The 62430-nt window shown below is 37.0% G+C and overlaps 1 protein-coding gene across 3 annotated transcripts; it reads right to left on the bottom strand.

Moving 5' to 3' along the window:
• Positions 1-6568: 6568 nt before the first annotated feature.
• Positions 6569-60724, bottom strand: LOC111052706 (golgin subfamily B member 1). 3 transcript variants are annotated; one of them, XM_039425212.1, is made up of 13 exons: positions 60272-60724; positions 58731-58915; positions 54421-54571; positions 53818-53901; positions 50961-51178; positions 44380-44479; positions 38826-38975; positions 36227-36335; positions 30451-30579; positions 20799-26539; positions 18114-18286; positions 10465-10568; positions 6569-8336 (listed from the first exon to the last, which is right to left on the bottom strand). In XM_039425212.1, the coding sequence occupies exons 1-13, from the start codon at positions 60377-60379 to the stop codon at positions 8266-8268; spliced, it is 7323 nt and encodes a 2440-aa protein (XP_039281146.1). In that variant the 5' UTR covers positions 60380-60724; the 3' UTR covers positions 6569-8265. The 3 variants fall into 3 exon arrangements, with proteins under 3 accessions (XP_039281146.1, XP_039281148.1, XP_022195149.2); XM_039425214.1 differs by having other exon boundaries at positions 36269-36335; XM_022339457.2 differs by lacking the exon at positions 30451-30579 and adding an exon at positions 28446-28574 and having other exon boundaries at positions 36269-36335.
• Between the last annotated feature and the right edge of the window lie 1706 nt (positions 60725-62430).

Here is a 62430-nt window from a genome sequence, read left to right as displayed (position 1 = left end):
GTGAAGTCATTTCAACGATAGAAAGAAGGAAATTGGAATTGTTGGGACATGTGATGAAGGGTGAGAAGTACAGGGTGAGCATAAAGTCTTGCCCTTATTTTAAAAATTTATTACAGAATAACCGTTTGACATATAGTAGTTTTTTTTAATATCACTTACGTTCGTAAACTTCAACGTGTGCCCCCTTGGTAGCATGGAGAATGTCGAAGCGGTATTCCAGTTCTCGCCAGGTGTTTTGTAACATGTGTTCTGTCACAGTACCCACAGCAGCTTGTATCCTAGCCTTCAATTCGTCGATGTCAGCAACTGGTATGGCGAAGGGCTGCGTCCATAAGAAGCCCGAAAATTACGCTGAACACTGATGGGCGATTTCGTTTCGTGAAACCAAAGCACACATTGTGCTTTTTCCTGCTTCGTCGCCATTTTGACCGCAACTAACGTGAACTAACAGACAGCGTCATTGTTTAGGACCACTAGCGCCAACTATTGGTCAAAAAACTACTAACACTAACCTATGTAACAGCGCCGGATTTAAATTATTATGTCAAACGGTTATTCTGTAGTAAATTTTTAAAATCAGGGCAAGACTTTATGCTCACCCTGTATTAACTGTTAAGGTTTTTCATGAATTGAATCGCTGCCTTTATTAAAAACCTAGGAGGGCGAAGTTAGGGCGCAGCCGACCCTCTCTTACACTTAACCCTCTATACAATTCTAAGTTACAACTAAAACAACATCATAAACCATGAACTAAAGTAAAAGAAAACAATAACTTAGAAAACAAATGAATCATGCAGGGGAAAGTAAAGTGTTGAACGTAAAAGATTGTCTTGGCTATGCAATTCGAGAGATTGGTATGGCTGCAACTCAAAATAACTTTTCCGGGCTGCTTGAAATTTGGCTTTGAACTCGACGAATGTACTTTATTCAACTTTGAGCGCTCAAAAAAGTTTAAAAACGTCAAACAAATGTCACTCATTTCAGCTATTCCCGCCCTTTTAACCGCGCTTGCTTGAATGCACTAGGCAGGAATGACATTGCTTCAGATGAGATGGAATTAACTTACTGCAAATGGGCGGTCAACATTTCCTCCAAGTCCTGGTCGACGTGCATTTCGATCAGCATTTCTGTATTGCTGTTGAAACAGGTGATCAACCTCACGTGGTGGTGGTGAAGCGATAGAAAGTCCTACAAAACAAATAAATTATTATCATCAACGTCTTTGGCACTATTCAAAATAGACATACATCTGAGCCCAACTCATATGATACTCGTCAAAAGTCCTCCATACTGTATTATCCTATAGTGAGGTCCACGTTATTTTTCATCAGAACACTGTTATTCATTTGCATAAACACATACATAGTCTGTATAATAAGTAACCGGACTGACCTCAGGAAATTGTTTATGGGCAAAATATGTACAATTTTTCATTAGATATCTTCAAAGTAGTCCCTATTGGAGTCGATAACACGCTGATACCGGATTTTCAAATTCCTGAACGCTCCCTGGAAGTCGGCAACCTCTATGCCGGTTAGAGCCCTCGTCTTAGCACATTGAACGTTTTCCAGAGTCCCGAACCGCGTCCCCTCAAGTTGTCTCTTGATCTTGGGGAACAAAAAGAAGTCCGGTGGTGCCATATCCGGGCTGTAAGGAGGATGTGGCAACGTTACCCTCGACTACTTGGCCAACTGCTCGGTGACGAGCAGGCAGATGTGCGACGGAGCATTGTCGTGATGGAGGATCCAAGAATCGGCAGTCCCCGGACGGACTCGATGAACCCGGACGGTTAGTCGACGGAGCACCTCTCTGTAGTACTGGTTGTTTACAGTTTGGTCGGGAGGCACAAACTCTTTGTGCCGGTGTTCCGTCGACTAACCGCCCGGGTTCATCGAGTCCGTCAGTCCGGTTACTTATTATACAGACCCTGTACATGGAGACAACAGGTTTTAAAACCTTATATGTCTTATTATTATGTCTTACATATTATGTCTCCTTCAGTGTTATAATTATATTATAATGACAGTATTTGATTAGCAATGCTATTGCTATCCTTGTCTATCATACAACAAATCGGATAACGCTATCTAATTCTCGCTTTACTCTATTGCCAGATCGTCTTTTCACAATGTAGAATTAATAATTAACACAATATTTCATCTTAATTATGAACATTCAATATGAAATTATTAGAAAATATGAATTCTTGCATAATGGAAAAAATTGATTATTTTAAACGAGAATGAAAAGTTGATATTACATCAATAAGCCTATATCAGCTACCGTCTATAGAAGGCATTGACAAGTCGGCAACGTTGTTATCCTATCTATCTCTACTGCCATTATAACTTGGACCTCACTATTAATAAACACAGAACAGCGTATCATGAGAGAGGACTTCACTACTTCGGTATGGTGACAGACTCTTCACATCTTCGAAAAATTTGAACATAGAATCTCTCACGGAAACTTTGGCTCAAAGATCGATATAGAAAGATGTCCCTACACAACAGATGATTGCTGCAATATAACAATACAATAGTAGGGATCGAAGAAACTCAAAATAGCATAGAGGAACATAATAGCATGAAAATTGCGCTCTGTATATTAAGGTCTTATACGCAACTGAGATTGAGTTAATCAGTATATTCAGTGCATGACCGGCAGTCGCCAGACAGACTGCATCAAAGTTTAAAATAATTAAAACACAAATAAATTGAGATGGCTGCAGATAGTTAGTTTCATGTGGCTCTGTAGATGGACTGTAATTCTAAATAATAAAACAAACTGTTCCACAAGTCCACTGGTTTCATCATCTCTCAGTGAGTACAGAGGGTAGTTGATGAGTTTCTCATGTACCAGCCTACAAAATTTCCTATACTCCAGCTCACGAACACAAATCGGCAGTCTGTTGAAAAGTTTTAGCGTCCTTAAAGCACTACTCTCTAGTAGTAGGGGAAGGCCGGCAACCACAGCGCTGTACTTGGTCTCGTAGTACTGTAGGTACTAGTAGCTAGCAGCAGGAGTGACGCTAATTAATTCGAGTGACCAAAAATCACTTAGAAATAACGTACCGTGGTTAGAGGACAGTAGTTCCGATAGTGATGAGGAACTCATTATGCTCTATTCTGTATCGAAGAGGTCAAAGTGGGTTCACCCAATACACAAGAGTCGGGAAATTTATGGGGAATTCCATCATCTTATGAGAGATTTGGAGCTGGACGAGGAGAAGTTCAAAAACTATTTTAGATTAATGTTGCGTCGCTGTAGACATGCGAATGACTCATTGTCACGTGCGAGTCTCGGTTTCCTGCGCATGCGCTACCGAAGGCGAACTTTTAAAACTCGCTTTCTATGTTATTAAATTGTGCAGGCCAGACCGAGCTCGCTACCTCGGCGGTAGTACCACCAGCAGACGTTTCAAAAGTTCGCCTGGCACGGCCAAGTGAAACTACCGCCGAGGTACTCCCTCTGCGGGAGCGAGCTCAGTGTGGCCTGGTCAATTTAATAACATGGAAAGCGAGTTTTTTCAACTTCAAACGAGTTTGGTGTGGCCTGCGCTTAAGGGGTAGCATTCATGTGCTTTCGACAGTCTGGAGTAGGGCAGGTCAATGTTGCCTCGTCTCTTGGTATTGTGGTGGTGCAGCAGGCCCCTCTCCCGGAAGGCATGAAATTCACTCCTTTGGAGCCGTAGGGAGCTATACATGTACTGACTATCAGTATTCTAAGACGTTTGAAAATTGGGCAGCAATGCTCCAGGTAATGCGATGACGTGATGACACGTAGAACTTTCTTCTATGGGAGGAGAATCCTTTCACAGCTACCCGAGTACCCGCATGTCCCCAAAGTACTATTAAATAGCTTATATGACTATGGAACAGCCCATGGTAGGTTGAAATTGAGTAGTTGGCAGGCACATTTCGCTTCAGTTTCCGCATCAAAAAAAGTTACCTTGGGCAGTCGATTGCACAGCATGCCACTATGTCGTTCCCACGATAGAGTGTAGTCCATCACAAAACCCAAAAGTTTGACCTCACCACAAGCCTGCGGACCACGCCTTAAGGTACACACCAGGTTCTGTGTTTTCCCCTCATTCAGACACAGTTTGTTTGATTGAAGTAGAATCTTACATATTGATAGAATTAGACTTTATCATTAAGTAATCTATTAAGGCCTAATACTCACTGCAAGTCTTTGTCCATCTTTGTCTAGCCAAGCATTCGAGGCCTGTGAAAAAATAAATTAAGATTAAAGGTGATACATTTTATTTGAGGAATGAACGCTACTGAGACGTAAGCAAGTTATGGTATGCAAGTTTAATTACCTACTTACTTCTGCTGAGGATGATCATCAAATATATTCTAGACTTAGACATGGATTTCAGAAAGCAAAAAATATTACTTGCGTACCTGTAGGTACTTTGATACTTTTGAAGCGCTATCAATCTTTGATACACTGTAACCGCAAGTTGCCGGTTCAAAACTCAACGAGGGCATAGATGAATGTTCATGTTATCAATCTCAAACTAATAATTAGTTTATAATTATTCAGAATAAGAGATGAATAACGTAAACTAGAATTATTCTTGTTGAGTCTAACCACCTGGAAGTAATTTTTAAACTCAATTGTTAGCCTATTCGAGCAATTACCTTCTATGATCTAAGAAGAAATATTACAGTTTTCTAAGCCAACCTTTTTCTTGATCTACAGTTCTGGTTGGGATTTAGGAATTTATTCACAAAGCAACTGAGAGCATTTTATACAGTTCTGTAAGTTGAAGTAGGTAGAGTATTTTGTTTTTACATAAAACCACAAAACAAATGAAAGCACTAGTAATGAATAAATTGTACTAATCTAAATAAAAAAAGAGACACAATTAAAAAATTAACCTATATTAATTATAAAAACACGGTATAATTGTACTGCTTCTTCTACATGATACTATTAGTATTATTACACTAGGTAGTTCAATGTGTCATTCGTTCTGGTCTTTTTATAAATTATATAATTTATAATTAAAAAAATTTTAATTACCTGCTGTAAATATCCAGTAAAGGTAGACATTTGGATAGTTTGTTTTCAATTTTCAAATAACATAAACAGTCCTTTACAAAACTCTTTTTTAGGTTATGTAAAAGCAAAACACACTTCATGAAAAATAATCAAGAAGGCAGTTTTCCACAGAAAGTAGTTGATCAATTCTACAGAATGAAAATTGTCAGAGAATTAATATACCCGAACGCATACTTATAATAGAGCGCTACAAGTGAGGAATCTGTCAACTAAACATTCTAGTAGGATTTTGTCAACTAAAAATTAAATTCTTTTATAAATTAGTTATAAAAATTGAATTACTAGTGACCCCTAGGTTTGAGAACTTGCTCAAAACTGTTTTATTTTAATCTTTGAAACCCGCAACTTTTAATTATAGAGATGATGGAAATTTCTCTTTTAAAAATTTATTTCCTACAATAATAACTTGACAGTAGGTTTTATTGGGAATCCTTTTTGAAAGCTATCACACGCTTCCAAATAGCATCAGCTGTTATGAATGTATGAAAGAACTGTTGTAATTGCATGCAATGAATTCTTCAGCTGACTAAATGATAAATCTCAACAATTTTTTTTCTTCTGCACTTTCAATGTTATTTTTATATCCTGAAAAAGAACGAAGTAAGTCAATTTTGTTGTCCAACAAACTTGACCAGTGTAAAAAGGTTCGATGAATACATGATCAAAATTTGAAGATTGATCAATTCTTTCCAAGTTATTGTAGAACATACAAACAGACAGACAACGACTTTGGCATTCAGTGGGTCAAAAGTGAGAACTCTCTAACGCTCTTTAAACTAGTTATTAAGAATTAAATTATTAATTTATCAATAACTAATACAAATTTAATTTTTTTTAAGCCATCACATTATGGCTATGCAGGGTTTAAAAATGAAAAACCTATCACGTATTTGAATGAAACCAAAAGTAATAATGAGTAATAAGTATTGTTAATTACACTTTTTGTGTAGTTGAGAAGTTGATATTGAGGTAATTATTCATATTGAATGAAAAAGACTAAGAAATTGTCAAAAAACCACTGATTTATTGATATTTAGAAAGACCGGTTTCGGTTATTACACCATTGTCAATCTCTGATAAACTAAAACTAAATAGAGCAGCAGAGTTTATAATAGTAGGTAAATACTAGTACTAGTATAAATTCTGCTGCTCTTGTATTTAGTTTTAGTTTATCAGAGATTGACAATGGTGTAATAACCGAAACCGGTCTTTCTAATTATCAATAAATCAGTGGTTTTTTGACAATTTCTTAGTCTTTTTCATTCAATATTGATTTCAACTAAAATGAATACTGAGATCATTTTAATGTTAGAAGAATAAATCTTTCCAATTTGAATTCATTTTAAATTAATGAGTCAACAAATAATAATTATTTTAGAAATCGTAATTATTTATCAAGAGATCTTTCTCCACATACTTCATAATTTTACACCATCTTATAGATAAAATTTGTAGCAATTAGGTTGATGAAAATTGAATAAAAATAAATTAGGTCTATATTCATACAATAATACATTTATTTTACGGGACACTGAACACTTCATTCAGTTTATAGACAAGAGTAAAAGTAATTACATTTATTAAAAAGCACATTTCAAAAAAATAATTTAAGAACAACATCATATCCAAATAATTTTATAATCTGTTACTTTTTTTATGAAATTATAATTTTATGTTCAACAGTCAATAAGTTATTAACAACCATGCTACAAATATTACAGATTATTAATATATTGCATTCTTTCTATAACATTTATTTACATGACATTTCAATTAAACTATTTGAAATAATAAAATCAGCATGCTTTGATTATAATAAATAATGCAAAACAATATTAAAATGACCTGTATTACAGTTATTCACATTATTAATTCACTAATCAATCAAATAAGTAAAATAATAATATCTAAAGGTGGTATAAATACTCGAATTGGATTTATATCTAAATTTTTTATTTGGCATTATTTTTCTAGATCTAAGAATATTTCATTTGTAATATGTGGGTATTTAATTTATTTGTATAGACATCAAGTACTACTTGAAAAAAATATTGATTAACAGATTATTTATGAATTCCAGGAATAGAAGAATCAAAAATTGTAGCGTCTAATTGAAAAATTGAATCTGTAATATCTCTGCACACTATTTTGATTCATGTAAAAGCATTTCCTAATTTTAAGCTTAAAACATATTGTTTTTACAAATTTGTCCTGATTTTTACCTCAATTTAAATGGAAAATATATAATAAAATTCGTAAGAGTAACCCAAAAAACAAATCACTCCACCCAACATAAACACAAATCAATCTCAAGAAAAACTAGTAAATCAATAAAATACGGCAAGATGCTCCCTGACCGAAAATTGCTTTACAGTACTATATTTTTGCTACAAACTGACTACGATACCTGTTATAAGATATACCAGAATGTTTCAAAAAGAATGACATAATTTTGAAAATATTATTTATTTTAAAAACTGGTGTATACAAACCATTTTTAATCAAATTACTCACAGAAGTATCAAGTTTATGATGATGTATTAAGTGTTCAATGTGCCTTCCTTTTAAGGCTCGGACGACATCTAGACGGTAGTGAAATTCATCCCAGACTGTTCGCAAGATGTCTGTCTTCTCGGACTGTAGCTACTGCATCAGTTATCCTGGTTTTTAGCTCGTTAATATCAAATGCAATGGGAGGAACATAAACACGATCTTTAACGTTGTTCCTACCTTCGCACTTACATCAGTTATCCTGGTTTTTAGCTCCTAAATATAAGTGCTAAGGCAGAAACAACGTTAAAGATCGTGTTTATGTTCCTCGCTTAGCATTTGATATTAACGAGCTAAAAATCAGGATAACTGAAGATGTAGCTACAGTCCGAGAAGACATCTTGCGAACAGTCTGGGATGAATTTGGCTACCGTCTAGATGTCGTCCGAGCCTTAAAAGGATGACACATAGAACACTAATAATACATCAACATAAACTTCATACTTCTGTGAGTAATTTGATGTAAAATTGGTTTGTGTACACCATTTTAAAAAATAAATATAACTGTTCAAAATTGGGTCATTCTTTTTGAAACACCCTGTAGTTCTATTTACACGAAAAATATTATTCTATAAAAATACAAATCTCAAGTCTCATTCAAACAGAGTTTAGAATGTCTAAAATCTGTGAAAGTCAAGTGCTTCATTTGGATGATCCAAACAGCCATCCGAAGAAGCTAGGATTGGGATCCTGCTCATGCTGCTGCTCATCAGCTGAAAAACAACAAACTCAGTATAAATAAAACTCTAGTTAAAATGTAAAACAGTGTTATATTGTGTTGAGAAATAATGAAACAATATCGGGGACCGAGTTTCGCTCTGGAGTACAAAAGCATAGAAAAATTATTACGAAAGAAGAAATTATAATAACATTCATACAGAAATGTTCTATCTAATCACAGTAAATTGAGATTAATTCCCAGAGGAATGCAAAAATTTCCCTCACAAAGGCCCAGTTGCACAAAAGCCGGTTTAATTTTAATCCTGATTAACTTCACGTGAACCAAATCAGAGAAGACCATTTCAAAAAGATGGATCTACTGGAATTAATCAGGATTGAAAATAACCGGCTTTTTTGCAAACGGCACTAAGTACCTGATTGAATGATTACAAAAGTTCAACAGCTGAGCCATAATTTTGACACAGTCCCACACTCATGAACTCGCTCACTCACTTCCATCACCAACAGACGACGAAATTATTATTATCAGCTGTTTTTCCAAGGATGAATAATAATTATCCTTTTAATGTCCTTCAGCGAGTTTTCCCAGGGATGAGACCTAGTGCAATCGAGTATTTATATTATAAACCTACTATGTTCTGAATTTCGTGAGAATCGTTAGAGCCGTTTTTGAGATCCGGTGAAATAAAAATATATAAACATCTGAACATACAACAGATGTTGCTCGTTTAATAGTATAGGACAAGTGAGTTAAATATTTATATGCTGCTGAAGAAATTAGAAGCCATGGGAATTAGAGGAGTTCCTCTAGCATGGTTTAGATCATACCTCTGTGACCGGCGTCAAAAAGTCAAAGTTGAAGAACATCTCAGTTCAGAGGAAACGATGAAGTTTGGGATTCCCCAAGGAACAGTTCTTGGGCCAATTCTGTATTTGGCATATGCAAATGAGCTATGTTCAATTAAGATAAGAGGAAGAGTAATAGCTTTTGCTGATGATACGTGTATACTATTTGAAGGAAACACCTGGGAGGAAGTTTTTAATCTGATCAAAGTCGATAAATGGTTAAGAGAAAATTTGCTTACAGTAAATGCAACAAAAACGAAATTTTTAGCCTTTTCTCTGACAGAACGGACGAGACCACCGGATTCTTCAATAATCCTGCTATATTGTCAACTGTTGCAACATTGTAATAATAATATTCGTATGGCTTTTATTGGTGGGGAGTTATTGTCGGAAGTTCCACCTCGTCTGAGTATAATACAGAGTGACACAGAATAGCGGGAACTTTTAAAAACGCCATAAAACATTAGTTGGAAGTGCAAAAATGATTTTATTCAAACTAATATAAAGTTCAAGACTCGCCATTTGAGAATTATTAATAACATCTATCACTTTTTGACAGTTACTTCTTCAAGATGGCTTCCTCCTGCACGAATACACTCTTGAAATCTGTGTTGACGATTCCTGCACCTTTTCAGCTGGGATGTGTTAAATTTCATTTCGAATTGTCTGTTATGATTCAACCACAGTTATTGGTCAAGTTGTGAAAACGTTTGATTTAAGATTAGAGCTCCACAAACAGAATATCGCAGGTGGACAGATCATGGGACCAGGAAACGCAACCTAATCATGAGATTACACGGTTACTAAACAATACTCACTCGTACAGTTGCCATTGAATGCCGTGCAGAGTGGATTTCGCTCACAATAATTTTGAATTAATTACAAAATTAAAACAGAATTAAATTTGATATCTGCAATATCCCAGATGAGATGTTGCAGCGATCAATGAGGAATCGTCAACACAAATTTCAAGAGTGTATTCGTTCAGGAGGAAGCCATCTTAAAGAAGTAATTGTCAAAAAGTGATAGATGTTATTAATAATTCTCAAATCGCAAGTCTTGAACTTTAGATTAGTTTGAATAAAATCATTTTTGCCCTTCCCACTAATGATTTATGGCGTTTTTAAAAAAGTACCCGATATTCTGTGTCACCCTGTATCATTTAAGCCGTCAACAACGTTTAGCTATGAGCAGGTTTCAACCGGGGATCTCTAGTCTGCTACGCAAGCACTCTATACACTAGACCACGGATCACTCAAATATGGATGAACATTGTTCATGTGGATAAATAGGATTGATTAATTTGAAACTCACGTGGTGCACCTGAGTAGAGATGCTTGTGTTCAATGTATCTTAACTCTCTATCACGCTGCAACGACAGATCTTTCCTGTAGTCTGTTTGCTGCAATTCGCCAAGCCTGAAACAAAACAAGAATATTAGTTGAGATTAGATTAATTTTTTCCAAGCAGATTAAAATGTACGCTTATATACAAACTTGATATAGTTTAATTATTTAATTGACGTGTCATACACTGTTAGAGCTATGCTCAAATTATACAGTTTCACATGACAAAAAATAATAAAATTAGCTATGCACCACCTACTTTTTACCATAGACAAAATATACCACAAGAAGATTTGTAAATTGAACGTGACTTGAAAAAAAATGAAAGAAGGGTACTACAGTGAGGTCCACGTTATAATGGCAGTGTTTGATTAGCAATGGTATTGCTTTCCTTGTCTATCATTCAACAAAGCGGATAGCGCTATCTCTTTCTCGCTTTGTAGAACTAATAATTAATTAACAAAATATTTCATCTTGATTATGAAAATTCATTATGAAGTGGGATTGAAACGGATGAAAAAACGGAAGAAAAATGTCTTTTATTATTTCTCATAACAATGAAAACGTATTTTGAAAAGGGGCGCTCAGAAGCCAATTTCTTATCAGTAGAATTGATAATGATTTACGTAGATCATTTTCACTTTCGAATACGGAGCTGCAGGCTAGAAACAGTACGATAGCTGTCTCTGTGCGCACGCATTCAGTTTCAAGGTTAAGCAACAGTTCGCAGTGAAAATTGTTTTTGACAGGTTGCTATAGTAACACTAAGACGCGCGCATCACATAACAGCTGATCGCACCGGTACTTCTTAACTGTGCTGTACAGGTTGATAGTTGACAGCAAAAACAATCAGTTCAAGATGAACGATTTATAGACTTCATACGAAATTTGACAAGTGAAAACTAGAACCGAAAACACTCTTCAAAACTAACCAAACATTGCGTGTTGTATTTTACTAAACAGTTTTTTTACTCAACTAACCGGCCTTCCCCGTTTGGATAGAAAATTCAGGTACCTCATTAATTCAAAATACACTTAAACAAAAACTTGCTTTATAAATATTTAGACAAACTATTAAAAACTCGATATTTGACGGAGCACTCTTACAGTAAACCATGCAGGGTAGCCAGCGCTACCAAATTCCCACTCTGTTTGAACACTTCAGGTGTTGAAAAATGTTATTTTTGAAATAGAGGTACTCACCGTCATTTAAAACGTCAATAAACAGAAAACTATCGAACAAAATCGATTCTAAGAAGTATAAGCAAATGCTCAACTTTATTAAATATGGTACATTAAGCTTATATGAATCTTATCGGAAATTTCTACTTCTTTCCAACCATATCCTTGAATCGGATTTGTTCGATTAGTTTCTGTTATTGACGTTTTAATGACGGTGGAGTAGCCCTATTCAAAAACAGAACATTATTTCAAACATGAAAGTGTTGAAACAGAGTGGAAGTTGGTAGCGCTGGCTACCCTGCATGGTTTACTGTAAGAGTGCTCCGTCAAATATCGAGTTTTTAAATAGTTTGTCTAAATATTTATAAAGCAAGTTTTTGTTTAAGTGTATTTTGAATTAATGAGGTACCTGAATTTTCTATCCAAACGGGGAAGGCCGGTTAGTTGAGTAAAAAAACTGTTTAGTAAAATACAACACGCAATGTTTGGTTAGTTTGAAGAGTGTTTTCGGTTCTAGTTTTCACTTGTCAAATTTCGTATGAAGTCTATAAATCGTTTATCTTGAACTGATTGTTTTTGCTGTCAACTATCAACCTGTACAGCACAGTTAAGAAGTACCGGTGCGATCAGCTGTTATGTGATGCGCGCGTCTTAGTGTTACTATAGCAACCTGTCAAAAACAATTTTCACTGCGAACTGTTGCTTAACCTTGAAACTGAATGCGTGCGCACAGAGACAGCTATCGTACTGTTTCTAGCCTGCAGCTCCGTATTCGAAAGTGAAAATGATCTACGTGAATCATTATCAATTCTACTGATAAGAAATTGGCTTCTGAGCGCCCCTTTTCAAAAATACGTTTTCATTGTTATGAGAAATAATAAAAGAAATTTTTCTTCCGTTTTTTCATCCGTTTCAATCCCACTCCATTATGAATCCTGAAATAAAAAAATGCAAAACGAAGAGAGGAGCTATAGCTATCGAGATTGATGGATATAATTTCAGAAAAGATCGGACCATGGCTAACGGAAGAGTCTCGTTTAGATGTCTTAAAATCGGATGCCCAATGACTTTGAAGACTAATGCCAAGATAAATGAAGTATTAGAAACAAATGGATCGCATAATCATCCTGTGTCAAACTTGAATATCACGCAGGACGATAGTGTAAATGACGGTTCTTTTAGTGAACGATTATCTTTTGCTACAGTCGTTTCTTCTCCGGCTAGTTCTACTCCAGTGATGCGTGATATGGGAGTCAGTACACCTCGTGCTAGTACTGTGTCACCAGGAGGTGAGACTGACAATTGTACCCCCAGTCATACTGTAGTATGTGAAAATTACAAGGACTTGGATAAATCGACCTCATTAAATCTCAACGAATCTGATCTTGCTTCTGAATCTTTGACTGACAAGCTCTTGCGTTTGGATGCTGAGAATGAAAAACTGAAAAATCGAATCAAAGAATTGCAGAATGAACGCGACGCTGCTCTCAACCGTTCAATTGAATTGGATATCAAGCTCTTACACCTTTCCAACACTACTAGAGAAACAGCTTCACAAACAATCCCTCTCGAAACTGTTCAAACTGTGACATCGAATTTTAATGTAGCATTACTAGATAATAGAGTAGATACAGAACTCCATAATGATGCTCTCATTGAGAAATATGTTGGTTCAGATAAAATACATGTGATCAACGAGAAATTGAAGGAGGAAATTAAGAATTTATCTGATAGAATTAGGTCAATGTCAATTTCAATTGAGGCCTTAGAGGCTGATAATCAGGCCCTAAACAATGAATTACTTCATGGAAAAAAAGAAGTAAATCGATTCAGAACGCTCTATGATGAATTGTACTCAAAATCAATAGCAGGTTGTCAAACTGGTTCAAAACCGCGAAATTTAAAAAGAAATGTTTTTGGAAAAATAAAATTATTCGCTGACAGCCATGGCAAAGGTTTAGTAAATAAAGTTTTTAAAAGCGTGAAAAGTACAAGCAGTATTTTAAAACCAGGAGCAACTTTTGATAAAATAGTTTCATCTTGCTCAGCTGAATGTAGAGAGTTGAAAGGTGGAGATCTGGTTGTTTTAATTGGTGGGGCTAACGACGTGGAAAAGACGGAAAACTCGAGGAAACTAATTGGTGAAATTGAGAAACAGCTTCTCGCATTGACTCATACTCGGGTACTTATGCTAAATCTTCCCCACAGACATGACCATGGACCCACATCTGAATTAAATTCGAAGATTGCAATGTTGAATAAGGAAATATCAGAATTATGTGAACGTTTCAAGAATGTAGAGCTGATGAACATTAATAATGTTGGCCGACGGTTCCACACGAGACATGGCCTTCATTTCAATTCTATTGGGAAAAGATACATCTCGGATCGTATTGTGCGCGCTTTCAATGGGCAGGAATATTCATGCATAGCGATACAGACACCACCACTTTCGGCTGCTAACGCGGGAAATTCAAGTGTTTCTCAATCACACAGCTTGGATGAATCGGTAAATTTATTTGAGAATGGACTTGAATCTTTTCCGGGAACTGCCACGAGCTCAATGAATAATGGTATATCTTCTGTTGAACATGTTGACAATTTAAACTTTTAGGTTGTGACAAAGATGAGAAATCTGCAGCGAACATGACTAGAGAATCTATCATTCGTAATTCGAACCCCGCAATGACCTGTGACTTTTCAATTTTCCACCAGAATATATTTCATCTGCCATCACGAATAGACTCACTGGAAATAGTTCTGAACGAGATAAATCCAAATGCTGTGATTTTGACTGAACATAAAATGAAAAACGTTGAGTTGGAGAGGTTGAATATAGCGAATTATGAGACAGTTGTATGGTTTGCTCGAATGGGTAGAGAAGGCGGTGGCGTTGTGATCCTTTCAAAAAGAGGTGTCAACATGGAGAAGGTATCAAACCCTTTCATTGATAATCTCATCGAAGAATTTCAGTTTGAATTGGCTGTCTGTTCTTTCAAGTTGAATATGGTTGATTTTGTGTTGGTGGGAATATACCGTAGTCCATGCTCAAATAAAAGCATATTCCTTAATAAATTGGATGAACTACTCAGCTTACTCTCAAGAAATTATACTCGTGTATTGATCGCTGGTGACTTGAATATAGATGTTTTAGAGGCTACGACAGCCTCAGTTGAACTGAAGAACATTTTGAAGAGCTACGGTCTCTCTGCCATGGTGAACTTTCCAACTAGATTTTGCTCAACTCGACAATCAGCGCTTGATAATTTTCTTACAAATCTTCCACACAGAAATATAATTATAACTGGAATAGACACCTGTTTATCAGACCACGATGCTCAACTTCTAGAATATAAAAATGTAGAAGAGAAAAGGAAGAATGATAGTGTTATTAGAATTAAAACCCGAAGATTCTCCAAAACAGATGTAGAAAGATTTAAGAGTCTTCTCTCTTTAGAAAATTGGTTCAATGTATTTAATGCAAAGGTTGAAGATAAATATAATGAATTTCATACTACCTTTGTATATTACTTTAACAAATCATTTCCTGTAGTGGACAAAATAAAAAGGATTGGAAGTGGAGTCAAGTGGATAACACCTGAACTGAGAGAGCTAAGAAAGGAAATAAGTAGTAAATGCTGTAGAGCCAGGATTGCAAATGATTTTGATTCACTTGATGACATCCGCAGAGAAAAACGTCAATACAGAGAAAAGTTAAGATCTGCAAAAGAAATGCATTTTAAATTGTTAATTGAAAATTCGAAAAATCCGACCAAATGTACATGGAATGTAGTGAATTCTTTAACTGGTAAAAATAATAAAACCGACCATGATTTAGAGATTGAGCATAATGGGAGACTCTACAAGAATCCAACAGATGTGTCAAAGCTGTTTAATGAATATTTCACAGATAATACTTTATTTCCTCAAGATACAAATACAGTCATCAATGTATTACAAGGAAGTAATGAATGCCGATTTCGCCCAAACCAAGTTGATGATGAAGAAATGCTCAATATAATAGGATCATTTTTAAATCTCAGATCGTGTGGTTTTGATGAAGTTCCAATGTCCGTAATAAAAGAAGCTAAATTTTATCTGATGAAGCCCTTGGTCCATGTAGTAAACTCTTCATTTGTATCCGGAATCTACCCTGAACTTTTGAAAATAACTAAAGTAACGCCAATACACAAGAAAGGAGATAGGAACAAGCTCAGCAATTACAGACCGATCTCAGAGCCGTCAGTCTTTTCCAAAATATTTGAGAGAGCAATGAGTAATAGACTTATGGAACACCTGTCTAAATACAACTTGATTGACGAGGAACAGCATGGTTTTCAGCGCGGTAAATCAGTAATGACAGCAGCGGTCAGTAGTATTGAATGGATTGTTGAGCAGGTTGATGCAGGTCGGCGCACAGCATCAATTCTGATGGACCTCACCAAAGCTTTTGAGTCGGTGTCTCATAATATACTTCTTCAGAAGCTGCATTCATGTGGGGTGACTGGTAGATATCTGCAGTGGATGCGTTCATATATTTCAAATAGAAGGCAGTTCGTGACAGTTAGAAGAAGAACTTATGATACCTTCAAATCAAGATTTCAACTTGAAATCTTCAAATCTGAACTTAGAAGGGTGACTCGAGGCGTTCCCCAGGGATCTATTTTAGGCCCTATCCTCTTCATTATCTACTTGAAAGACCTCCCTTCAGTTTTGAACCTACAAATACCTCGAAATTCACATGTGCAGCTGTGTATGTATGCTGATGACACTACGCTTAATGTAGCTGGTGACAACGAGGAAGAACTTGAAGAACGCACTAATTTAGGTCTGCTTCAGCTTGACAAATTCTTCAAGGATCATTGCTTGAGACTGAATCCAACTAAATGTGAGGCTATAAAGTTTTCAGCTGGAATTCGTGAGGATGAGGAGACTGAATTCACTGTTGATGGTCACGTACTTCAGGAAACCTCAAACTCAAAGTTCCTGGGTTTGACAATAGACCAACGATTGTCTTGGAAGTCACATGTGGATGGCATATTGAAGAAGCTGAACTCTGGCCTCTATTCACTCAGGGTATTGTCGAATTATTCAAGTCAGGCTACACTGAGAACCATCTACTTTGCAAACATTCATTCTCACCTAGCGTTTGGAGTAGGACTCTATGGAGGAACATCTCTTGAAAACTTGAAAAAATTATTCACAGTTCAGAAAAAAGCAGTCAGAATCATATTGAAGTTAGGTTTCAGAGAGTCTGTGAGAGAAAAATTCAAAAGCCTCAACATATTGACAATTTATGGACTGTACATAATGGAATGTATTCTGACATTGAAATTTAAAAATGAAGAATATGTTACCCACCGGTATCATACACGCTCAAGGAGAACATATGCACTTCATCAGCACAGGAGACACTTCTTTGAAAAACGGCCATCATACATGGGAGCAAAGTTCTTCAACAAGCTGCCGATTGATGTCAGAGAGAAGGAGGGTGCAGACTTCAAGAGAGAACTGAAGAGATATTTAATTTCTATGAGCCTGTACTCAATTCAGGAGTATCTAAATTGAATTGTTGTTAATGTTGAAATTCTTTGACCTCTTTTACTGTGACGTTATTTATATTGTATTGATGCAATGATGAATGGCAAATAAATTTATTCGATTTTGATTTTGAAAAATCTGGTGTGGCGCACTCACACAACTTTCCTTGCCGTTATGAAAATTGATCACCTGACGGCTGGCGCTAGTGTTCACGCGCATCTCAAGTCTACTATTCAAAGATCTGAACCAGCTGGTGAAAGGACAATAACTTTGGATACACTAGAGGTCTGCTATCTCTTCATAGTGAATGATTTAATAGAATCAACAGTTGCCAAGAGTTTGTTACTTAACATTTATTGTAGAGATTTTTATGCTCAATCTTATCCACTTGATTTTTTTTTTTTGTTTAAATTGTATCTGAAGCCTGATATTTGAGAATCTAAAATCAAACTTTGCAATTATTAGATAAGACGGAGCTCCTGAAATTTTTACAGATATGTGACTTATAGCAGTTGATAGAGCTTATCAGTGACTATTCTAGGTATGAATTTGATCAAAATCGTTGGAGCCGTTTTCGAGAAAATCGCGAAAAACTCTGTTTTTGACAACATTTTCGCCATTTTAGCCGCCATCTTTAATTTAATTTGATCGAAATTGTTCGTGTCGGATCCTTATATTGTAAGGACCTTAAGTTCCAAATTTCAAGTCATTCCGTTAATTGGGAGATGAGATATCGTGTACACACACACACACATACAGACCAATACCCAAAAACCACTTTTTTGGATTCAGGGGACCTTGAAACGTGTAGAAATTGGGATACCTTAATTTTTTTCGGAAAGCAATACTTTCCTTACCTATGGTAATAGGGAAGGAAAGTAAAAAGATACTGACTTTTCGGTGAGCACATAGGCCTGAGGTGGATTGACTTGATCACTGCTTTCAGCACTCGAGTCAGCTGATTCGGCAGGAGATTTTTCCATATGTTCGATTCTTCCGCGACTCGACTCGTTCATCTTGATCGAGGCTGACAGACGCAGCTGAAGCTCATCTCTTTCTGCCAAAAGCTGCAACCAAAATATCCGAATAGACGTCACCAATTATAAGTAATTGTAATTAACATTGATAACAAATAATATTGTAACTACACGTATTTTTAGTTGTTGTCTATAAAATATTGTAGTTCTAAGATATCCCATAGTATAGGTAAATCATGTTCAAAGTTTCAAACCGTTTTCTTGTTAAACTCAAGCTGATTACTGTCGAGTACTACTGTCTATTATTACTGTTTTGTTAGGGTTGAGCTATGTTTAAACCAAATTTATTAACAAAATGTTTATTTTTCCGTCCTTATAGATTTTATCAGATTGAATGGAACTTGACAAACACATAGCCTATGTTCATCATGAGTATAAGTTATGTTCAATCTCATAGAATCTACAAGAACGGAGATAAACATTTTGTTAATAACTTTGGTGTAAACGCAGCTTTAGAGTTTGACAACGGCACAGTATCAAATCAAATTTATTGCCTTATGAAATAATGTTTACAATTAAATACAGATTGTAATACAAATATAATATTTTAGAATAGGAAGTATAATTTTTTAGCATAATAATATGTGTATTAATTCGGCGAAACCAGCAAAACCATAGTTTGAGTGCCGGTGACGAGTACCAAAACAGAAAACGATAATATTACTTCCAATACAAAAACTTTGATTTAACATGGTAAGCTGAACTATAATATTATAAAAACTATACAATTCAATCAAGGTGAAAGTGGGGAAAACCTATATTTATACTGTATGTATGATGGCAATACTAGAGAAAAAATCAAATTGTGTTGTGAATTAGGTGAAAAACATTTGTTGATTTAATTCAATCTAGATTTTTTTTAGAACTTGATTTAGTGATGCTATCTAAAATTTAATTTTCGGGTAACAGGTTAATCAATTAATTCACTACATAGGGGAACTGTCTACGGCATACTATTAATTAGGTCTGTCATGGGAACACGGTAGTTTGATGGCGATCAGAAATTGTAAGCTGGAATGTATGGAGTGAATGTATTTTTGGATCTATTGATATAAAGTATTAAATTTTTTCTATAAAGTTGTTTCACTGTCAGAACCGGGAATTCTTCATAAAGTAAGTGACTGGGATATCGTCTCGGCCTTTGGAGAGCAGCTTTTAGTATGAGAGACTACCAGCGTCACATAGCTCCTCCAAAAATAACTACCAATTATAATACTGAGGATGATGCCCACATAAGCTCTTAGACTTGTGCGTAGGTAATAAGTGAGAGGGATGATGATTAATTTTTAGGTAATCGGGACCGACGGAATATCGTCTCCTCCGAAAGACCGTATCCATGTGATTGTACTGTGGTCAAAAACTTTTTGCCCTGGTCGAGATTCGAGCTCGGGTTCTCTTGATTATTAGACCGGGGCGTTATCACTTACTCACTCCAACGAGCCACCCGAAAAGTCCACCAGGTATCAACTTGAGTTAACATTGAAAATTGGAGAATATCCTTTCTATATGCTTTTCTTTATGATTTCTTGAGTAATCTGAACTACTGGACTGATTAAGTTGGAATTTTGCATATAGATTCTTAATTTACTGAAGATGTTTATAGGCCTATTGAAATTTTTCAGTAGGTCAAATTTTTAATTGGACCCTTCCGGAGCACGGGTCACCTGCTATAGTGAGGTCCACGTTATAATGGCAGTGTTTGACTAGCAATGGCATTGCTATCCTTGTCTATCATTCAACAAAGAGGATAACGCAGTAACGCTATCTCTTTATCGCTTTGCTTTGTTGCCAGATCGTCTTTTAACAGTTCCACCGATTATGAGAGAGTAGAACGAAAAACGGCCGGGCTCCGTTAAAAGTCACTGGGAGGGATGACGTAGCCGAAGAGATAAGAACCCTTCCCCCAAAGTTATGATGGTGAGGGGTAAGCGCCCTCAATTCCCAAAGATAGAATCAAAACTCTCCACGAAACAAAATGAAACATGGAGCCAGAGGGGAAATTTGGAGAACACCTTTCCGAGAGAGGATGCAATAATAATTAAAAATATAATTTGACAGAAAACATTTACATTTATAATAACACAGAATTGAAAGAGGAAATCTTTATTCTATTAAAGCTGCTTGCGTTGGAATAATAGCTGGCTGGCACCTTATCTTATCGATAGTCGCTCACTTTCTATCAATTCGAGCTATGCCAGCCCGCTTACGAAATGTGTTGTCACACAATGTAGTATACAAAATAGTTCATCTTAATTATGAAATCATTGAAAAATATAGTTTCTTGCTTGATAAAATATAATTGATTATTTTAAACGAGAATGAACAGTTAATATTACATCAATAAACCTGTATCAGTTACCGTCTATAGAAGACATTGACAAGACAGAGGATCGGCAACGTTGTTCTATCTCTCTCCACTGTCATTATAACGTGGACCTCACTATCGGCTATCTATCGGCTTGAGTTAACAGTGAAATTTGGAACATAAACGCCCTATACCATGGGCTTTGAATAATAGATTATAAGAATTATTTTAGCTTACCTGTAACAGCTCGTGTGTGAGCTCCTCACACCTCAAATCTCTGACGTGCAGTGTGTAGAGGGCCTCATCCAGCCGCTGCTTCAAAGTTTGAACCGAACCATAACTGGAAACGTGAACAGCTTCGTTGGCGTGGGATAGAGAGTCTTTTGTGGCAACCAGCGACTCTGTCAGTCGCACAATCTCCAAGTCCCGTTTGGCTATCATCTGGCGACAACGCTCCACCTCCGTCATCAGGTACTCTTTCCAGTTGACATCGTCTTCCATCGTTGCTTCCACCATTGCACGTATACTGGCAGTATCCCCTCCTCTAGGTGCTGGCTTCAACGCCTGCACACTTTCCTCCAAACTCTTCACTGTGTTTTCGCTCTTCTGCAACTGATCGTAGCATTCGGTGTAGGCTTGTTTGAACGAAGACAATTTCCCCTCCTTCTCACTCAAAACTGTCTCCATCTCTATCAACTTAACATCCTTTTCACTAGCGTATTTTTCCCATTCCGACAGCTTCCCATCCTTTTCACTAGCATACCTCTCCCATTCCGCAATTTTCACATCCTTCTCACTAGCATACCTCTCCCAATCCGACAATTTCACATCCTTCTCGTAGGCAATCGCTTCCAACTCAGACAGTCGCGCTTCCTTCTCAAACAAAGTCCTCTCCAGCTCCGACAATTTCACATCCTTTTCACTCGCCACCCGCTCCCACTCCGACAATTTCACATCTGCTTCACTATTCTTCTGTAGCATCTCCTTCAAACTGGCCGACTTTTCGTCAAGCTCCTTCCGCAGTTGATATTCGAGATCGTAGAACGAGTCATCCACGTTGGATCGTTTCTCCCGCAGCACCTCGTTGCCACTCAATGCCTCCTTCAGCTGCGATTGTACCAGCAGCAACTCTTCCCTACAAACTTCTGCCTCCTGTCTAGTTAGTTCCAACCCCTCTATGTATCTAGCTTTCTCGTCTAAGGCTCGCTGCAGACTGCTGTACTCACCTCGTAAACAGTCCAACTCGTGTCGCAGCTTATCAAATTCCAAATTTCGTTCCTCAAGTTGGCCTTCTACCTCTCTCAACTTGATGAGCGCTTTTTCAGCTTCCGTTTGCACAGTTTCCAGCTCGGTGGCGCTGTTCATCAACAGCTGTTGCTTGGCTGATAGCTCACAGGTTAGATGCGCGATTTCCTCCTCCTTTAGCAGCAACTCGTTTTGGAACTTCTTCCGAGCCACGTTCAACTGATCGCGGAACGCTTCCGCCTTCACGACCGTCGCAGACGTGTTCTTTGTGTTCAAATTCTTGAACTTCTCGTTCCACTCGTCCTCCAGGTTCTCGCGTTCCAGCCGAATGCTGTCCACCGACTGCAGTGTGATCTCCAGCTCGTCTTCTTTTTCGTCCAGCAACGTATTCAGATTGCAAACCTCCTCCTTCAACTCTTTCAGATCCTCTTCTTCCTGTTCATGCTGGTTGGTTTTGACAATCTCGTCAACTAGTTCAGTTTTTTCGGCTTGCTCTTCTCCCAACGCCGAAAATGGATCGTTAGCTTCTGCAGCATTGCCAGCACTTTTGAATCCTTCAAACAACACTGGAGCAAACTGCTGGGGTTCCTCTTCAGCCACCGATCCTGATCTCTTTTTCAACGCATCCTCCAAACGTTTCTTATACTCATCAGCTGCACTACTTAGCTCACAATTTTCCAGCCGCAACTTTTCCAACAGCTCGGAATTTTCCTGGTTGATAGCCATCAACCGATCAAACTCCCGCTTCATATTCGCGTAGTTTTCATCTATCTTCGCTAGGTTCTTCTCATTTTCGTTCAATTTATTCTTGTAGGCCTTCAGCTGTTCTTCAGCTGTCGCCACAATATCCTTCATCAACTTGTTCTCCTCCTCCAGCAGCACAATGCGACTATTTTCGTTCTTCAACTGTTCAAACTCGGCACCAAACGTCGAGTACTTGGCTGAAATATCTTCGATTTTCGACAACTCACCCCTCAGCTTCTCATTGTCGGCCGCCAGCTCTTCAATCTCCACTTTGAACGCATCAAATCTGCCGCTGATGGCCTCGTTTGCACTCAGTATGTTGGCGTTGTGACGTGTCAGCTCCTCTAGATCGGTTTGTGCTTGATTATATAACTGTTGAAGATTGTCGACCTGTTGCTTGAGATGTTGATCGTCGTCGGGTTGTAATCTAGTGGTAGCCTGATCCTTCATTTCGGCCAGAACCTTCATCAGCTGTTCGTTTTCGGCCGTCAAACTGTCCAACTTGTCTTGTACATCAGGTGGATTGGCGATGTGTGTTTCATCGGTGAGTTCCGCGATTCTCCACTCGAGTCCTTGGATGTGTTGCTTGAGTTCAGCGTTCTGCTTCTGCCACATAGCCACCTCCACGTCCTGCCTCTCCTTCATCTCCACCAGCCGTTCGTTGCCGCTGGTCAGAGTGTCCACACGCCGAGTCAGGTTCTCCCGTTCTGTTTTCCACGCCTTCGCCTCACCCTGAGCCTCCTGCAGACTCTTCTCCAGCACACCGATCCTCTCGCGCAGCTCCTCCTGCATGGCAAAGTCCAAATCCTCAAAGCCAACACTCCGCTGACGACAGTCTCGCTCCAAGTGCTCACTCTTCGACTTAAGCTCTTTGGCTTTCTTCAGGAGTTTGGCACACTTCAGATTCGATTCTCTGAGCTCATCGGCCAGCCGCCGATTGTCGGCCTCGTACTCTGCCAATCGGCGCTCCACATCCTGGTGAGAGGACCTTTTGAGGGGGGACTGCGTGGCCGCCATACCTTCATCGCCCCCCCAACCCCATCCATCCTCTTCATCCCTACTACTTGCCGCTCCCCCTACACCCAAGCCCGCGCCTTCAACCAACACTCCCAGTCTCTGATTCTCCTCCAGAGCCGAGCTCAGTTTGGCTTCCAGCTCCAGGATCAACTGTTCCCTGCTTTCTGGAGATTTAGGAGGAGGAGGAGGAGGAGGAGGCTGGAAGAATGATGCAGCACTGGCCACTGGTGGTTCTACCCTGGAGAAAGGATCGTCCGATGGTTCATTGGTGGTTGGGAATGTGAACAATGTCGGCATTGTTTCAAGTACCTCCTGTTGTTTTACCTGTTGTACTTGTTGTTCAACTACCTCCTGTTGTTTTTCAAATGCCTCGTGTTGTTGGCCCAACAACATCACCCTACTCTCTGCCTCACTGACAACCTCATCGACCCCCTTCCGCACCATCTGCTTCAATGCATCCAGCTCAGCCTGCAACTGCTGACTTCTACTCTGATCGGCACGCATAGCGTCCAGTTCCACACCGACACGACTCAGCTCCCTCGTCAAACCGGTCGCGTTGTGTTCGATTGCATCCACACTCTTCACCAGCTCAGCGTTGTACTCCTGCAGCTGCCTGATCTGTGTCCGATAGTTCACTTCCCGGTTCTCAAACTCCACCTTCAGATTCTCCATCAGCTCTTTCTGTTCGGCCATTATCTCCTGCGCACCAATACGATTCACATCTGTTTGTAGCAGCTTGCTATTGGCCTCCTCGCATCTCATCTCCAAATCGCTTATCTGTTGTTCCAAAGCTTTCTTGAGGGCAGATTCGGCCTCTAGCCTCCTGCGCAGATCCTGGCGTTCATTCTCCATTTTCTCGTTCAGAGTGCGCATCTCCTCCTCGACATTCTCCAACAGCTGCTTCTCGCGTTGCTCAAACTCCAGCACCAGTTTCTCTTTACCGGCTTTCATCTGTTTATTGGCTGTATTCAGCCTGTCCAACTCCTCAATGTTCTGATTGTAAGCTTCCTGAACTTCTCTAGCAGCCGCCAATTCTTTCTGTAGATGAACGATGCTGTTGCGACCGTTCTCAACGTCCTTCACAAGTTTTTCAATTTGTGCGTTCAGATCTTGTACAGTTCTCGTGAGACCATCGTTCTCATTTCGACTGTTGATCAGACTGGTCTGCAGGTAGTTCTCGTTTTCGGCCAGATACGCGAGCTGTCGCTCCAGTTCGCCGCCCTGCCGTTCAAACTCCTCGTTAGCGGTTTCCGCTTGCAACAGACGAATCCCCAGAGACTCAGCCTTCTCCTCCAGACTCCTGCGTCGCTCCTCAACACTACACTCTATCTCGCGCACGCGCTCCCTCGACTTGTTCAGTTCGCACTCCAAACTCTCAATGTAGACGTCCTTCTCTTGCAGCTTCAGCTCGGCCTGTTGGCTTCTTGTGCGCACACTTTCCATCCAATCACCGATTTCGGCGCGCAACTGATCGACAGTCTCATCTGCGCCACAACTGCCACCACCAACCGCCTGCGATCGAAGCTCAGCCATCAGGTTCCTCAACTCACTCAACTCAACTCCCAGCTTTTTGTTGGCCGAGTTCAAATCCTCAATCACATTCTGCTTCTCCTCCATGCACCTGACCACATCGTTCCTCTCATCTGCTACACGCTTCAACTGGCCCTCCATCTCTGCAACCTTCGCCTCCAACTCCTTACATAGTTTCACCTTCAACTTCAAATTGGCCGCCAGCTTCTTCATCTTCTGCTCCACACTCTTGTCCACACTGCCGGCACCACCACTACTTCCAGCCTCCACACTCTTGTCCACACTGCCGGCACCATCACTACTTCCAGTCTCCACACTCTTGTCCGCACTGCCGGCACCACCACTACTTCCAGCCTCCACACTCTTGTCCACACTACCACCACTACTTCCAGCCGCCTGCATCTTGCAAATAGTATCCCTAGCTTTTGCGAGCTCCTCCTCCAGCCTAGCTATCCGCTGCTGACTGTCGGCAGTCAAAGTTTCCAACTCATGCGACACCCTTATCACATCCTCGCTCTTCAACTTGTGAAACTTTTTGTACTCGGACAACTTGCGGCTGCGTACCTCCAACTCACTGCACGTCTCCTGCAGCTCCCGGTCTTTCTCGTCCATTTTCCGGTTCAGCTCGTCAAGTTTCGCACTGTTGCTGGTCAATTCTTCCACCAAACTTTGCAAACGATGCATTTCTTCAGTGGCTGCTTGCAGCTCGTGACGTAGTCGCTCTACCTCAACATCTCGATTAACAAGCTCCTCATTAGCTTGTTCCGGATTTATTCTAGCAACACAGCTTTCCAATTCTCCAATGAACCTTCGTAAGAATTCAACTACTCTCATACATCCTTCCCTATCCATTCCAGCAGCAGAGCTCTCCACGTCTTCCATGAACATACGTAACTGTTGCAGCTCACCAACTTGTTGCATCAATGGAGATGGTTCTCTCTGCGGAGGGTTTCTCTCAGATTCAACTAGTTCCTCGTCACCGATGCCTCGTTCTAACATCCGTTCGAAAGAGCTCTCCAGCTCGCTAACCGTCCGCCTCAGTTGTGCACAGTCACGCAGTCCACTCGCGTTGTTGGCCGCCGTATCGGCCACTCGACTCTCCAGTTGCTGGAAGGCGTCGGTCATCGCATTGTACTGTCTCTGCATGCCGAAATACTTGGCCTTCCACTCGTCGAGTGCCGAGGCACCGGCAGCTAGCTGCGCCTGCAGCTCGGCGACCGTCTCCTCAGACTTGAGCAGTTCGTTGCGCATGTTCTCCAGCCGGCCCTCGTCCGCGTCGTCTGCCCTTCGCTGCTCCCTGATGTCCAGGTCGAGTTTCTCCTCGAGTTGTGCGGCTCGCATCTCGGCCGCCACCTTCACTCGGCCCACTTCGGCCAGCTGCTCTTGCAGTCGCGCGATCAAGGCGTCTTTCTCGGCCAGCATTGCCGCTTGCTCTTGCGCTCCTACAACATAAATCAATCCATAACTCCTAATAATAATTATTCGTACTATCTTTCAACACAACTAATTATTTTTGTGTTTATACTGGGCAGTTTATACACATAAATATATTGGTTGTAAACCAAGAGAAACAAATACATTGTCTTATAAATCTAAAATCTAAATCGTGGCACAAAAACTAATCATTGAAATTATTCTAAACAAACCTAGATTGTACCCTACCGAGATGGTTTTTAGTAACTTAAGGTAATGACAATACGACAATTATTGACCGAGCGAGGTCTAAGATTCAAGTCGACGGTTTGGCATTTCTCTTAATGTTTAAATGTTTATATGTTGCGCATTTACGGCGAAACGCGGTAATAGATTTTCATGAAATTTGACAGGTATGTGTCTTTTTAAATTGCGAGTCGACGTATATACAAGGTTTTTGGAAATTTTGCATTTCAAGGATAATATAAAAGGAAAAAGGAGCCACCTTCATACGCCAATATTAGAGTAAAAATCAGACTATAGAATTATTCATCAAAAATCAGCAGTCGAGTTGATTACAAATCGCATGCCATGACGCATACAATTCAATATCTCAATGTAACTTGATGAAAAAAGCCTGTTTTTGTATTTTATTAGAAATTTATTTTCGATTGTGATTTAATTTCTTTTATGTATATTATTGTATTGTGTTGATTTGAACAAAATTATGTATTATTTTGTATGTATCATTCATGTTTTGTTTTTTTTTATTGATTGATTGTTATTATCATTAGATTTTTAAATTTTTGTAAATATATTTTGTTTTTTATGGACTTCTAATGACTTGCAAGATGTAGCTTTACTAGATTTCTTTACTTTTCTGCATAAAATCCTAAACTAAAGCAAAAATAGTGGCATCCCGACACATATTCATATATACAGAGTGAGTCATATGTATGAGAACCCTTCATTAAGTTGGAGACTGTTGTAGATATGCTGTAACTTCCAGGATGAATTATTGGTCGAATACTCTACCTTTTGACGTACAACTGAATTTCAACCCCTCATAAGGAGACTTAGGGCTTGTAACTCTAATATTTTAAATGTAAATACCTATTGTGTGATACATCATCTTAAAACCCTTTTTAAAACAAGAAAGATGGCTTCAATAAAAATGCTCTATGATACTTTTATAAAAAATGGCGGTTGATTGAAGTTTTAGTTTATGACGGTCGTAAGGCCCATTGACGGCTTAAATTATATTTTCGCCACACTGCACAGAAAGCAGCTGTTTTCCAGTCCCTACGTAGATCTGAAAGACATTGTTTGCAGACGACTCTCGTCTGACGTCAGAACAGGTTTCTTTCCGGCCTAGGCCGGAAAGAGTACCCTTTCCAGCCGCTAAAATTGAACTAAGAAAGGTGATCAAAAAACTTTTCATTATTTGTGTTAATTATTCAATAATTAAAGCATTTATAATATCATCTTATTGTCATTTGAAAGAATAAAAAAGTATAAACTCAAACTCCCACATAATTGAACATCATCTTTTAGGTTATTAAGACAAATCAGAATAAAAAATAAAAATACTTGGACAATTTCCTGATATTCAGATTACCTCAGATTTGCTAGAGCTATCACCTTCCACTTCTGCTTTCGGAAGTGCTTAGTAAACAACTAATTCTCATATATATATTGTTTATTTTTGTGTGTGGCGAAAAATAGCGTTCGCACCACGGGCAAAAATGTTTTTCCGGCTTTTCGATTTCGAGCCGGAAAAATCTCATTTTCTGCTCTAGGTGCGAAATATACTATTTCAGGCGAGGTGGGAGCTTCCCGCAAGGGATTCCCCACCAACAAAAGCCATACAAATTTACTTTTCTGTTGGAATTATGATGCAGACTAATGTAGCGTGTATTTTAAAAATAAACTCACCTTCAATCAGATCTAATTTTTCATTTTCCAGTTGTGAGATTAATTGCACATGACAATCCAGAGATACATTCTGGTATTCAGTTTTCTTCTCCAGTTCTTCAATTCTAGCTTTTAGCGTATTACAAAGTTCTGAAACAAGTGGAAATTGTTAAATACTGTTTTGAAATGAGATCTTATGATATGATACATTTATGTTTGTATGCTACACTTATTATTTCGCCTAAGATACGCCAGTAAGAAACGACGATTTTCTGCTTGCTCTAATCTTTATCAGAACTGATAGACAGAACAGTTTTACATTTGGTACAGGCACAGGTTTGACCAAGTTGTATAAATGTTTAGTGAGGTCCACGTTACAATGGCAAAGGAGAACATGTCCTAGTCATTGAGTCCTAGTTCATAAAATCATACACTAAAATATGATCAAAAATAAGAATCTTCCAGCAGTATTTATTTATTTACTTCATATCACTTGAAAATGGCATCAATATTGAAACATGTTGTGATTAAATAATTCAAAAGGGTACTGAGATTTTTTATTTTTCTTTCTATTTATAGGAGAACAACGTTGCCGATCCTCTGCCTTGTATTGACACATTTAGTTTATTTTTTACCTTCTATAGACGGTAGCTGATACAGGTTTATTGATGTAATATCAACAGGTCATCCCGTTCAAAATGATCAATTATATATTTATTAGGCAAGAAATTATATTCTTCAATTATTTCATAATGAATTTTCATAATTAGATGAAATATTTTGTCAATAATTATTAATTCTACAATGTTAAATAGTTCGCAATTGGGTTTTCAAAGTGGCCTTAATACTTCTGATGCAATATTTAGAGTGAATAGAGAAGTTATAATCATTTAGATAGAGGAAAAAAGTGCTTGGGAATCTTTCTGGACTTCCAAAAGGCTTTCGACACAGTGGACCATGAACTCTTGCTAATAAAATGGAAATTATCGGTTTTAGAGGCATAGTTTTGAAATTTTTAGGTCGTACTTAAACTTAAGGTCACAAGCCGTAAAAATGATGATACAATTAGCAACGATAGGAGAGTTGAAGCTGGGATTCCACAAGGAACAGTGCTTGGCCCAATTCTATTCCTAATTTATATTAATGATTTATTAAATATTGATCTAGACTGTGGCTCTCTCTACTCTTTTGCGGAAGACACTGTAGCGCTGTTTCATGGAAATTCATGGATGGAAACATTTGAGAAAGCAAATAGTGGTATAGCAAAGATAAAAAATTGGTGTGACCACAATAAATTATGTATGAATAAAGATAAAACTGTGGTTCTACCCTTTTACCTCACAATGGCTGGTAAGCCCTCTGAGGAGTACCAACTTAAATTATTATTCATAAACCTGACTGTAACCAGCTGTTTTCCAGTCCCTACGTAGATCTGAAAGACATTGTTTGCAGACGACTCTCGTCTGACGTCAGAACAGGTTTCTTTCCGGCCTAGGCCGGAAAGAGTACCCTTTCCAGCCGCTAAAATTGAACTAAGAAAGGTGATCAAAAAACTTTTCATTATTTGTGTTAATTATTCAATAATTAAAGCATTTATAATATCATCTTATTGTCATTTGAAAGAATAAAAAAGTATAAACTCAACCTCCCACATAATTGAACATCATCTTTTAGGTTATTAAGACAAATCAGAATAAAAAATAAAAATACTTGGACAATTTCCTGATATTCAGATTACCTCAGATTTGCTAGAGCTATCACCTTCCACTTCTGCTTTCGGAAGTGCTTAGTAAACAACTAATTCTCATATTATATATATATATATAGTTTATTTTTGTGTGTGGCGAAAAATAGCGTTCGCACCACGGGCAAAAATGTTTTTCCGGCTTTTCGATTTCGAGCCGGAAAAATCTCATTTTCTGCTCTAGGTGCGAAATATACTATTTCAACAAAGCCATACAAATTTACTTTTCTGTTGGAATTATGATGCAGACTAATGTAGCGTGTATTTTAAAAATAAACTCACCTTCAATCAGATCCAATTTTTCATTTTCAAGTTGTGAGATTAATTGCACATGACAATCCAGATATACATTCTGGTATTCAGTTTTCTTCTCCAGTTCTTCAATTCTAGCTTTTAGCGTATTACAAAGTTCTGAAACAAGTGGAAATTGTTAAATACTGTTTTGAAATGAGATCTTATGATATGATACATATGTTTGTATGCTACACTTATTATTTCGCCTAAGATACGCCAGTAAGAAACGACGATTTTCTGCTTGCTCTAATCTTTATCAGAACTGATAGACAGAACAGTTTTACATTTGGTGCACAGGTTTGACCAAGTTGTATAAATGTTTAGTGAGGTCCACGTTACAATGGCAAAGGAGAACATGTCCTAGTCATTGAGTCCTAGTTCATAAAATCATACACTAAAATATGATCAAAAATAAGAATCTTCCAGCAGTATTTATTTATTTACTTCATATCACTTGAAAATGGCATCAATATTGAAACATGTTGTGATTAAATAATTCAAAAAGGGTACTGAGATTTTTTATTTTTCTTTCTATTTATAGGAGAACAACGTTGCCGATCCTCTGCCTTGTCAATACCTTCTATAGACGGTAGCTGATACAGGTTTATTGATGTAATATCAACAGGTCATCCCGTTCAAAATGATCAATTATATATTTATTAGGCAAGAAATTATATTCTTCAATTATTTCATAATGAATTTTCATAATTAAGATGAAATATTTTGTCAATAATTATTAATTCTACAATGTTAAAAGACGATCTGGCAACAGAAAGAGATCTGGCGAGAAAGAGATAGCGCTATCCGCTTTGTTGAATGATAGACAAGGATAGCAATACCATTGCTATGATTGCCATTATAACGTGGACCTCACAGTACAATGTGTTGACGGTAGGCTGAGTTGAGACAATCATGTTGAAGGTCTCTGTACGATTAGCAAGGGAACCAATGTTTCTTATTTATATAATTTACACAATTTATTTTCAATCATATATTGCCAATTTTACATGCAGTTTGTAGTATAGAGAAAAGATAGCATAGGAAGATTTAACATGGAATAGGGCGTTTATGTTCCAAATCTCACAGTAAACTCAAGCCGATAGTCCTAGTAGTTCTTTTTTCGTAAAGCTATGTGACGCTGGTAATCTCTCATACTGTGCCGTTCTTACACTCTCACACCAACAACACAGTAATAATAGACAGTAGTCTACAGTAATCAGCTTGAGTTGGCAAAAAATCGGCTTGAAATGTGGGACATAAAAGACCTATATCATAGGATGGATATCTTCTTATGCTATATTTTATTAATTTATTTATATAATTTACATAATTGATTTCAATTTTTTATGGAGATACTACTTGTATTGACAATTTCACATGCAGTTTGTAGTTACTGAGAACTCAAAGACTAGCGTAATTATTAAAAAAAATAATGTTCATATACAGATCACCAAAGCTACAACAATTCACAAAAAAATGTCAAAATAATTTCATTTTCGACCACATAGGGCCGGTTTCCGAGCACGGGATTCAGCCACTACCTCCGTAAAAAAAGCCGTAGTGCATTTGTATGACGTTAGGACAGGTAGGGCTTCTGCACCAATGAAAACACTAGCTGATTTAGATCAGATGAAATCAATGAATTTTTATTGGTGTCGGAGCCCTACCTGTGCTGACGTCACATGAATGCACTATGGCTTTGTTCACGGAGGTAGTGATTCAGCTAAGTTCTAGACTTTAAACAGCTGGAGTCATGAAATTGGCTTTTCGATACGGGGTGTAGTCGCAGTCCACTTTTAAACTATTAGTTCTGAGAACAGTAGACCTCACGCAGTATTCTCATCCAAAAGTACCTGATTGAAACTATAGACCTTATGGAAATACAGCAATAGACTGGCTTCTCCATACATCTGTGTAATCACTTGTCAGCTGATTTATGATGAATAATATTCTATAGTCTGATTTTTACTTTCCTTGCCCTATTACCATAGGTGAGGAAAGTATTGCTTTCCGAAAAAATTAAGGTACCTCAATTTGTAAATTTCGAGGTCCCCAGAGTCCAAAAAAGTGGTTTTTGGGAATTGGTCTGTGTGTGTGTGTGTGTGTGTGTGTGTGTGTTGTGTGTGTGTGTGTGTATGTGAGTCTGTGTACACGATATCTCATCTTCCAATTAACGGAATGACTTTGAAATTTGGAACTTAAGGTCCTTCCCCTATAAGGATACGACACGAACAATTTCGATCAAATGCAATTCAAGAGTCGGCTAAAATGGCGAAAATGTTGTCGAAAACAGGGTTTTCCGTGATTTTCTCGAAAATGGCTCCAACGATTTTGATCAAATTCATACCTAAAATTAATAGTCATTGTTAAGCTCTATCAACTGCCACAAGTCCCATATCTGTAGAAATTTCAGGAGCTCCGCCCCATCTAGGTAAAGCTTGATTTTAGATTTCCAATTATCAGACTTCATATACAATTTAAACAAAAAATTCCAAATGGAAAAGATTGAGCATGAAAATCTCTACAATTAATGTTCAGTAACATTTTCACCTAAAATTTAAAATAAGCTCGAAATTCGAGAAAATGTTATTATTTCAATTGCAAACTGTTGATTCTGTTAAATCATTCACTATGAAGAGATAGCAGACCTCGTGTGTCTCCAGCGTTATAGTCCTGTCACCAGCTGGCTAATATCTTTGCATAGTAGACTTGAGATGCGTGAACACTAGCGTCAGGTGATCAATTTCCATAACGGCAAGGAAAGTAGTGTGAGTGCGCCACACCAGATTTTTACTCTAATATTGGCGTATGAAGGAGGCTCTTTTTTCCTTTTATATTAACCTTGAAATACAAAGTTTCCAAAAACCTTGTAAATACGTCGACGCGCAATTAAAAAAGGAACATACCTCTCAAATTTCATTAAAATCTATTACCGCGTTTCGCCGTAAATGCGCAACATATAAATATTTAAACATTAAGAGAAATGCCAAACCGTCGACTTGAATCACTTCGCTCGGTCAATTGTATTTTGAAAAACTATAAAATTGAACACAAAATGAAATAAAGAGAGAATAGTGTAAAGTTTCAGCTATTTTGAATTATTTAGGAATGTTATTTCGTCAAGGAAAAACGTTTCCAATTATAGAAATGAAAAAATAAAGATTATCATAAAAACTGCGACTACGCCCCATTTCGGATAGCCAATTTTCTGACTCCAGCTGTTTAACGTCTAGATCGCGAGCTCGGAAACCGGCCTTTAATCTTCTGCAAATATAAACCAAACAAAGCAAAACATGAATGACGAACAATAACGTTTCAATATATGTTTAATTAACATTTTAATATTGTTTTAACGCAGACACCGTAGAGGTTTGTTAATTTTTCCACTAACCTCGAAAAATAGTGAAATTCAGTTCAGACTGCCCCTGCATAGATGGGAGTGAATGGAATCCTGACAGTTCAAACTGAATCAAACCATAATTATATCTATAGTGAGATTCATGTTCTAGTCAGTGAAAACTATAGGACAACATTGCTGCCATGTTTCTTTTTCCACCACCTTCCGTAGAAAACAGCTTGACCTACCGGGTGAGTCATCCGGGTATATTTGATACTATAGTGAGGTCCACGTTATAATGGCAGTGTTTGATTGGCAATAGCAATGGTATTGCTATCCTTGTCCATCATTCAACAAAGCGGATAGCGCTATCTCTTTCTCGCCTTGCTCTGTTGCCAGATCGTCTTTTAACAATGTAGAATGGATAATCAATTAACAATCTTAATTATGAAATTATCGAAAAATATAATTTCTTGCTTAATAAAATATAATTTTGATTATTTTAAACAAGAATGAACAGTTAATATTACATCGATAAACCTGTATCAGCTACCGTCCATAGAAGGCATTGGCAAGACAGAGGATCGGCAACGTTGTTCTCCTATCTTTCTACACTGCCATTTTAATGTGGACCTTACTATAGCAGATAACCTGTGCTCCGCAAGTGTTTAATTAGACCTACAGACCTATTTGACCTACTGAAATCTTGAAGAATTAAAAGTAATCCTATAACCATTTTCGGTAATTATAATATGCAAAATTTCAAGTTTATCAGTCCAGTAGTTCAGACGTGATGAAGTGTCATTCGTGAATTTCCTATCCCGTTGCTCCAAAAAACTCGTTACTCTTGAGAAAATGACATGCTTACAAAGCTGTCAACTCAGTAACACTACAGACTTAATTTGGCTAGTATCCCAGTTCAATAATCTCTAGATTTGTTGTAAGTACAACATGTGATGCTATCTTGCAGAAGCCAGCATAAGTAATTCATGAAGACTACTATTTACAGAAAGGTTCATTCACATGTGTGCGATTTTGCGATCACTCTGTATTACATGACTTAATAGCTTGAATCTCACTTTAGACCAGACCACCGGGCAATACAGCCACAGAATACAATACAGAATGGAAGGTCGGCTAGTATCCTGACGCCAAAATCCGCCATCTTGAAAGAAAGTTTAGCATTGTAATAGTTGTAGAGATGGAAAGTTCGGATCACTTTACTGATCCGGGTCAATCGGTCTAGTTCACTGCCGCGACCCGTTCAAAAGACACGGATAGCGATAATTTCAATTTCTAACAACATGGCGCAGTCACATGACGTGGTCTTGGTGCACTAGTATTTGCGTCATATAGAATGCATTGTTTTATTATATTAAGATTAATAAAATCGTGGGTAAAACAAAACTATTATTTTAGAATTGAGAATTGAGTTGGCTGAATCGCCAATTTTTGGCAATATTAATTGTGTAAAAATTATTAAAACTCGACAATTTCCAAATTATTTTTCTGTGCATCTATACTTTGTTTATCAAGTACTTGATTATTTATAAAATTCAACATCCATAGATTATCATCCATCAACAGAATTGTATCATTTGTACTGTTGTTATTAGATTGAAAAATGAAATAAGAAGGAGAATTGACCAGGGTAACAGGGCCTACTTTGCAAACTGGAATTTGATAAAATCTAGACTGATATCGAGAGGTACAAAAATAAAAATATATCAAACACTGATAAGACCTGTTGTGACTTATGGTTGTGAAACTTGGGTCCTCAACTCTCAAAACACAAATTCATTGAGGATTTTTGAAAGAAAAGTTTTGAGAAGAATCTATGGTCCAGTATGTGAGGAGGGAGAATGGCGAATAAGAACCAATGCCGAAATTAACACCTTTCTACAAGGGAAAGATATAGTACGTTATATAAAATCCAGAAGAATTAGCTGGCTAGGTCATGTACAGAGAATGGAGGAGAACAGAATGCAGAGACAGATGCTTTCTGGGAGAATGAAGGAGCGAGAAGAAGAGGCTGCCCTAGAACACGCTGGCTGCAAGATGTGGAGACACGCTTAGGAGTGAGGAATTGGAAGAGGCAGGCATGTCAGAGAGATGATTGGAGGCGAATAGTTGAGGAGGCCAAGGTCCACACAGGGCTGTAGCGCTTCGTAAGTAAGTATTAGATTGAAAAACGTATTTCTTATTTTTAGAACTCGTGGCTGGAGCTCAAGGCTTCTTTTTCCAGTCACGCCAAAAACTATTGTAATTTAATGATTATTTTATTTGTAAAAATATTTCTTGTATTTGGCAATAAATTCATTATTCATTCATTCATTGTTTGGATTGATACTTTCTATTCTGTATGTATTCTGTGATACAGCAGCATTTGCCCAGCATTCAGCCCACACCGTTTGCTTCTGAAATTACCTTGTTGTTCATCAAAGTCTAACACAGACAATTGTAGGTTACCTTTCTCCTCCTCCAGTTCTGCGATACGATTCTGTAGTCTGTTGACCTCCTCCCCGCTCTCACTCATCTGCAAGTCACACAAACCAATTTTATAACTAGATAAAGTAAACAAATACATAATATAGATAGAAGTTCAAAAGGCTCAAAAATATATAATAGACTCCCTCAAGATATTAGGGTACAAACTCACTGAAAGCGGAGCGGAGCGTGGCGTTCAAGAGCGTCGTGAACAATATCATGTTAAGTAATGAGCTAAAACACACTGCAAGCGTCTACTCGCAGAGCGGAGCGGAGCGTGGCGTCAAACTTTGGAACAAGCTGGTTTGTTTTTTGGAGCGTCTACAAGCGGAGCGTCAAAGCGCCAAAGTGCGAGTGCCCTAGTAATGTACATACCACTGGTCTACTCTTGCACATAATAATGCACTCTTGTTCTACTAAATTTTCCCACCATCTAGTACACTAATATATTTAATGTTTGCCCAATTTCCCCTGCAATGTGTATTATTTGATTATTCAAAAGAGAAAATTTATCTATTGAACTTTGAAATCAAAAGTAAGGCTATTCTAATTCATTTCATTCATATTTCTATGAAATATGGTTATCTTAGTATTATTACAAGTCTTTCTCCAGCAGATATTGGATTCCTCCAATTTTAGTGACTTGTTTTTCCAAATCAGGCTTCACTCTCGTCAAAATATAATGAAAGGTTGGAGTTGACATTCGCATGTACTCAAAAATCGGGACTCATTCTTTCTTAGCACATTAAACAGATGGTGATATTCACCAAATAGTCAACGATCTAAGTTGATTTCATTAACCCACTCTGACCCAGCAGGCTTAGCTAATATCCAATACTTTAAGTAATTATTCTCACAACATAATGTCCGTGCAAACGTCCCTTGACGCTTGACGCTCAGACGCTTCCTGTGTGTATCATGAACGCTCTGATCACGCCACGCCACACTCCGCTCTGCTTTCAGTGTGTTTGTACGCTTAGGGTAACCGCCCACTGGAACCGTATTCAACCGATCCGTTCGGCCGTTGGATCGGACGAATCTGTCGGCCGTTAATTCGGCCGAATATGGTCGTCCATTGGGAGGATTTCTTATCTTATCAAGGATAAGATAAAAAGTCTCAAAGATAGATAAAATCAAAGATTTTAGTCAGTCAGTCTAGTTGCCAATTATTGAATTAACTACTATCATAGCCACCAACATTTTTCATAAACAATGATTATATTGGGATTTTGAAAATATAATAAACAAATATCCACTAAATTAGTTATTCATTACAATAATCTTACCTTGACAAATATCCACTAAATTTTTTATTAGTTATTAAGCAATCTTTGTTGACAGATCCTTTGAACATTACGACGATGATATCTTTTGTCTCGCATATCTCACAATGGAACATGCTCTTGAACCAAGCTTATAAACTTTTTCATTGTCCATAGTGTTGGGGTTCATAATCTTGAAATCCCAATTTAGAAATATCCACTACTACCTTGGCCTATTTTTATTGAATAAATTTAAATTAGTTCCATATTTTTATATTTTAAAAGGTTCATTGTATTTCATAATTGCTCCGAATAACTCAATCAATTAATAGGCCTAAGTTACACATGTGGTGGTGATGGAATATGCAGGAAAATTTGGCAATATATATATTATTGATCAACTCACCGATATATATAGTCCTCATAAAACCGGTCGACACGATACGACAGCGACATATATGTGTTATATCTGTCCTTCACATATGAAGCACGTTCAGTTCTCAGCACATCATCATACGGCACGATCCGACACACACCCGACAAACGATAAGATTTTTTCTTCACCGCACTTCCGAGATGTGACGTCACACTCAATTGCCAAATTAAGGAAGGACATAAGATAGGTGGTGAATGGAATTTGATATTTCATTTTATTTCGAATTACTTTAATTTTTTTAATAATTTGGAAAATATTATCATCTGTGGAATATTTTTGTTTTTGGCTGACCAATCTATCAGCTGTATGGAAAGGAGCGCTCTCTGTTATCGGAAATAGGAGATAATGAACTCAGAGATTGGCGCCTACTTTCAAAATTCTTTTGATTTAGGCTGTTTCTATTTTTATTGGAAAATATGCCGTGACAATAGTTACAATTTTATAAAACAGAACAACTTCAAAAAACAAACACAAACAAGACTGTGAAACAATTTCAGGTTAGGAGCACTTTTTTGTCTCAGCTCGACTAGTTAGTTCGGCCGGATAGAGCCGGAAAATCCCATTCAATTCGGATCGAAAAATTGATCGGCCGGAGATGGCTGTATGAACCTGTTGCAATGGACGAGCATCTATTCCTTTCTTTGTTGGGGGATCGTTCGGTCGCTTTCGGTAGTATTCGGCCGATGCTAGTTCGGACGAAAACGGTTCCAGTGGACGGCCCACCATAGACCTCGCTACGCTCGCTCACTTGTGTCTCAACAGTACATCTAACTTGTGCGTTAAAGACCGTCATTATGAAACTGTTGTATGAACTACTATTATCTGTGTGAGATGAGCTCACCTTCTTGAGCGTGTCGCGTTCCTCCTCGACGGCTTTCATCTTGGCCTTGAACTGGGCCTTCAATTTGATGGTCTGTTTGTTGGCAGCGTCCAGCGACTCTTTCATCTCGTCGCGTTCCTTCGCCTGTTCCTGCAATCCTGCATTCTGCTCCTGCAAATGAAAATCCATTTAAAAGAAATCATTCTCTCTGTTCAAAAATAAAAACATCCAAAAATAGTTATTTGTATATCTAGAAAGAAAAGTACTGTTTTTCCTCTGAGGGAAAAGTTTGAAGGATTCAACAATTTTCCTGAGGGAGAAAAACATTTTTCACTCATGATATACACAAAATTTTTCCTCCACCTACATTTCTATAAAAACTTCAAATAAAATAATTTTTAAAAACGTACGCGACCAAACAATGTGTTCCAAAAAACATAACAAACATGTGACCAAACAACATAATCTAAAAAGTAAACAGAAACAGCTGGCTTGTAATCACAGTTCTCCGCCGACAGCGCTACCTGCCGGCAAAAGTTGTAGCAACAATGGCCGCCACAACTACAGCTATGATGAAATTCCCGTTTCAAATTTGATTAGTTAATGAGGAATATTCGTTGGCTGGTATTTTGAATAACATGGAATAAAAAAATTTACATTTTTTAGTATAGTGATATGAAGTTTGTAATAATTTTAGCATACAAACATGAATATCATATATTGATCAAATGTCTGGTTGAGGTATTGAATTTAGCTGGTTTAATGACTACTCTATATGCTTCCTCATCTGAGCTTGGACCTTCTAACCTATTAAGATGTAAGTTTTTAAAATAGAGATGCTTTCCATGTTATTTAAATGGAGTCACTTTTCCTCCCTAGGGAGTTTTTCTGTTTTTTTACTACCGCGAGCGAAAAAGTGACACTTTAGTATTATGTTTCAGGGAGAAAAGTAAGTACTTTAGACAGTAGGTGGAGGAAAAATATTTTTTTTCAAATTCCATAAAGTCAGTTTAATTTTTCAAGTAGTATGTTGGGATACAAAAAATAGCACATTAGTCTTGAGACTATAGTGAGGTCCACGTTATCAAATAAATAAAATAAAAAAAAAATTGTTTTTCATCAAAAACAATTACATTACAAATTAGAATACTATAACAATTAAAATACAGTTATAGTGGCAGTGTTTGATTAGCAATGGTATTGCTATCCTTGTCTATCATTCAACAAAGCGGATAGCGCTATCTCTTTCTCGCTTTGCTCTGTTGCCAGATCGTTTTTTAACAATGTAGAATTAATAATTATTGACAAAATATTTCATCATGATTGTAGAAATTCATTATGAAATTATTGAAAAATATAATTTCTTGCTTAATAAAATATCATTCATTATTTTAAACGAGAATGAACAGATAATATTACATCAATAAACCTGTGGCAGCTACCGTCTATTGACAAGAGAGAGTATCTGCAACGTTGTTCTCCTATCTTTCTTCATTGCCATTATAACGTGGACCTCACTATAATGTAGTGCTTGTTCAAATAATGTCTAATGAAAGAGCAGAACAGTGATTGAGTGAATCTAGCTTCCATAGAGCAGTCAATGACTGTACATATTAACTTAACAACAGCAGTGAGAGTTTCTGATGAGATATTCGCTGCTTAATTTTTCAAGTGGTATGTTTGGATAGCAAAAAATAGCACATTAGTCTCAAGACTAGATGTATATAGTATTGACAATACAAATAAAAAACTATTAGTCTTATGGAGTACAATGCTGCCAGATGTATGTGAGAGAGAGAGAGAGCGGAGGTCAATTTGATGTAATTACTGAACTATTACAGCGGGAGAATCTCGATTAGACCAGGTTTCGTTTACACCAGGTCCTATATTTTAGAATACAGAGAAAGGCTATCAGACTGATTTGTGGGCTTTCTAAGCGAGCACAGTGTGATGAGCATTTCAAACTTCTGGGAATATTGACTCTACCTTCAATATTTGTTCAACAGTACCTTATTTATGTGAAGGAGGATTTGGAGAAGTTTGTGGAGCAGGGGGTAGTTCATAGCCATAATACTAGAAACAGGGGTAATTTGACTACTTATCAGTGTATCTATTCTAGTACACAAAAAACATTTCTATTTTTATCAATAAAATTGTTCAATTCACTTCCTGAAGATCTTAGAAATATGGAGAATGGAACTTTTAAAAATTATATGAAACGTTTCTTAGCAGCTAACCCTTTAAATAAGATTGAAGATTTTTATACATTAGCTAGGAATATTCGGTTATAAGTTGAAAATCACGTGACATATTATCATAGGGTACTGATAGTACCCATAGTAACCATAGAGAAACAATAGCGTAAGTAGAGTATGGTAAGTATCCATAGCGTAAGTATCCCATGGTATAGGGAATTCATGTCGCAACTTTTACTGTTATCTCAAGCCGATTACTGTCGATTATTGTCAATTTTTACTGTTTTGTTGAGGTGAGAGTGTATGAACGGCATAATTTGAGAGACTACCAGCGTCGTACAGCTGCATGGGAAAGAACTACGTGAACTATCGGCTTGGGATAACAGTGAAAGTTGCGAAATAAACGCCCTATACCATGGGATATCTACTTATGCTATCGTTTCTCTATGGTGTAACTTACTGATGTAATATATTTGTATTTTGTATCATGTTGTATATATTTGACACTTGTATTGTATATGAAGACCTCAGATATTGCTGCAATAAAGATTCTATTCTACAGTGAAGCTGAAAATATGGTCTAAACGCACACCTAGGTTAAACGAGACTGAATGCTTCGATCAACCAAGTAGTTCGATTACACCAGGTGGTCTAAACGAAACCTGGTCTAATCGAGACACAAGACCTGCTCTAATTGAGACACTGGACCTGGTCTAATCGTGACATGAGTTAAACGATATTGAATGCTTGGATTAACCCAGTAGTTCGATTACACCAGGTGGTCTAAACGAAACCTGGTCTAATCGAGACACAAGACCTGCTCTAATTGAGACACTGGACCTGGTCTAATCGTGACATGAGTTAAACGATATTGAATGCTTGGATTAACCCAGTAGTTCGATTACACAGGTGGTCTAAACGAAACCTGGTCTAATCTAGACACAAGACCTGCTCTAATTGAGACACTGGACCTGGTCTAATCGTGACATGAGTTAAACGATATTGAATGCTTGGATTAACCCAGTAGTTCGATTACACCAGGTGGTCTAAACGAAACCTGGTCTAATCGAGACACAAGACCTGCTCTAATTGAGACACTGGACCTGGTCTAATCGTGACATGAGTTAAACGATATTGAATGCTTGGATTAACCCAGTAGTTCGATTACACCAGGTGGTCTAAACGAAACCTGGTCTAATCTAGACACAAGACCTGCTCTAATTGAGACACTGGACCTGGTCTAATCGTGACATGAGTTAAACGATATTGAATGCTTGGATTAACCCAGTAGTTCGATTACACCAGGTGGTCTAAACGAAACCTGGTCTAATCGAGACACAAGACCTGCTCTAATTGAGACACTGGACCTGGTCTAATCGTGACATGAGTTAACGATATTGAATGCTTGGATTAACCCAGTAGTTCGATTACACCAGGTGTCTAAACGAAACCTGGTCTAATCGAGACACAAGACCTGCTCTAATTGAGACACTGGACCTGGTCTAATCGTGACATGAGTTAAACGATATTGAATGCTTGGATTAACCCAGTAGTTCGATTACACCAGGTGGTCTAAACGAAACCTGGTCTAATCGAGACACAAGACCTGCTCTAATTGAGACACTGGACCTGGTCTAATCGTGACATGAGTTAAACGATATTGAATGCTTGGATTAACCCAGTAGTTCGATTACACCAGGTGTCTAAACGAAACCTGGTCTAATCTAGACACAAGACCTGCTCTAATTGAGACACTGGACCTGGTCTAATCGTGACATGAGTTAAACGATATTGAATGCTTGATTAACCCAGTAGTTCGATTACACCAGGTGGTCTAAACGAAACCTGGTCTAATCGAGACACAAGACCTGCTCTAATTGAGACACTGGACCTGGTCTAATCGTGACATGAGTTAAACGATATTGAATGCTTCGATTAACCCAGTAGTTCGATTAGACCAGGTGTCTAATGTGTCTCGATTAGAACAGGTTACGTTTAGACGACGAATATCGTAGACCTCACTATAGGTGCTATAGTGAGGTCCACATTATAATGGCAGTGTACAATTGACAATACTGTTGCTGTCCTTTTCTATCATACAACAAAACAGATAGCACTATCTCTCTCTCGTTTTGCAATGTTGTCTATTTGCCAGAATATTTTATATTCACTTTTGACCGTGACTGTACAAAACTGACCAAACAATTCTCAGTCGCTATTTTTTTTCTTCATTCTATCAAAATACTTGAGTACACAAGTCGTATAATTGATTTAAAATGTATTTTTGAAACAATGAAATAATTTTTAAACATTACCGTATGAGAAACACAAATTAAAATACCTGAAATAACATTTTAAAAGTTGATAACTAACCATCCTGGACTTCATCCATGCTTCAGTTAGCCTACCCGTATAGGTTAGACCTACTCGTACCGGTATAAATAATATTGAAAAGTTATTTCAGAATTAATCCATTGCAATTACTCATTTTTAAATAGGATTTCTATTTTTCTATTAATTTTAAAAGAAATTGGAATAGAATACCTACCAAATAACTTAATTTCTGTTGTTTTGAAATTCAGATTGTTGTATCACAGCTTTTTAAATTAGCCGCCATTTCAGGTTTGTATAAAAATAAAAATCTGATCTCAGGTATGAAAGCAAATTTTTGAATCAAATTATGAAAAAATATATTTTCTTGATTAATTTGACAATAAATTAATCATTTTATCAAGGAAATGAAAATTATTATTAGATTAAATTTAATGGGATGAATTGAGTTACAGCTGTGTACAGTCAGTGGCAAAATGGAGAGACTTGGCAACGTTTTTCTCCTATATTTCTTCACTTCCATTATAACGTGGACCTCACTTTAGTCACTATATTCTAGTTTTTATTCAACAGACTCATTGATTTGGAAAATTCGTTATTCAAGAGTCGATTTTGTTAACGATTTATTTTGTCCGATTAATCAATTTCTCAAGAAAATTATTTGCCAGCCCGGGAATCGAACCCAGTACCTCCTAATTGCCGGAAATAAATGAATTTATTCATCAATTAGCATTTGAACAAATGAAACTTACAATTTATTTCCATCTGTAGACTGGCTGGCCGCTAGGGCTTTGTATAAAATGAGCGCTGCTATCCAGAGATTGTCAGTTTGGTGTATGGGTAAGCATTCCTGACCATTTATTGGAATTAGGAGGTACTGGGTTCGATTCCCGGGCTGACAAATAATTTTTGTATAGTAGCGCTCATCGAATTTCCATCTAGCTGTTTAGCCTGTTGTCAATATTTGCAGTAGCAGAAGTCTTCGAGGTGATTTACAACATTTAATTGGGATTATAATAATTACTTTAAAAATCGATAGTCATTCGTACCTGCAACGCTGCCAGCCGCTGCTGCAACTCGGCGACACGAGTCGACAGGTCGAAGCGAGCCGTCTCCGACTGCCGCAGACTCTTCTCCGCCTCCACACACCTCAAATCAAATTCACAAATGCCAGTCAATTCACACTGAATACGGTGGTTACACAAATTGAGAAAACAATCTACAGATTAAAGGCGGTTGCAGACAAACCACTATCGCATGTGGGATGAGGCAGCTACTAGTTTTCTTCTGTGGTACCACAAACGCAGTGCATACGGAATGCATTGGCAGGCATGGCAGTGGCACTGATACTTCTACATGGCATTGCGCGCTGTGGAAGCGATTATTTTCCTTGCGATTGTGGTACCACTGGTTTGAGCACCACGCTTCCCCTAGCTTCTGTACCACTAGCTTCGTGTTTACCTTAAATTTGTAGGTTATATTAGATAGCTCGGTAACTACCGAGCTATCTAATATATTCATACAATTTATTATTTAATTAGTTAATTCATAAAATTAACTTATTGTAATTGGTACTTTATTGTGTACTTCATAATGTCAGAATTAGACAAGGATCGATTTATTGTTGAAATTGAATCAAGACCTACATTGTGGGACTTTGAAACACCCTTTGAAACTCACTTATCATTCTATTAATTCCTTAGAATAATTCAATAATATAGATAAAATTTTAAGAAAATTTAAACAAAACAATATTTAAATACACAATTGGCATCACCCAGCAAAGGAAAAATCCTGTCCGCTGAGTGAAAGCACCAATTCAAAACAAAATCAATCTAACATGGAACAAAAAAGAAACCAAAGGAGTTAATAGTGGAAAAATGAATTACAATATTTTACTAATGTCAAAGAAAACGTTTTCAACGATCCAGTCTATGACTCCCGTTCACATACTTCACTTGCCCACAGGGAAAAAATATCGGAAAATTACGGAATTATTTAAATTAAAAAAGTACCGGGTTATCACAAAATAATGGTGCGGTTTCGAACATGGCTTAAAGAAAAACCAAATTACTTACAGTTAATGTAGTTTATTCATCCAATTTGTCATCATCTGTCATTTGTAATGCAATTTATGTTCTCAATTAGCTGCTGCAATAAAATATTTTGACTTTGACGTCTCAGCTTTTTTACATAATTAATAAATTTCAATACGTGCGCCCGTAGTCGCTCGACAAATGTCCAAACGATAATCAAATTCTCTCCAAAACATTCGCTAAAATTTATTCGGTTATGGTTGTAATTGCTTCATTATCCTGTTTTTCAAGAGGTTCAGGTCGCGAATTTTTCTTGTGGGGTTACATCAAAAACATTGTTTATTCACAAAAAAAAACAGGATTACTGAAGCAATGACAACCATAACCGAATAAATTTTAGCGAATGTTTGGAGAGAAATTGATTATCGTTTGGACATTTGTCGAGCGACTACGGGCGCACGTATTGAAATTTATTTATTATGTAAAAAAGCTGAGACGTCAAAGTCAAAATATTTTATTGCAGCAGCTAATTAAGAACATAAATTGCATTACAAATGACAGATGATGATAAATTGGATGAATAAACTACATTAACTGTAAGTAATTTGGTTTTTCTTTAAGCCATGTTCGAAACCGCACCATTATTTTATGATAACCCGGTACTTGTGGAGAGCCTTTGTAAATAAATAGATACATAAATGAATAGATTTAATAGTAGGCCACAGTTAGGGTGACCACTAATGTGTGTTAAACATGTGTCATGGACACACTCACACATGCTCGTCATACCAAAACATGCTGTGTCATCAGCGATAGGCTTCCAGCAAAATTCCTCTTATTTTCCTTCGATTCATTGTCATTTGTCCTTCGCTGTTTTATTTGAGGTTGAATCATATTTGCCATGAAAGTAATTACAAATTGATAAAATAAATATTATAAATTACTACCGGCAAAGAGCAACTTGTGTGCTGGCAGTGAACTATGATAAACATATCAAAAGTAAAAGAAAAATAGAGCTCATTATAAACTCATAATATATTAATTTTCCAGTGATTTTTTTATTGTTATTGCTAATTTAGTTCATGTAAAAAGCTGATGTCAAACGTTCGTTCAAAGCCTTTCACGTGTGAATCTCTACACACTTATCCTGACGTTAGTGGCTTGCCTTAGGCTAGCTTCACACACATTCGGTTTCATTCGGTTCGGTTCGTTGCCGAAAACGAATGAGGCTTTCATACATATCAGGTTTTAATTCGTACGGTTCTAATAAGGTATTTTCTACTCAAACACAGCTGTGTTTGGATTTTCACAATAGTGAGATGTGATTTCTTGAACAACAAAATTTTCAAGTTGATTAAGAATTGTGAACTATTTGAATAGTTTATTTTTGATTATATTAATTTTGAACGTTCATAGTTATTATCTTTTTTGATTGAGAATTTGTTTCAATTTTGACACATTGTACATAACGTTCATCTCTTCTCTCCATTAGTAAAACCATGTAATTTACATGGAAAAAAAATAAAATTCTCCCTGAGTTTTAATTTATCTTCATATTTTTTAGCAAACTATTCATTGAGAAAAAAATGCTCCAGTGAACTAACAGAAATGAATTAACCATAGGATTTTGTCATGGTAGATTTTTATTTATTTATTCATCACATTGTGTACAAATACTTAACATGAGGAAAGGCACAAAAGGCTCATGCCTAAAACTGTCCCATTTCCAATTTATACTATAATACTGTCCAAATCAAAATGTTGGTTATGTCACTTTCAAAATACAATAAAATACATATTTTCAACAGATAATCACAATATCAGGAACAAAAAAGCGAGCGTGTGTAAAATACTTTGTTTTTATTTCCGGTTTCCTAGCAACGAATTCGAATATGATAAAACCTATTCGTGTCGAGGGGGCGTTCGGAGCTATGCGGTTGCTATTCGGAACCGAATTCAAACCGAATCACCGTTTCACACTTATCGGAATTTGCCGAAAACGAAACGAACCGAACCGAATGTGTGTAAAACTAGCCTTAGTCAAAGCGATACGTCTGTCAGATAAACACTCTTCGATTACAACTGACCTGTAAATCATTTTTAGATCAGCAAATAATCAATCAATTGTATTAATACTTTGTAAATAATTGTAGCTTGTATGCTTTTTGTAATCATGCCTATATTTTGAATAAACTCTGGTCGTGTTGTACCATCGACCAGAGAAATTATTATTTTCTCTACAGTATCAGCACAAATGATACAGTATCAACACAATATAATACAGTAACATCTCAACTTGATACATTACACGATGGGATATCTTCTTATGCTATCTTATCTCTATAGTGAGGTCCACGTTATAATGGAAGTGTCTGATTAGCAATGGTATTGCTATCCTTGTCTATTATTCAACAAAGCAGATAGCGCTATCTCTTTCTCGCTTTGCTCTGTTGCCAGATCGTCTTTCAACTATGTAGAATCCTATTATATTAAGCGAGCAATTTCTGTATTTATATATCTGGTTATTTTTATATCTGGATATTTTTATGTCTGGTTATTTATGTTATTTACGGATCTCGAAAACAGCTCTAACGATTTTTACGAAATTTGGAAAATAGTAGGTTTATGATTATAAAGATTCGATTGCACTAGGTCTCATCCTTGAGAAAACTCGCTGAACGACATTAAAAGGGTAATTCATCCTTGGCTGAAGAAGCTGTGGATAGTAAAAAAGGAGTATGTGAAAAATCAAAATTTCGCATCCCCGAAATTCATAAGATGACGTATAGCCAGCTGTGAAATATAAACACGATCATTTTAGTGAATTGTGTTATGTTTAGCAATAAATAGAAATAACAAGCGAAGCTCTGTGCCCTGATATTTAATAATTAATTAACCAAATATTTCATCTTAATTATGGAAATTCATTACCGTATTGAATTATTGAAAAATATAATTTTTTGATTCAATATAATTGATTATTTTAAACGAGAGTGAACAGTTGATATTATATCAATAAACCTATATCAGCCACCGTCTATAGAAGGCATTGACAAGACAGAGGATCAGCAAAGTTTTTCTCCTATCTTTCTCCACTGTCATTATAACGTGGACCTCATTCAAATCAAATCATTTATTTGCCATACAATAAATACATATTCAAAACACAATAAAAGAAAATACATAATTTTATATCAAAAGTATAAAATAATTGAAATAAAAATTAAGCATAATGATAGTCATTATAGGACTATCGGCTTGAGTTAACATTGAAATTTGGAACATTAACGCCCTATACCATGGGAAATCTTCTTATGCTATATTTTTTCTATGGTATTAATAAAAATCTGGTGTGGTACACTCACACAACTTTCCTTGCTCATTGAACTGTGAGCCTCATTCTTAAACGAGAATAATTTAGGGGAATAACATAATGACGATTGGCGGCAACATATTTGAAACTACGATCAGACTACTGTATATGTGTATTTATAATTGTTTTCAGAGTACATTTTCCTTTGTGTAAATAATTGTGAAATTATTCAATGATTTTTTTAAAGTCGTCAAAACAGCTGTTCTACAGATGAAATATCTCGACTATAATGTTATTTTTATAAACTGCTCTACCTACCTACCTCATGCACGAGAAGGAGTTTACAAAGTCCATTTCTCAAGGATGGGGTAGACCACATTAGTTTCCAAGGAAAAATTCTCATGCCAGTTGATAGAGCTGATGAATAACTATACAGGGTATGAATTTGAAATAAATCAGTCAAGTCATTTTCGAGAAAATCGTGAAAAACATGGTTTTTTAGTAATTATCCGCCATTTTTCTCAAGAATATTACGGAGTTCCTGCAATTTTCCCAGAAATGAGACTCATGTCAGTTGATAGGGCTTATAAGTAGCTATCCATAGTATAAATTTGAAGAAAATCGTTAGAGCCGTTTTCGAGAAAACTGTGAAAAACATGGTTTTTTAGTAATTATCCGCCATTTTGTCCGCCATCTTGAATTGAATTTCTTATTGTCGGGTCCTCATGGTATAAGGACCTTAAGTTTAAAATTTCAAGTCAATCGGTCAATTAGGAATGGAGTTATCATGTTCACAGACATAAACACATACACACACAAACACAGACCAACACCCCAAAATCATGTTTTTGGACTCAGGGGACCTTGAAACGTATAGAAAACTTGAAATTGGAGTACCTTAATTTTTTTTTGGAAAGCAATACTTTCCTTAGCTATGGTAGTAGGGCAAGGAAAGTAATAAATGATACAGTATCGGTACAAATTATACAGTATCATTACAACTTTGTGGTCCGCCGCAAAGTAGACCCACGTTAATCCACGAAAAGCAACCCACGCCGTGGGATGTTTTGTGAACCATTGCTATAGTATTATTCATAATCAATCAGCTGACAAGTGGATTATTCATTGCATGTATTACACAGATGTCTAGAGAAGCCTAGTTTATACGATGCCAATTGGCGAGACAATATTGTCATAAGGCAACTGACTGGCATGGAATTACTGTCTTCGTATAAACACTTCAGGCCAATGTCCCGACAATTGGCCCGAAATTAAACTGTCTCCGGGAGTAGACTATGGACAGTCAATTGGGCCCAGCGGGCCCCCCACCACTCGGAATCTCAGTTGTCGCGACAATTGGCGCAGTGTGAACGGTGTAGGCCAGTAGCGCTGTCTTGGTTTTGCCAGTTCAGCTGTTTAGTCACAACAGATGACGCGAACTCGGACATGTTTAGCTGTCAACTGACGTGACAATAGTTGGCCGAGTTTAAACATTTTCTCGTTTAACTGGCCTGGCCTTCGACAATCCGCAACCACTTGATGACAATTGTCCAAAGACAACTGTCTCTCAAATTGGCGATGTGTAAACTAGGCTTTACAAAACATCCCACGGAGTGGGTTGCTTTTCGTGGATTAGCGTGGGTCTACTTTACGGCGGGCCTTAATCTTCAAGGTAAATAATACACGTCATGACACAATCCCGTGATGCATTGCAAAATCGCCATTTTGTGGAGTTCTAGTTCACCAATTTTCAAATTTATCAGCTGTTATCATTATAGAGTAAACATCAAGTTATTTGTAATATTTTCCAAGGGACATTGCTTGGCTTTGAATAGTAAAATTAATTCTTCGGACAGAATAATAGTATTTAGATTACAACAAGGAACTAAATTGTTCATTATTTTAGATTTAATTGATTAGGAACTTTCAACTGTTTTTTAAACAAAAAACAAAGGTTCCGATAGCCTCTTGTCACAATGCCTTATGGATCATAACATGTTACAAGAATAAGAACAATTTTTAATAATAAATAAATTAAAGAACCATTTATTATTGAAATTCCATTATTGAATAATCTAAAACCTGAATTTATATATTGTCTGAACCAGAATATTGTTTTCAAAATGCATAATGCTTGATTTTGTTACGAGTAAATTGAATTAGATTGGATTTTCAAATGTGCCGCCATACCGCGCAAAATGGCCGCTCCATAAGAAACACGGGCGTGTTGACCTGGTTTTTATAGACCTTGTATATCTTTTCTCTATAATATGGTGCTGACCTCTGTTTGCGTTGGTCAGCCTGCTGTTGCAGTTTGAGGTGTTCTTGGCGCATGCGCTCTTCAATGAGCACAAAGTTTGCCTGCATTTGGCGCATCTGCTGCTGCGTCTCTTCGAGGTGATCGATGCGTGCGCGGCTCTTGCGCGACATGTCCTCCGACAGCAGTGTGATCGCCTGTGTGCGCGCCGCCAACACGCTGTCCTTCTCGCGCAAGTTCTCCTACAATCACACACATTATGCGCATATAACTATCAACTATATAGAGTAGAGTAGTGTCTGTGAGACCGATCTTTCGATTAGTGTTTAGTAGAATAGAATAGAATAGTTATTTGTGCAACTAGTGCGCAAAGTGTCAGTTTGCTGCACCGAAAGAAACATTTACGCCCGAGCCGTAGGCGAGGGCGGAATGGTTTCTTGAGTGCAGCAGAGGAACTTTGCGCACGTATTTCACATTAAGTTTTTCCTACAGTTACCATTGAATATGAAAAGTGGGTAAATTATGGGTAAAATTGCCTGAAATCCATCAAATGTTTTTCTGTGTAATTTTATTATTGATGAAAACCTTAATCCTAAAATCCTAAAGTCCTCGTTGTCCTTGGTTATAATATATAATGAATAATAATTAGCGCGTTGTGCTTCGTTGCACCTCTGCTCACTATAGCAGCCCAGTCACTGTTACCAACTTCATTTTGATTTTGCTGCACTGTTGCTCCATATAACCTACTAAGTATTTTGCGTTGCCATGTTGCAAATCTGGAGTGCAGAATAGTATATTTCGCACCTAGGGCCGAAAATGAGACTTTTCCGGCTCGAAATCGGTTTTCAAGTCCGAGGCCGTAGGCCGAGGACTAGAAAAGATTGAGAGCCGGAAAAACATTTTTGCCCATGGTGAGAACGTTATTTTTCGCCACACAGAAAAATAAACAATATAAATATGAGAATAATTGTTTATTAGACACTTCCGAAAGCAAAACAGGAAGGTCATAGCTCTAGTAAATCTGAGGTAATCTGAATATCAGGAAATTGTCCAAGTATTTTTATTTTTTATTCTGATTTGTCTAAATAACCTAAAAGATTATGTTCAATTATGTAAGAGGTTGAGTTTATACTTTTTATTCTCCCAAATAACAATAGGATGATATTATTATAAATGTTTTGATTCTTGAATAATAAACACAAATAATAAAAAGTTTTTTGATCAGCTGTTTTAGCACACTTGAAATTTGGCCAATCTGAATGTCAACGTCAACAATGCTTGTTGTCGTTGACTTCGGAAGTTTAGGTTAGAAGTTTCTATCCTACTATGAAAATCGAATTTGAATAATTTATAATATATATATTATCTGAATTTTATTCATCCAAATAAAATGATAGTATCTTATTGCAGAATACTTATTCAATTCTAGAAGCATCAACTGATTCCGTTTCATAAACCATTTTGTAAACACGTTCACATCAAATCAGAATCAGCTGACTTCAAGGTTATTTTACAGCCCTAGGGCCGTAAAACTTTTACCGGCCTGGTCAGAAAACAATCATTTTCGGCCTCCATATGACGCACGAAAACCAGCTCATTACATCCATGTGGGGCGAAAAAAATTTTCCCGCACTAGAGCGGAAAAGTGATTCTTTGCGTTCTGTAATCAGTGCAGCAATGGCCACTTTTCAACGTAACTGTAGGAAAAATCATTTTATTGGTTATCAAAAATTACATCGACTTCGTCAAATTACATCCTTCTTATATCACTATGATTCATGAGTCAGACTTAAAATACAAACATAAAATTAATTAACAAGTCATTGACCGAGCGAAGTGAGGTCTAAGATTCAAGTCGACGGTTTGGCATTTCTCTTAATGTTTAAATGTTTGAATGTTTATATGTTTATATGTTGCGCATTTACGGCGAAACGCGATAATAGAATTTCATGAAATTTGACAGGTATGTTCCTTTTGTAATTGCGCGTCGACGTATTTATACAAGGTTTTTGGAAATTTTGCATTTCAAGGATAATATAAAAGGAAAAAGGAGCCTCCTTCATACGCCAATATTGGAGTAAAAATCAGACTATAGAATTATTCATCTTAAATCAGCTCACAAGTGATTACACAGATGTGTGGAGAAGCCAGTCTATTGCTGTATTTCCATAAGGTCTATAGTTTCAATCAGGTACTTGTAGATGAGAATACTGCGTGAGGTCTACTGTTCACAGAACTACTAGTATAAAACATAGATCACAAGTCGTAGCATTATAAGAGAAAAGGTACCCAGTTTATTGATGAGAAATCATTTACTGTGTACAAACATTCCTTAATTAAGACACATTTTATTTTCAAATTGAGAGAATGCTTTAGTGAGGTCCACGTTATAATTGCAGTGCAGGAAGATGGGAGAACAACGTTGCAGATTCTCTGTCTTGTCAATGCCTTCTATAGACGGTAGCTAATACAGGTTTATTGGTGTAATATTAACTGTTAATTCTCGTTTAAAATAATCAATTAAGCAATAAATTATATTTTTGCTTAATAATATAATGAATTTTCATAATTAAGATGAAATATTTTGTTTATTAATTATGAATTCTACATTGTTAAACGATGATCTAGCAACAGAGCAAAGCGAGAAAGAGATAGCGCTATCCGCTTTGTTGAATGCTGGACAAGGATAGCAATACCATTGCTAATCAAACACTGCTATTATAACGTGGACCTCACTATTATATTGTCACATAGCTTCATCAAAAACAACTACTAGGACTGTCGGCTTGAGATTGACAGTGACTTTTGTAACATAAACGCCCTATACCATGGCTCCATGGGATATTTTCTTGTGCTATCTTCTCTCTATGATAATAATTACCTGCAAATCGAGAACCTGAGCTTCAAGGTCAGCAAGTTTTTGTTTGACTTGGTCTGGTATCACAGGCTCCATGTCCGTTGTTGTCTGAAAATTTCAAATTATCATCTTCAATACGACTGAATTTTAAAAGCAATAGTTTTTTCTTGTTATAACACACGTACATACGTTGTAGGTGGACAGATTCACGAACAAAGCCACAGAAAACAAATAACATTTTCATATTTGTAGGAATTCTATTTGAATCCTCCACAAAAATAAAAAACGTTTGAACTCCAGCCACTTTTTATTTTTCTATAACTTCTAATCGTGAGTTCATATTAACGTCTATAACTGAACCATTCATTTATTTGGGTTATTACTTTGAATAATTTCCTACACATGTTCTTCTATAAATAGTCCGGGCGCTTAGAATGTCTATTCTATGTCTCATGTAGAAAGGCCTACAAGAAAAGGGTGGAGGTTGATTGTTTATTTTACGTGAGAAGCCTCTCGCTGATGTGCATGCACTTTCAACCGTTAGTGGCCGGCCAACCTAACACAGTGTGAATTAGTTGTCTTACTTGTAACACAGTGAAATGCCACAGAGTGAATTAGTTGACTTACTTGAGGCTCGTCAGCAGCCGGCTTGGCCGAGTGTGTGGTGAGCATTTGTTGCAGCACTTTCTCCCTGTCCTCAATCTGTACACGAATCGATTCGACCACCTCGTTCACTTTACCCAGGTTCTCCTGACCTCTCATGCTTTCAACTTTTGCCCTGCCATGTGCACAAATTACATTCTATTCAACTTCAACAATCAACACTTTATTATAATAATATATTTTATTTCCATTAATATACTATCCACAGGATATTAGGTTGTGTGGTGGTTATAAACTGTTTTTATCTAAGATAACCAGGACATTGGTAGAGGCATGTCCCTATACAATAGAGGAGTACTGCAACGCATTCTCAGGATCCCGATCCTGAACTTGACATGTTGCATGCCACTTGAGCCTTGCTCAAAAATGTGTGGCTTTACGCAACTAAATTGTAATAAATAAATAAATCGTAGAGCTGGTCTGACGGATAACGAGGTGGCTTCTGCTTGATGATTTTAATGATTAGTTTTTGCACTTTTATAAGAGGGATGAGGGGGACGAGGTTAGTTTGTGCTTTCAAATGCAATTGTAACCAATAAAATATCATTATTTTCATCGACAGTTCGATTTTCTTTTGTTGCAGTAAAAATAAGATGAGTTCAGGGCGAATAATCTTCTTCACAACCAAAAAGAAACGCCAGAAATGGTTCTATAGTGGGGTCCAAGTTATAATGGCAGTATTTGATTAACATTGGTGTTGCTATCCTTGTCTGTCATTCGAAAAAGCATGTAGAACCATCCTTTTCTAGCTCTGCAACTTTGCCAAATCGCTCTTTAACAATGTAGAAATATAATTATTTGACAAAATATCAAATCTCAATAATGAAAGTGTGTAATTCAATCAATGAAGAATATATTATCTTGACGAATAAATCTAATTGATTATTTTAAACAAGAATGAACAGTTAATATTAAAAACATCAGATACACCGGTATCAGCTAGCCTATATACTATAGAAGGCAGTGACAAGGCAGAGGAATCGGCAACGCTGTTCTCCTAGCTTTCTCCACTGCCATTATAACGTGGACCTTTAGGATGGAGAAGACTAATTGAATAATAATAGGAATGATTTTTATTACTTCAATGCATGCAAACAATGCTATCGGTGTGCACCTGAAGGCGCGTACAGATTTACGCGCCGCGAACATGAGCAATTCACTTTTAATCAGCTGACTATATCTGTATTTTTACAGAAACGGTAAGATACAGATATAAAAAGCTTGGCATCAGCTGATTAAAAGTGAATTGCTCATGTTCGCGGCGCGTAAATCTGTACGCACCTTAATAATAACACCTATCTGGTGTCTATTACCATCTTAGACACTCAAATGGTATCGACAAAACCCCAGTGCTGCCTTATGCCCCAGGGGAGATTGAGTCTGTTGTGGGGAATGAGAGCTGAGAGGTGCCGAATTTATTGACATTACTCATTCTCCACAACAAGGCTTTTAAGAGCCGCAAAGCCTGATGTAGTCCTTCTTGACATCACTTCAAAGGCAATGAGTACGGTCTGGGAGGACCTGATCCACTGCCCCTGGTGCACCGGGGCAGACTAACCGCGTTCCATGGGAGCTTTTGACAGTTCATAAACCGGTCGCCATCTTTGATTATCCTGCACCGGTGCAGAATTCATGGACCGGTCGGAAACATATGATCCACAAAAAGCTAACCGGAACGGAGAGCTCCTAATGGTCGACAGTTTTAGCGTCATAGAAAGTGAACAGTAGATGCTTACGAAACAGGTAAATGTTGAAATGGAGGAGCAAAGCAAATATGAGGTACTTTGTCTTTTGAAAATATATTATATCCCATTATAAAGAACGAGGAAAAAATTCATTATTGACGGGTAAGTTTATTTTGTATTAAATTATCGACAATTAACTTAGTTTGGTATGACTATCTTATTAAAATAAGTTATGTATGTGTTCATTACGGTATCTATCCAAAAATTCCTTGGCGTTGATTGGGAAATTGTAAATATTAACGCTTTGTTAATATTCCATAAGGACATGAACATAAAATTAATTAATTTAATCACACTAATTGTAGAATAGAAGAGAGCATAAGTTGGAACACTAGCGGTGCACCATAAAAAGCTGGTTTGGCAGCCATTTTGTGGTGCACCAGGGGCAGTGGATCTGGTCCTCCCAGAACCTACTCAATGTATGTCATTGAGTTTTCAGCACCAGCTGAGGACAACATTGTCACCAAAGAGGAGGAAAAACAGACAAAATATCATGACCTACTAATAGAGCTGCGCAGGCTAAACCCAGGCTACTCTGTGAGAATGGTGTTGATGATTGTAGGTGTACTGGGGGGAATGAGACCTTCATTTTTGGCCAACCTTAGAACGATTACAGCCTGTGAGAGAGATTCTACTGTACTGTGCTTGCAGGTCAAATGCAGAAAGCTCTCAACCTTGGTTCATTACGTCTACTCAGAGCAAACGACTCAATGGTAATGGACCCAGTATGATTGTTTACCACATGGACATGTGGAGCAGTCACTCAGGTAAAATCGCTTGTCCTCTTCCTTGGGGGTCGGAGCCCAGGGAAAGGGTGGTCAAGCAAAACCTCAAACAGGAATAAAAATAAAATAAAATAATAATACATTATCAAACACAAAACAATATTGCAGACTCTTCCTTGGGGGTCGGAGCCCAGGGAAAGGGTGGTCAAGCAAAACCTCAAACAGGAATAAAAATAAAATAAAATAAAATAATAATACATTATCAAACACAAAACAATATTGCAGACTTGTACACATTAAATGACTTCACATATGGTTTTTATACATGAATTGTGAAGCTTTCTTGCCGTAGCCACACATCGAATATAAAAACCCATTCTTCATAGACATGTTTATTTTGATGTGCGCGACTTGATGATGCACTCTGTAGAAATCAAAATCTAATTCTAAGGATATTGTTGGAAACAGGAAAACATTTTCAATACGATTCGTATAGATTGGTTCAATTGTTCGACATTTTTCAACTTTTTATGAGCGCTCAAAGTTGAAAAAAGTCTATTCGTCGAGCTCAAAGCTAAAATTCAAACAGTTTGAACGCTCATAAAAAGCTCAAAAACATCAAAGAAACAAATCATATGGATCTTATTGGAAATTTCTCACTTTTTCCAATCATATCCTTAGAATTAGATTTTGACACATATTTTTCTAGTTATTGACGTTTTTCAAAAATATAAAAAAAAATCTGTAGATCACGAAAACTAAGGTCGATATAAGAAAATTTTACTGGACATTTTTTGTAGCAAATTGCATGTGGAATCTATGGTCTTTGGCTGTTACAACTTTTTTGGGACATTCTGACATACATCATTATGATCAATGAATAATGGCTTACAGTTTACAAGTAGTTTGTATTCTCAAACAATGCCTTCTTCTGGATGAGCAAGATTTTTGCAGTCTTCTGCGGTTACACTTTTCGTAGGGCATCCTGTATACAGTTTATTCATACAGAGCGATTATAAAAAGACTTTACAACTTTGAAAAACACATAAATATTTATTGAAATTACATATAGAATTGAGAAAGGTGTCATTTTGTTACAAAACACTTCTAGTTTGAGGTGTGGGTGTTATTTTGGTTAGATGTGACAGCCGTTGGTAATGCGACATACATCCCATCGTTAATCGATTTCTTGTCACACTGGTAACAGCATATGAGGCGTAACTTGGGCATTTGCTCATCTTGTTCAGCATTACGGTGCACCACCTCATTTCCACAGAGAAGTTCGAGATTTTCTGGACAATTGCTTTCAACTTCGCTGGATTTACGATGCAGGGACAATTGCATGGTCACCTCGCTCACAGGATTTCTTCCTGTGGGGTTTCATTGAGGTTTATGTTCTGCCTCTACCAGACAATCTTAATGATCTCTGAGTTCGGATCACATTCGGAACGCTGCGGTAGCACAAGTTACGCCTCATATGTTGTTACGAGAGTGGCAAGAAATCGATTATCGGTGGGATGTATGTCGCATTACCAACGGCTGCCACATCCAACCAAAATAACACCCACAACTTAAACTTGAAGTGTTTTGTAACAAAATGACACCTTTCTCAATTCTGTAAGTAATTTCAATAAATATTTATGTGCTTTTCAAAGTTGTAAAGTCCTTTTATATCACCCTATGCTGGAAATGAATGTGAGTACAAATATAGACTCCTTCCTATTTGGAGAGGACATCAGTTGTGGCTTCTTTCGATGTTATCAATAAGATTATGATCGGCTCTAGCCTAGTCCTGTTCTCTCACCTGGCCTCCTCGAGTTTCCTCTTGAGCTGATCGCTTTTCTCCTTGGCGACGGTGTTAGTGGAGGCCGACAGCCTTCGTGCGCCGCCGCCAGATGTTGTCGATTCATCCGGTGTCTTCTCATTGCTTCGACGTCGTGACGCCCTCTCACGCGCCTTGATACGCGACAGCGCCGTCTCTCTGATACGCTGCAATTCAAAAAGTTTCTGTTTCACCATTCGTCACAGAATCAACCTAACCTTCACTACGGAAAGACAGCAATATTTTATACTTGAAATTCTCCCACTGGTCGCAAATCACAATGGTTGCAATCGGTGATTTCAAGACATCGTACAAAAATATCTGGAAGGAAGAAGTTTTTCAAACTGGAGACCAAAAGAGTTTGGTTCACTTTTTCGTTGCAGATATTTTTGTATGCTGTAGTACGGTCGGTCTCTTGATGAGGAAGCCTCTAAGTTTATTGCTGGTAGCCCGTGCTCCGCGAGGGTCTAATTAAAAACTTGACCTAATGAAATATTGAAAAATTTAAAATAGGCCTATAACCATCCTTGGTGAATCAAGAATCTATATAGAAAATTTTAAATTAATCAGTTATTTCATTATTACTTTTGATAAGTTTTGGTAACTTATTATAAAATTTCCTTCTATTATAATCTGGTTTTTGTTCAAATAACCTAGTATTGTAAATCAATATATGATGAACTGCTTTGTTTAGTGTACCTTTTTATCCCATGTGCATTTGAATTGTGGTCTACAGCACTTGAATTCCAAATGAATTTTAAATTCATATACAGTAGCCTATATTTGATGGTACAGTTGAAAGACCAAGTCTTTAAAGTAAATACCTAAAAGAATTTAAATGAATATGTATTGTAGTAATTTCTTCCTTAATATTAATGAACCACTCTATGGATGAACAAATAGTTAAAGAGTCACACCCAGTTGGGAAATTTGAAATAATTTTACTGTCTATCAACAGCCTCTAAATAATATTAATTTATGCAAAATAAAAACTTTTATGAGAATTGTAGAGAAATATTTCTTCTTGGAGAAATATGTTAGTTGTCTCATACTCGCCTCTATTTTTTAATTGATTGATCAACTTCAAACCTGAAATGGTGAAGGATTAAGTTAGTGAATTATTGGACTTTTTAAATATCCTATGACTGTGTTAATGCCTATTCTGTGGCCCATATATAAAAAATTTATTTTTAATAATTCAAGATAAGGATATGAGGTATTATTAATTCTATTTTTATAGCTTGTTTTAAAAAACATACTTTTGTGTTTTTATATAAATGTTACAAAACTGTATTTTACATAAAAATTTTGTATTTCAATGACAATAAATGATTTTAGACCTATAGAATGGCTATTCTTTTATAACCTACCTATTGTACATTTGATCAAACCAAAAAATTGTATCTTATTTATAACTCAATTTAGTGCTAAATGTAGTTTCACTTATACGAAAGGTTAGGTATAACAGTAATGATTTAGGTCTAGGTTAGATATTATTTTAAATTTTGGTTAGTAATGCTCACCTCTGCTTTTATTTTAAGTGCTTCTCGATGTTCTAAAGCACCTTTTAGTGCTTCTAAATCTGGAATATCTGTATCTTGAATAAGTGGCCGTTTGTTGTCCTGTTCCATACTGGGATGATATTGTGGCTAACATTCGACAAGAATTGGGTTTACAAACCAATCAACTTGAAGCGAGTTATGCACAAATCAAAAATAAAATTGATATTGATAGAATAAAACCCAAAATACCTATTTCTTACTGCCAATAAAAGCCTTTATTTGCTTTGCATATTATACACCGGATGTCGTTGTACAGTCTTAGATAATGTTTTAATCAGCTAAAAAGGATTGCGTTGAAGAGAATTATGAATTTACAACCTAAATAGAAAAACATATGTTTAGAATAGAAAACAGAAATGAAATTAAGCAAAACTACTGAATCAACCTTTGTAATCAGCTGATTGTGATATGTGATGACTTGTCTGTTGACACAAACCACTCTCGGTCACAGTCAGCCAGTGAACTCTAAACTAACTGGAACGGGCTGTCCAATGCTTAGCTACAACCAAAAGTGTGTAAGGCGGAGTGAGTGAGACAGGCATACCGTGTGGGATTCCCTTCTCTCTCGTACTCATACATTCAAGCAGGCTGTTGCAGCTCTTGAGTACGATTTTTCATTTTTAAAGTTTAAAAACGGATTTGAAGGCTATTAGTATTAGATCACAACCTTTTCTCTTAAATATTGTGATGTATTTGTCGTGAAATGCATAGAATTGAATAAAAATACGACCGAAAAATGGTGATGTATTGTGTTGCATTTGGATGCAAGAATGGGCATGTTAAAGGAAATGAAATACCATTTCACAGGTAAGTCAAACATTTTTATTCTGTTAATTAATTTGAAGAAATCTTTTTGTTTTACATGCATTTCCAATACTTCTTTCTATATTGATCAGTTTATTTGACCAAAAATAAAACAACAAATTTGGTTATTGACAGAATCCAAGGTCAGGGCAGTGGACTGTGAATGATAGTTGATATAAATACCTACAAATAAATCTTTGAATTCTGTGCATAAAAATACTGATAGCTTGAAGTGTGGTAAGTACGCCAATAAAAGACTAAATGAATCAACAAGATGAGATTTAATAACAATAAAATAATAATAGGCAGATGGCCACATACGAAAATAATTGTAAGTAGATTGAGTCAAATATCTTGGGATCAATAAAATAATAATAAGGCAGATGGCCACATACAAAACCAATTGTAGGTAGATTGAGTCAAATATCTTGGGATCAATAAAATAATAATAGGCAGATGGCCACATACAAAAACAATTGTAAGTAGATTGAGTCAAATATCTTGGGAAAATTACAACATGATAACACGTTAGAGAAATACAAAATTTAAATGAGATTAGGTCAATGACATTAATGACCATTGAAGTCTGACAATAAACGAAAAGGTAATATTAATGATACCTGAAATGAATATAAATTGAGTGCTATAATGAAAGTTATTGCTGTAAGGTTCAATCTTAATGATTTACAAAAGGAATAATAATAAATGACAATGATTTACAAAAGGAATAATAAATGACAATATGCTGTAAATAGTGCTCAACAAGTAGAATACATAAAAATATATGCGGCATAGGCCTTCAGTGATTTGAATGTCAAGATAGACATCAACAAAAATTAATAGGCGTCACTGGCCTTAAAATATCACTTGTAAAGCCAAGGGTAGCTGTCAAATCCAATGAAATAGTTGCTACTATTGAATACAATTATATAGGCGTCAGTGGCCTCAGAAAATCACTTGTAAAGCCAAGGGTAGCTGTTAAATACAATGAATTAATAGGCGTCGGTGGCCTTAGTGAATCACTTGTAAAGCCAAGGGTAGCTGTCAAATCCAATGAATTAATAGGCGTCGGTGGCCTTAGTGAATTGAATGTCAAGAAAGACATCAATAGAACGATAAGTAGACGTCAGTGGCCTTAGAAAATCACTTGTAAAGCCAAGGGTAGCTGTCAAATCCAATGAATTGATAGGCGTCGGTGGCCTCAGTGAATTGAATGTCGAGATAGACATTAATAAATCAATTAATAGGCGTCAGTGGCCTCAGTGAATTGAATGTCAAGATAGACATTAATAAATCAATTAATAGGCGTCAGTGGC

This window comes from Nilaparvata lugens, chromosome 3 (genome assembly GCF_014356525.2).
Source record: "Nilaparvata lugens isolate BPH chromosome 3, ASM1435652v1, whole genome shotgun sequence".
Taxonomy (NCBI): domain Eukaryota; kingdom Metazoa; phylum Arthropoda; class Insecta; order Hemiptera; family Delphacidae; genus Nilaparvata; species Nilaparvata lugens.
Note: the sequence above shows the minus strand (reverse complement) of the source record. Positions and strands in the feature narration are given on the sequence as shown.

Excerpts from the sequence above, each read along its gene's own strand:
- LOC111052706 (XM_039425212.1), bottom strand. The coding sequence starts at position 60,379 with ATGGAACAGGACAACAAACGGCCACTTATTCAAGATACAGATATTCCA. Across the intron at positions 51,179-53,817 it reads CTCAGGTTCTCGATTTGCAG|GAGAACTTGCGCGAGAAGGA; the intron begins GTAATTATTATC and ends GTGTGATTGTAG. Across the intron at positions 10,569-18,113 it reads GCCTATGTGCTCACCGAAAA|GCTTGGCGAATTGCAGCAAA; the intron begins GTCAGTATCTTT and ends GTTTTGTTTCAG.